The sequence below is a fragment of the Polypterus senegalus genome, chromosome 2 (genome assembly GCF_016835505.1).
Source record: "Polypterus senegalus isolate Bchr_013 chromosome 2, ASM1683550v1, whole genome shotgun sequence".
Classification (NCBI taxonomy): Eukaryota; Metazoa; Chordata; class Cladistia; order Polypteriformes; family Polypteridae; genus Polypterus; species Polypterus senegalus.
In genome coordinates, this window is record NC_053155.1 from 16994565 (window position 1) to 17066653 (window position 72089).

The 72089-nt window shown below is 37.6% G+C and overlaps 4 protein-coding genes across 4 annotated transcripts; 1 reads left to right on the forward strand and 3 right to left on the reverse strand.

Moving 5' to 3' along the window:
* Window positions 1-4833: 4833 nt before the first annotated feature.
* Window positions 4834-5791, forward strand: LOC120524276 (olfactory receptor 10A5-like). The gene is made up of 2 exons (XM_039746134.1): window positions 4834-5275; window positions 5403-5791. Exons 1-2 carry the CDS (start codon window positions 4834-4836, stop codon window positions 5789-5791), a joined length of 831 nt encoding a protein of 276 aa, XP_039602068.1.
* Window positions 5792-19649: 13858 nt separating this feature from the next.
* On the reverse strand, window positions 19650-20624 carry LOC120524277 (olfactory receptor 6N1-like). The gene has a single exon (XM_039746135.1). It carries the CDS (start codon window positions 20622-20624, stop codon window positions 19650-19652), a length of 975 nt encoding a protein of 324 aa, XP_039602069.1.
* Window positions 20625-29308: 8684 nt separating this feature from the next.
* LOC120524278 (olfactory receptor 6N1-like) lies at window positions 29309-36491 on the reverse strand. Its single transcript, XM_039746136.1, has 2 exons — window positions 36480-36491; window positions 29309-30292 (listed from the first exon to the last, which is right to left on the reverse strand). The coding sequence occupies exons 1-2, from the start codon at window positions 36489-36491 to the stop codon at window positions 29309-29311; spliced, it is 996 nt and encodes a 331-aa protein (XP_039602070.1).
* A 6544-nt stretch (window positions 36492-43035) lies between these two features.
* Window positions 43036-43998, reverse strand: LOC120524279 (olfactory receptor 6N2-like). Its single transcript, XM_039746138.1, has one exon. It carries the CDS (start codon window positions 43996-43998, stop codon window positions 43036-43038), a length of 963 nt encoding a protein of 320 aa, XP_039602072.1.
* Between the last annotated feature and the right edge of the window lie 28091 nt (window positions 43999-72089).

Sequence of the window (72089 nt, forward strand, 5' to 3'; positions counted from 1 at the left end):
CCATCCACACCATGATAGAACAATTTGAATCCATCTCCGATCCACCTGGCCTTACTCCCCTTCCATTTATTGTCTTGCACGCACAATATATCAACCGTCCTTCTCTCCATCATATCTGCTAACTCTCTCCCCTTACCAGTCATACTGCCAACATTCAAAGTTCCAACCCTCAGTTCCACCCTTTTTACTTTCCTCCTCTCCTCCTGCCTCCGGACACGTCTCCCTCATGACAATATCATCGTTGCAATTTCAAATATGGACATCTTTTATTACAGAATTAGACCTAATATGGAGCCTCTGTGTTAACAGCTGAGTACTCTGTGTAGACTGTCAAATATGTAAGAGCATTGATTTTAAAAAAGAGTTATCGTTTTGCACCAGTCAACATAAAGATAATTAGTACAGTCCAGTTCATGCCTCTATATTTGAAAAAAATCTGAAGATCCAAATATTTTACAAATTAAAAGTCTTTGGTAAATACAGTGAGAAAAGAGTAAATAGTGATGGACACATGAGGCATTAGTTTAATCAAAAACACTTAGAGAAACATTTATCTTACATAAATATTTTGAAATTAAATGAAAGATATCCTCTGGTTAGAATGAAGATTGTCTCTTTTGACAAATGTGTGCCTTTTCCTGAAATCATCATAATTATTAAGAAACATTATGGTTTTATTTGCAAGCCAGAAATTTTAACAATGAGTCGACACACACTCCTTACCTCATTGTCACTTGTTTTTCATGGAAAATAATGTTAATGACAATTAAAGGCAAGCGTAAATTGAGTGTGCACAAAACTCAAAAGTCAAAGGTGCATGGAGTATAAAAACAGCCCATTGGGAATTTTAAACTCCCAATTCACAGTTGTGACATTTATAATAATGCCCAGAGGTGATGCTGGTTTAAAAGTAAGTAGTCAAAGGAACACTTCTCTAGAAGACGTTAAGAGATTACTTTGACTTCATGTTAAATTTAAAAAAGGTTCACATATATAGTGAGGAAAGCATAATATAAATTGTTTTATTCTATTGTGTATTGGGTATATCTACAAACAACTGTTTGAAACTTGCATGCATTTGACTATTTCAGTAAATGATGTAACAAATAACTGGGGAATTGTAGTCATTAAGCCTACAAAAAGCTTCTCCTCAAAGGAAAATGCAAAGGCGATGCGTGGATTTTCAATGTTTCTGTAAAATGTAAGAAGAGATGTTCAGTTATCAAAAAGGACAGAGGAACACCATTCCTTAAAGATCTGTAATTTTGGATGACACTGAGAAGGTAAAATGACTTTACTTTGATAAGAGACTTTTTGTAATATTTTCAGAATTGACTCATCTTTGATTCTCTGCTTTTCTTTAATATTTCAGAATTCAAGATCTGTCTTATGATGAGATTTAACAGAATAACTAAATATGCAGTATTGTGGAAACATAAGCAGTCCAAAAACACTTCTTCTGAATTAAAAAACACACTTATAGCATTAAAATATTTTTAATAGACTTGAACATCCTTAACTTAAAATTATGTTAATACTGCAAACAGAAATAGGTTTAACTTTGTAAGATTTCACTTGATGAAGCATATTTTACCATGTAGGAATTAATACTAAGCTGATCTAGTAAAAATCTTTTTTTCTTTTCACGACTTTATAGAAAGTCACATATGAGGGCAGGTTTACATATCATACTTTGTTAATAATTTAAATTCATGACACAACAGATGGCAAATATATAACAGTACATTACTTGAATGATAAATATATAAAAGCAATTTATTTAATCTCATGCTGATTTGTGGCAATGTGAGATTCACTCAGCAATCCATTTGTTCCTACCTGTGGAAGATGCATGTTAGGTGACTGTCACTGTTGGTTCTTTCCTGCCAAGTGGACAGTGTTATCGGTAGGCACAGGACCCTGCAACTGTCTGAAAACAAACCTGGCTTAGTAAATGTAAGTATATTTAGCTAAAGGCCGTTTAATATCTACTGCAGAAACAAAATGAAATGCTAATTGATTATTTTAAATATACAAAAAGTTTATATCTATATATATAGAATCCGTCTGTCTGTAGATCGTTTTTTTTCTATAATTTGCTTGAACATTCCGGTTGATTTTGCGACCTCTCTCATCGTGCGAAGTATCATAGTTTGCTTGCAGTACCTATTTATTTGTGCAAATCCGAGAGAGATGCAGGGGGCCGAGGAGCTCACTCATGTGCCAGCCTCGGGCCGTATCTTACATCTGCCTAGTTAGCGAACAAGAGAACTGCTTAATGGATTTAGATCGGCTTTTTCGACTTTTCTTATTGCGTAAAGATCATAGTTCACTGCAGCAGCGATATATTTGCGGTAATCCAAGACAGAGGCTATGGGGTGAGGGGAGGGGGAAGCGTGACGGCAAGAGTAAGGAGCCAGGCAGGGCCCTCCTCACTATCTTGTTTCACTTCTACGCGGGCCGTGGGGGACAGCTTTAAAGCGTGACAAAAAACCGTCACTGTTGCACTTTTAGGCTTTGGATTATATATATATATATATTTATATATATATATATATACACTCTCAGAAATATTCTGTGCTTCCAAAAGAAAATACTGCAGTTAATAGAAAGAACATAGAAAGAACATTGAACGAAACCATAGGAACAAGTTCACTGCCAGCACACGTCCTCTTTTACTGTAACTGAGGTTTTTCTTTCATCCAAATGGCCAATAATCATATCTCAAAGCTGCAGCTTAATTGTTTTAATTTTACTGCACATCCAGACAGCCAGTTTTACAGTTAATGGTAAAATGTTAACTTTTTAATAGAGTTTTATTAGGCATATGGCTCTTTCCTGTACTTTATGGATATCTTTGGTCCCAATTTGGATTTTTGTTCTTCTTGTTTTTGCTCTGCACTGAGGGCATGCAAGGTTTTATGTCTAAGTGAAGAGATTTTCCTGTCACTGACAATAAGGAAGAATTACAGGCTTACTTCAGATTTGAAAGTTCAATTTTGCTAATTTTTTAATTGTATTATTTTTTTGTATTACCAATCTATTCTAGTTTTTCAGTGCAGACTGAAACCCAACTAGCTGCTAAAAAGAAAATGTTCTCTATTCATTTCTATGTAACCAAGACTCAGTGTGCCCATACATTTACCAGGGACATGATGAGATTGCATAACTCTTTTAATAACTTTAGTAGTTATACACTGTATTTAAGATGTTCCAATTTAATGATAAGATGTTTTGCCAAAGACTTTAAAGTATTCCAGATATTTTGTTGCCTACCTGTCTATACAAAACCTGGAGTGTAAAATTGACTTTTTTAAATCCTTTACATCACTTCTTCCTAACCAATGACTCACCGCCCTAATGTGGATTATTAGACACACTATGTGTGTCATCAGTTTAAGATTAAAAAAATTAAATGAAATTAAATCAGCTATTGCTTTAATGTTTTAGGGGCAGTTGATTGCAGACTTCATTTCTGCACCCACTCAAAGGGACATTTTACTCCTGCACACTGACGAATTAAAACCACTGGTATAAGTTCAGTTACGAGCAGATGACACCCTTATTATACACTGCACACTTAATTAAGAAAATTAATGACTGTAGACACGTTCTTCAAATGCCCAGTAGTATAACATACTTTGAACTTTTCCAATTCTATATCAATTTCACACGAATTATCCTAAAAATCTAAACTACCCAGGAATGTTAAAAGAATGCAACGTTACAACAGTCGCAGACTAAATGGCCTCAGTCAATGGGAATGTCAAAATAGACAATCAGCTTCATGGGAGCACACTGCTGACTGCTTCTGAGTGGTTAAGATTATGTAAATGAATGCTACGAATGTAAATCAGTGGAAAAATCATCTAATGTGACATAGCCCTCATGAAAACACCTGGAAGACAAGACAAGAAAGTCAATAGGATGTTAAGTTCTATAGTGTGTAGTACGAGTCTGGGAAGGATGTACTGGAGCTATATAGCATTAGTGAGGCCTTGCTCTGGAGTACTGTGTACAGTTTTGGTTTTAGAGAAGAGCAATTTGCCTGATTCTTTAACCAAGAGGTATGCGCTCTGAAGAGAGACTGAAGAAGCTAAATGTGATCCCGTGAAGCTGACCAGGTATTGTAACATACCCAATGACTGAGACCAGTTAGTGTGTGACTGGCTAGGATTAAATCAGATTTGATTTTCTCTTTGGTCGCAAGCGCTGGCTCTTTTGTGCTTTTGAGTTTAAACAAATAGTAGTAGGGTATTGTACCGTGTTAGCCATTATGGATGCAATGAGAAGTCGAGCAAAATGACAGCTTTTATTTGCTAACTGAACAGATTACAAACAAAGATTAGGGAGTGGCATGATTTAAATGTTAACAATTATGAAGATAATTAGTAGAGTAGATGCCAGCTGTTCATCACTTTAAAATCAGTTCTTTATCAAGAACACAGAGACACATTTGGAACTTTGTTAAACTTAAATTTGATACACACGTTAGAGAGAAAGTCTTCACTCAAAGAACTATAGCTACATAGCATAAGTTACCAAGAAGTATGGTAGACAGTCAGATTTTAGGACCCTTATTAAATTCAGCTTGATTTTTAACCTATGAAAATTTTAGCAAATAAGACCAACTTTGATGGGATGAACTGTCTGAAATGGTCTAATGTGGCTAACTATCTTGTATCTTAAGTTGCCTTCTGGGTACACTGTACTTTTTACCCAAGTCTGTCTCGATTTAGCAGTATGAGCCTTTAATATCATATTTCTTCTGTACCCTAACCCTAATATATATATTTTGTTTTCCTTTCTTTCAGGTATACACCTACCGCTAAGATGAATACAACTACCATTCCAGAAGCTGACTTTGTGTTGAACTGCATGGTTGCCACAGAGAAGAAGACCTTCACAATTGCAACCCTTGCTCTAATCTACCTAATAACTCTTTTTGGGAATCTCCTTGTAATTCTGGTCATATTAATAAACCATCAACTGCAGACACCCATGTTTTTCTGTATTGGTGCCTTAGCAGCGATTGACTTGGCAAACAGTAGTAACCTCATCCCCAAAATGCTTTCTCTTCTTATATTTAACTACACCGTCGTGTCCAGTGGTTTTTGTTTGCTGCAAATGGTTCTTGTCTTCCACTTGGAGGTAATAGAAACTCTTCTTTTGGGCCTAATGGCATATGACCGCTATGTAGCCGTTCTCTATCCTCTGAGATACCCTTCCATTATTACAAATAGAACTGTTTTCATTTTTCTTGTAGTTTTTAATGGTATTGGACTCATTGACATCACACCATTTATAATTTTTGTCAAAGAGCTTCCCTTTCTGTAACACCAATGTTTTGCCATATTGTTTCTGTGATTATTCTACTATGGTTCATATCGCTTGCACTGAAGACCCAAAATACTTAATTATTTTGTCCATCACTGCTGCTGTTCTTGGCATTGGGCCATTGGTCCTGATCCTGTTTTCCTACACTCGGATTGCTTATGCAGCTCTTAAAATTTCATCATCGGAAGGCAAGAACAAAGTTTTCAGCACATGTTTGACACACCTTCTGGTGGTTGGACTCTTCTATTGTCCCTTGTTGTTATCTTATGTGCTACCGGGAGCCGGAGTAAAACTGTCAACAGAAGCCTATAACACAATGGTCATTGTGGGTAATATCATTCCTCCAATGTTGAATCCAATAATTTATAGCTTTAGGAACAAGGAAATTAAAAACAGCATTTATAAACTTTTTATGGGAAAAAAAACTGTCACACAAATCGGAGCAAAGAAATAATACTGTAATGTATAATAAACTTTATAAACTTCTGAAAATTGTAATTAATATTTAATTCATGCAGAGCTGTAGGAGGAATACAAGAAAGAGTAAATATTTAGTAAATGGAGTCCATCTCATTCTGGGACCAACTTCTCCTTCTTCTACAAGATCACATAAAGTTATCCAGAACAAATACAAAAAAACAAGCATATCGGTGTTGTGATCTAGGAGTCCCAAAGAATGAAAGTCCCATAAGCACTTCCTAAAAATGCCCAATAGAGTTGAATATAATTGTGAAACCCCAGCTTGGAACAGGGCAAACACAGAAGTCTTTATAAAATAATAAAACATGTTATTGTTTTGTTATTTTTAACAAAAATGCCTTGTTACACTACTGTGAAGCTCCAAAAGCAAACCAATCCCAGTACAGATATTTTACGAATGATCAAAAACAGTGCAGTAAGGTCAAAAATCCAATAGACTCTAGCTGTTGACCTCCAGAGCTCCAGTCAGTCAAATTGGTGAGGTATTTTACAATTTTAATGAAAATATTGAAAATATATATTGGTTATTTTTAGGTTTTATTGTTTGACACAAAACTAATACTTTAAATATGTTCTTCCATAGACTAATATGATATTAAAAGAAGTGCTGAAATTTTTGAAAATCCTCCCATTTAGAAATAAAAAAGATTTGTATGAAACAACGCATAGGGCGATCTTAACGTTTCGGTAGTTATTTGCCAGTGCTTTTATACAGTTTTCTCATTCTTTGGTTCCACAATAAAAACATACAATTGCCAAACATGGGAGCCATTTTTTTCTAATACAGTTGTTAAACATTAATTAGCATAAAGTGGCCACTGACCTCCACCAAATAAGGAGCACACCAGCACCTGTTAAGTACACCCTTTTAATCGTCCACTTGACCTGCTCAATTTGTCTTTCCTTATCTCTGTTTCTCTCTCTTTCTGTCAGTTCACTTTATATATCACTTAAATTTTTTCAGCTGGCCTGTTACCACGTCTTAACATAGAATAGTGTGATATTGAAATAAACTCACAGATCAAAGTGGAACATTTAAAACTTTTGGCTAAATATCTGGAATAACTTGCCCAAAAGTCATTGTGTCTGAATTATAAAAATACACTGAAAATTTCATTAATTGAAGTAAAAGGATTAAGATACATTGAAAAGGAATTGTGGTCTTCAAAATCCATTATTGACAAATATCTATCATTGCAAAGCATTATATTACGGTAGATGTTAGGTCTTAAAATGCTGAACAACAGTTTCGCTCTCCAAATACCATCCCTGACAGATACAGGCAGTCATACTGAAGGACCTGAGATTTTTAAACTAGTAAATTAACACATACTTTAGTTAAAGAGTAGCTTTTAAAAAAAATTTCTAAAACAAACAAATCCTTTTACACATATAATATTTACTTTTTATATACATAGTACTTATTTCTTTCCATGAATTTAGTACAGACAAATAGATGACCGCCTTCTCTATTAACACTACAATCACCAAAGCCTACAAAAAAACTTGGCCCAACTTAAATCCATTCGCACCTCTCCGTCAGCATCTTTTTGTTACAAATGTGTCGATAAACAAAAACAGCAAGCAGCCTGCTATACCATCCTCCCACCGCTGCAGGAAGGGTAAAAAGCTCTCCCAGCTCAAGCCTTGTTTATCTGGGAGTGAGGTACTGGGAGCTGTATAGGGTAAATAATATATTGTTATTTGGATCACATGCATTTCATGTGTGTTTCCTGTCTACAAAGATCTATGTAAGTGTAGGATGACAGGAAATGCAAGAAATGTTGAGCACATACCTAAAAGACAAATTTGTTTCATGTTTTAGTACTAACAACAAAATTTTGACATGAAGTGCATAATGTGTGAAGACTGAAGTCCAAATATCAAATAAGAACTTTCAGAAAAGGTACAAATATAACAGAACAAGTGAGCTTTTATTCAAGACTATAACCAGTTTTATTCGCTCAGTTTTTATTCGCTTTACACGCTCCCTCTGATCTGACACTGCTGTTTTCAAATAAAGATGTGCTATAACAGAGGTGTCCTCAGATGAGGATGAGGGTTCTACATCAGAGAAAGAGAATAGAAGCCCTCCCCGCAAGAAACGTCCACTCACATATAAGAACAACGCAGCTGCACCAGGCATAAAGGTGAAAGATGGCACCATTTGGATGCAGCAAGAGGTCCGGCATCATTCTGCCAGTCAATCCGCCCCACACCTGTCCTTCAACGAAACAGCATGGCTTACATAGCTTGCCAAGGTATCATGCAAAGTCCAGTTTGTGATTATGTTTTGTGTTGGCCTTTATATAAAAACATGTATATGTTACTTATATAAATGTCAGATCAAATGTTATTTACCTTGATTTATTCACTTATCTTCCTACAGAGTACAGTCACAAGTAGACTGCAGTTCTTACTCTGTTTGATCGATGCGGGCACGCTGACACAGTACATGTGTACTGAAGTGACTTTACCTGCAGGTGGAAGCTCCTGTCGCACCCTACGCAAAAGTGTTTGATCTTATTCAAGAAAAGATCCCAGTCCCCACATGGGAGAAAGACTTTCTGAGACTAAGGTAATAAAGCTTATGAAACCGTTTCTGGACAAAGGCAGAACTGTAACAACAGTTGCGTGGAGCTTCCACATAATAATAATTTTCAGGTAATATTGGTTCAGTCCATTCGATTGTAAATGTACTTATATAATTTCTTTACACTTCCACTCATCTCCATGCAGCTGAGGTTTTTTTTTTTGTCCTTTTGTGGTTCCTAAAGCAGCAGAAAAAGGTGCTGCTGCACAAGCTGCTTGCATGAATACGCCCTCTCCCTGGTGCTGGACTGGGGATCCAAGCATCTTTCGGATATGTAAAAGACAAACATATTCAAAATATAGAAGTTGGAGTAACCACTGTCACAATAAAATTGAAAAACATCACTGATTTAAAGTTGACGTTGCACAGAATGCACATGTGTCTCAGTGCTTTTTAGAAGAAGATTTCAAAACTTTGTACAGTGCAATCTGTTTGAAATATCTCAATGAAAATTGAACTATCATGACAATTTCTTTGAAGAATAACCATGCCAAATTTAAATAAAATGAGTCCTTGGGGAGGGCAGGGTTGTGTCATGCTGACAGACAGACATGGCTATAATAGGTTCTTTTCATGTTATATGTGAATGCGCCTAATATAGGTGGAATCCCATTTTAATGAAATACATGGAACCATAAAAAATATTTCATTATAATGAATATAAGGAAAATATGTATACTATTGTGTCCAGGGTAACAGTAATTCATCATCTCTAATGGCAGCTAAGCAAGGACAGCTTCATAGCTGCTTTACTGCATCTTACTGCATAACGTGCTTGTCGCACAATGTTTAGAACATTTAACACCCAACCTGGATTCACCTTTCTGTCTCTCATGCAACTAACTCGGTAACCCAAGCTTGACAATACCTGTATAAAAACAGCGCTTCTTAAACTGCAAAAAATATTGTTTGGCGATAAAAAGACATTAGATGTAACTTTTTTCATTCAGTTCCCAATGCCCGATCTTTAAATTTGTCTTCTATTTTTTTTCATTCCTTGAAATTTGTTGACAGCATTGAAGGCACAATTCTGAATGATTTCACCCATCATTTTTCTTCATTCCATAATCAACTTTTTCCAGGATTGTTCATTTTTCTTTCAGCCTAAACTGAAACAGTTTCTCACTTTTTTGTTCATCACAAAGAAAACTTTGAGAAACGATCTGAAATTCAAACAGTACCGTATCTGCACATGACACATCTAAATATGCAGACACTAGGAGGAGCACTCACTCCACCAGAATTCAGCTCTGTGTATGATATCTTGCCTACACTCACACCGAAACACACCGAGACTGCCCAGGACCAGAAATTTCACAACAGACTGTCACTTATTTTTGGTCTAACAACAAATTGTAGGCATGGCATTAAGCATTTTGTCCATCACATTATTAAGTGGTCACTTTTGGATGAAAAACCAAGTTGTTATACTGAAATTACATTTTGTTTAATCGAAATCTGTTCAACACGATGCTGTATAAATGTTTGTCTGGGCCAACAAAACAGTATTCATTATTCTAAAGATTTCATTACTTCAGTATTCGCTATAATGAGATTTGAACTGTAATAATGCTGTAAGAGCCCAGAGGTGGGTAGAGTAGCCAAAAATTGTACTCAAGTAAGAGTAGCGTTACTTCAAAATAATATTCATCAAGCAGAAGTAAAAAGTAGTCATCCAAAAAATTACTCAAGTAAGGGTAAAAAAGCAAGTACTGAGTAACTGCTTGAACATAATAAATGATTTATTTTTTAGAAATGTTGTAATAAGATAAACAAAAATATAAAATAATGTGCAAATTCTGCTGTTTCCAAATGATAAAATAAAAAATGAATAAAAATAAATAACATCTTTACAAAATAAAGATGCACAAATAACACAAAGTTCCAAATCTCAGTTTTTCACAACAAAGCTTTTGAAGCCAATACCTTCAGTAGGTAACATGTATGTCTGAACAGTGCAAACTACTTACAGTGACATGATAGCCTGTACACTGACATTATAATACTGCATATTCACTTGCCCTACAAATAGCACAGCTGATAGATAATAACATTAGAACAAGGCAGCTTGTGCACATCCAAGAAGTCTCACTTTACTTGACTGTCAGTGTCTGTGTATGTTTGGTTAAAACGTGCTTGTTCTTCACTCGGTGAAGTGAAGGTTAAACTTCAGCAGGAGTTGGCTCCCATTTTTCATGTATTCTTTCTTTCCCTGTCCACTGTCTGTGAGGAGTTTGTGCCGCTATGCTGGCACAGTTTGTGTGTGGTTATGTGACGGCATGGCTACGTCTGATTTGTGAAACAGTCTTTCTTGTGATTATTGTTGCTACGTCTGATTGGTGAAACAGTCATGCAGTAGATCCACTGGCTGCTTCTCTCTGGCAAAAATATAGCATATCTAATGGAAAAAAAGTAACAATTCGAGTGTTGCCCAATGTATCGGAATAAGAGTAGCGTTTCTTCTTCACAAATGTATTCAAGTAAAAGTAAAAAGTATGGTGCAGTAAAACTACTCTTCGAAGTACAATTTTTTTAAAAAGTTACTCAAGTAAATGTAACAGAGTAAATGTAACTCGTTACTACCCACTTCTGTAAGAGCCCTTTATTAGTTAGGTTAAGATAACTTGATGTACAGTAATCCCTCGCTATATCGTGCTTCGACTTTCGCGGCTTCACTCTATCGCAGATTTTAAATGTAAGCATATCTAAATATATATCACGGATTTTTCGCTGGTTTGCAGATTTCTGCGGACAATGGGTCTTTTAATTTATGGTACACTCTTCCTCAGTTTGTTTGCCCAGTTGATTTCATACAAGGGACGCTATTGGCGGATGGCTTAGAAGCTACCCAATCAGAGCATGTATTACATATTAACTAAAAATCCTCAATGCTATAAGATATGCTTCCCGCGCGGTGCTTGATTGTTTGCTTGTCTCTGCCTTTCTCTCACCCTCTCTGACATTCTCTGCGCCTGACGGAGGGGGTGTCAGCAGAGGTGCTGTTTGCACAGAGGATACGGACACTCCTCTAAGAAATGCCGCTTTATCGTGGTGCTTCTGCATACTTAAAAGCACACATATTGATTTTTTGATTGTTGCTTTAATCTCGCTCTCTCTCTCTGACGTTCTCTGCACCTGACAGAGGGGGTGTGAGCAGAGGGGCTGTTTGCACAGAGGCTGTTTGCTTAGAAGATACTGACGCTCCTCTAAAAAATGCCACTTTATTGCGGTGCTTCGGCAAACTTAAAAGCACACGTATTGATTTTTTGATTGTTTGCTTTTTCTGCGAGCGAGCTCTCTCTGAAATTCTCTGCTCCTGATGCAGACACTCCTTTGAAGAGAAGATCTATTTGCATTCTTTTAATTGTGAGAAAGAACTGTCATCTCTGTCTTGTCATGGAGCACAGTTTAAACTTTTGACTAAAGGTTGTTATTTCATGTCTAGAGGGCTCTAATAATGTTAACAGTGTGGGAGAGTTTATAAGGGCTTAAAATATATAAAAATAACTATACAAACATATGGTTTCTATTTCACGGATTTTCATCTATCGCGGGGGGTTCTGGAACGCAACCCCCGCGATCGAGGAGGGATTACTGTATATATGTTTGCATGTATATTAATGCATAGCTAATAGAAGGTTCTATTATAATCCCTTCAAGATGACTTATAAATTAAATATTCTAAGTATTTTTTGTCATTCTGACTAGAGATAAGTTCAATCGATGATCTACCTTAGTAAGGCATGGAAGACAAATTGTTTCAAACTGAACGTACAGACTGTAATGAACATACTGAACACATTGAACGTACTGAAGTGAAGCCTATGTAAGTTTGCCATTGAGAAGTTATACAAATTTTAAACAGAATGTAACTAAGGTGACCAGAATTTTTTGGGTCTTCCGGGGACATGGGATTCTAGAGGAGCGTAGACTACATACAAAGCGAAAGCTTATCACATGATTTCTCGCCAAAGTTGCAGGATGCGGTAAAGCATAACCCAGAAAATGGGGACGGATGTTCACCTTAATGTAACTGAAGTTTGATGTTAAGAGCTAAGATTGTAATGAAACAAAGAAAAAAACCTTCTTTTTTCAGAATTTTTGTAATATTGTTCTTTTTAAAATTTTCACTAAGCTTTTTAACCATACTTTATTGAACTATGGAATTTCTTTTGTTACTTGTGTGACTCATGCTGGATCCTACCTTTCCAACTCAATAGCTGCTCGATTTTGGTAACTTGGAAAAGACGCAGCTACAAAAATGAGAATATATCATTCTGTTTAAATCTTGTCACTATATTATCTTAAAAATTACAGAGTGGAACATTCATGGTTATTCCTAGAAACCAACAAGAGAAACTGACTGATCAAGGTGGAAACTTTATCCCTTTGGCAACAGACACACCATTTTGTGTGTCCTTTAACTTAGGGAATGAGAAGAAATTAATTACTGGAATGTTGCAAGTATGACTCCAATCTGGATGAAGGACTTTCTGACAAACCACCTACAAAGGGTTAAACTCGACCCTCATTTCTCTTCTTCCTTTTCACAGGATCTACACAAGGCTGTGTGTTGAGCCCACTACTTTATTCTTTGTACACATATGACTGGACTCCAATCTATCCCATAAATACTACAGTGGAACCTCAGTTCACGAACGTCTCGGTACACATACAACTCGGTTCATGACAAAAAGTTCGCCAAACTTTTGCCTCGGTTCACGACCACACACTCGGTATACAAACAAGCCAGTTTCCCTTTCGGTTTGTGCGCGCCGATGATTATTCTCGGTCAGATGTGCCTGCCTGCCTGCCTGCCTGCATGAGAGAGAGAGAGAGAGAGAGAGAGCGAGCGTGTGCGTGCTGCTGAGAGAGAGAGAGAGGGCGAGCGAGCCTGCTCGTGTAGCTGAGCAGGGAGCCTGGGTGTTTTGTGTCAGTGTTATTCAATGTTTTTACATTAGTTTACTATTACACTGGGCATTCTATGGTGTAATTAACTGTATTTGTGCTTAATCTTTAAAAAAATATATATATTTACATACAGTTCGTACGGTCTGGAACGTATTAATTGTATTTACATACAATCCTATTGGGGAAATTGCTTCGGTTCATGACCAACTTGGTTTACGACCAGAGTTTTGGAATGAATTATGGTCTTGAACCGAGGTTCCATTGTATCTTTAAATTTGTAGATGACACCACTGTAATATGGCAAGGTGGAGCAGTGGTAGCGCTGCTGCCTTGCAGTTAGGAGACCTGGCTTCACTTCCTAGGTCCTCCCTGCGTGGAGTTTGCATGTTCTCCCTGTGTCTGCGTGGGTTTTCTCCAGGTGCTCTGGTTTCCTCCTGCAGTCCAAAGACATGCAGGTTAGGTGCATTGGCGATCCTAAATTGTCCGTACTGTGTGAAAGGTGTGTGTGTGTGTGTGTGTGTGTGTGTGCCCTATGGTGGGCTGGTGCCCTGCCCCTTGACTTGTTCCTGTCTTGTACCCTGTGTTGACTGGGATTGGTTCCATCAGACCCCCGTGACTGTAATAGGGCTCATACTAGAAGGAGATGAGATGGCCTACAGAGACGAGGTCCAGAGACTGACAAAATGGTATTCAGTGAATAATTTAACACTGAAGACCACAAAACAAAGGAACTCATTCTGGACTTCAGAAAGTATATCATAGAACCAGTTCCTGTTTACATTAACAGAGACCATGTCAAAGGGTGCAGACCTTCAAATTCTTCAGAATCCACATTTCAGAGAATCTTTCCTGGTCTGAGAACACCACAGCAATGGTCAAAAAAGCACAACAGAGACAACACTTTCTGAGAGTGCTCAGGAAAAACAACTTGGTGCAAAAACTATTGGTTGCTTTTTATTGTTCAATCATCAAGAACATCCTGGCATACTGTATCACAGGCTCTCCAGAGAGTCATAAACACAGCACCAAAAATCACAGGTTGTTGTCTGCCATCCATGAAAGATATTGCCCGCTCCCGCTATCTCACCAGAGCCGCATCATTAAGAATCCTTCACACCCTGTTTCAACTGTTACCCTCTGGTTGGCATTATAGATATTTGAAAGTACAGACCGATAGATTCAGAAACAGTTTCTTTCCAATGGCCATATTGAATAAAAATAACCAATTTTAGGCAGTTTAAATACTTTTTGGTCAGTGCTGGGAAATAGACTCATATACTGTATACTGCTGCTGCTCTTTTGCAGCTAGGCCCGGTGAAATGGTATTATTTTTATCTAGTTTCTTTATATCTGTTTTTACATATAATATTACTTATTTTTCCTTGCTTGTATTTTGTGTTGTAGCATTGGTTGTGTTTCACGTAAAGTAGTGTCATTTTTGCTTTTTGTATCCAGTTGGAGAGGCCCTCATAATTTTGTTGTAATTATTTTACAATGACAATAAAGGCTTTCAATTCAATTCAATTCAATCTTCAGGAAGGGAAACAAAATGGATACAAGTAATTACAGATCAATAAGTCTTACGGCTGTGCCATGCAAAATTACTAATATGATAACTATAATATGAAATAAGTAAAAGTACTTAAACAAAAGTAATACACTAAATAACAGTCAGCTTGGATTTATGAGAGGGTGGTACTGCAAAACAATCTTTTAGACCAGAACATTTGACAAAAACAAAGCAGTTGACATAATTTACTTAAATTTTCAAAAAGCTTTTGATACAGTCGTTTCACATGAAAGAGGATTTTTGGGACTTAATTCTGTAGGCATCAAAGGTAACCTACAAAACTGTACCTCAAGTTGGTTAACCAGCAGGAGACAAAGAGTACAGATAAGAGTAGAATTGCTCCATGCGGAGAGAGGTCATCAGTAAAGTCCTTCAGGGGTTTATCCTTGGACTGCTACTTTTTCTGATTTATATTAATGATATTGATTGTGGTAAACCTGTGAAATTTGCAGATGACACTAAAATTGGTGGGATGGCAGACATGGAGGAGCCAACCAAAATAATTCAGAAAGACGTGGATAAGCTTCAGAACTAGGAGAACACCTGGAAAATTAAGTTTAATATGGAAAAATACAAAATGCTACATGTGGACCAAAGGAACATCAGTTGTAAATACAAGATGGGAGACACTGACCTACAGGAGGCAACCTCTGAAAAGGATTTAGGGGTTTATGTTGACACAACATTTTCATTGACTAAGCAATGTGCAGAAGCAATTAAAAAGGCAAACAAAATGTTAAGCTATATCATAAAAACTATTGGAATTTAAGTCAAGGGATGTTATTCTCAAACTATATAATGCACTAGTAAGACAACATCTGGAGTATTGTGTTCAGTTCTGGCCACAAAAAAAAAGCAGTAGAACCTGAATCTGTGCATAGGAGAGCATCCGAGTGCATCCCAGGACTTAAGGACATGTCCTACTCTGAAAGACATAGAGAATTAAACCTGTTTACTCTCGAACAGAGGAGACTGTGGGGGGAACTAATCCAGCAATTTAAAATCTGCACAGGCTTTGATAAAGTAGATCCATAAACATCATTTCAGCTTAATTTAAGACTGAAACCAGGAAGCACTTGTGGGACTCTGGAACAAACTGCACAGACATGGAGTTGAAGCAGAATCCTTGACAACCTAAAAGAACAATCTTAATAAGGTATAGGGCTATTAACAGCCAGGCTTGATGGACTTTCATTTGTCAAATTTCTTGTATTTTTATATTCCATGTTTCAACATCCCCTCCTTGAGCCGTCACTTTATCGTGGTGGAGGGGTTTGCGTATCCCAATGATCCTAGGAGCTATGTTGTCCGGGGCTTTATGCCCCTGGTAGGGCCACCCAAGGCAAACTGGTCCTAGGTGAGGGATGAGACAAAGAACGCTTCAACACCTCCAATGAAGAATAAAAACTGTGGACGACGTTTTCCCTTGCCCGGACGCGGGTCACCGGGGCCCCCCTCTGGAGCCAGGCCTGGAGGTGGGGCTCGATGGCGGCGCCTGGTGGCGGGCCTGCACCCATGGGGCTCGGCCGGGCACAGCCCAAGAGGTAACGTGGGTCCTCCTCCCATGGGCTCACCACCTATGGGAGGGGCCAAGGAGGTTGGGTGCAGTGTGAGTTGGGTGGTGGCCGGAGGCGGGGACCTTGACGGTCTGATCCTCGGCTACAGAAACTGGCTCTTGGGACGTGGAATGTCACCTCTCTGAAGGGGAAGGAGCCTGAGCTAGTGCGCGAGGTGAGAGGTTCCGGCTAGATATAGTCGGACTCACCTCGACGCACAGCTTGGACTCTGGAACCAATCTCCTTGAGATGGGCTGGACTCTCTACCACTCTGGAGTTGACCCCGGTGAGAGGCCGAGCAGGTGTGGGCATACTTATTGCCCCTCGACTTGGAGCCTGTGCGTTGGGGTTTACCCCGGTGGACGAGAGGGTGGCCTCCCTCTGCCTTCGGGTGGGGAAGGGTCCTGACTGTTGTTTGTGCGTATTCGCCGAACAGCAGTTTGGAGTATCCACCCTTTTTGGAGTCTCTGGAGGGGGTGCTAGAGGGCATACCTTCTGGGGATTCCCTCGTTTTGCTGGGAGACTTCAATGCTCACGTGGGCAATGACAGTGAGACCTGGAAGGGTGTGATTGGGAGGAATGGCCCCGATCTGAACCCGAGCGGTGTTTTGTTATTGGACTTCTGTGCTCGGCACGGATTGTCCATAACGAACACCATGTTCAAGCATAAGGGTGTTCATATGTGCACTTGGCACCAGGACACCCTAGGCCTCAGGTCGATGATCGACTTTGTGGTGTGTCGCCGGACTTGCGGCCATATGTCTTGGACACTCGGGTGAAGAGAGGGGCGGAGCTGTCAACTGATCACCACCTGGTGGTGAGTTGGCTTCATGGTGGGGAAGATGCGGTCAGACCTGGTAGGCCCAAACGTGTTGTGAGGGTCTGCTGGGAACGGCTGGCAGAGTCCCCTGTCAGAAGTAGCTTCAACTCCCACCTCGGCAGAACTTCAACCACGTCCCGAGGGAGGTGGGGACATTGAGTCCAATGGGCCATGTTCCGTGCCTCTATTGTTGAGGCGGCTGACCGGAGCTGTGGCCGCAAGGTGGTCGGTGCCTGTGGCGGCAATCCCCAACCCGTTGGTGGACACCGCGTGAGGGATGCCGTCAAGCTGAAGAAGGAGTCCTATAGGACTTTTTGTCCTGTGGGTCTCTGGAGGCAGCTGATAGGTACCGGCAGGCCAAGCGGAATGCGGCTTCGTTTGTTGCTGAGGCAAAAACTCGGGCATGGGAGGAGTTTGGAGAGGCCATGGAGAACGACTTTGGACGGCTTCAGGAGATTCTGGTCCACCGTCCGCGTCTCAGGAGGGAAGCAGTGCAGTGTCAACACCGTATATGGTGGGATGGTGCGCTGCTGACCTCACTTCGGGGTTGTGGGTCGGTGGGGGAGTACTTCAAGACCTCCTCAATCCCACTAACATGCCTTCCAATGAGGAAGCAGAGCCTGGGGACTCTGAGGTGGGCTCTCCCATCTCTGGGACTGAAGTCACCGAGGTGGTCAAAAAACTCCTTGGTGGCAGGGCCCCGGGGTGGATGAGATACCCGAGTTCCTTAAGGCTCTGGATGTTGTTGGACTGTCTTGGTTGACACGTCTCTGCAACATCGCATGGACATCGAGGACAGTGCCTCTGGATTGGCAGACCGGGGTGGTGGTCCCCCTCTTTAAAAAGGGGGACCGGAGGGTGTGTTCCAACTATAGAGGGATCACACTCCTCAGCCTCCCTGGAAAAGTCTATTCGGGGTTCTGGAGAGGAGGGTCCGTGGATAGTCGAACCTCGGATTCAGGAGGAACAGTGTGGTTTTCGTCCCTGGTCGCTGAACAGTGGACCAGCTCTTCACCCTTAGCAGAGTCCTGGAGGGTGCATGGGAGTTTGCCCAACCAGTCTACATGTGTTTTGTGGACTTGGAAAAGGCATTCGACCGTGTCCCTCGGGAATCCTGTGGGGGTGCTCGGGAGTATGGGGTACCGGACCCCTGATAAGAGCTGTTCGGTCCCTGTACAACCGTGTCAGAGCTTGGTCCGCATTGCCGGCAGTAAGTCGAGCCCGTTTCCAGTGAGAGTTGGACTCCGCCAGGGCTGCCCTTTGTCACCGATTCTGTTCATAACTTTTATGGACAGAATTTCTAGGCGCAGCCAGGGTGTTGAAGGGGTCCGTTTGGTGGACTCAGGATTGGGTCACTGCTTTTGCAGATGATGTTGTCCTGTTTGCTTCATCAGGCCGTGATCTTCAGCTCTCTCTGGATCGGTTCGCAGCTGAGTGTGAAGCGGCTGGGATGAGAATCAGCACCTCCAAATCCGAGACCATGGTCCTCAGCCGGAAAAGGGTGGAGTGCCCTCTCAGGGTTGGGGGAGAGATCCTGCCCCAAGTGGAGGAGTTCAAGTATCTCGGGGTCTTGTTCACGAGTGAGGGAAGAATGGAGCTTGAGATTGACAGGCGGATCGGTGCGGCATCTGCAGTGATGCGGGCTCTGCATCGGTCTGTCGTGGTGAAAAGGAGCTGAGCCATAAGGCAAAGCTCTCAATTTACCAGTTGATCTACATGCCTACCCTCACCTATGGTCATGAGCTATGGGTAGTGACCGAAAGAACGAGATCGCGAATACAAGCGGCTGAAATGAGTTTCCTCCGCAGGGTGTCTGGGCTTTCCCTTAAAGATAGGGTGAGGAGCTCAGTCATCCGGGAGGGGCTCAGAGTAGAGCCGCTGCTCCTCCGCATCGAGAGGAGTCAGATGAGGTGGCTCGGGCATCTGATCAGGATGCCTCCTGGACACCTCCTTGGTGAGGTGTTCCGGGAAGAGGCTCCGGGGAAGACCCAGGACAGCTGGAGGGACTATGTCTCCGGCTGGCCTGGGAACGCCTTTGGGATTCTCCCAGAAGAGCTGGAAGAAGTAGCCGGGAGAGGGAAGTCTGGGCTTCTCTGCTTAAGCTGCTACCCCTGCGACCCGACCTCGGATAAGCGGAAGAGGATGGATGTATGTTTCAACATGTGTGTGGGAAAGCTGTACAGACAAACCAGAAAAAGCATTACAAAAGGGTCGATAATTATTGACTTATTCTTGTACATATATTACATATTTTTTCTCTAACCTTTTATCATATAGTGACTTCATAAAAATGATAAGGCTAAATATTTGGACCATGGGTCTTTACAAAAAGGGTAAAAGCATTTTTTCAGTCCATAAAAAATTCTTTGAAGAGTTGTTTCGCTACGCATCACTACTAGAATTTTGTTTCATTTCTGGAAGAATATTACTCAATCTGAAATATTTCCTTACAGCTGCTTTTATCTTTTTGTTCCTCAAGCTGTAAATCATCGGGTTGGCCATGGGAGTAAAGAAATAATTCAGCCCACCAATGAAGATGCGTCCATCATAAGAGATACTGTCGATTCTCAGTCCAATGTAAACAATGGCAGAAGAAATATAGTACATTAACACAATAATTACATGAGATAAACACATTGAAAAGGCTTTCTTGTGGCTTTCCTGTGTTTTCAGTTTCAATACAGAAGTTATTATTTTAAAATATGTCCACAGCACAAAGAGAAAGGGCACATAAATAACCGTTAGTGCTAGGCACAACGAAGCAATTGCATGTTCCTCAATGTCAGCACAAGCCAAAGAAATCACTGCTGGATAGTCACAAAAGCAGTGCATAATTTTATTGGAGGCACAAAATGGCAAATAAGAAGCCAATGCAACTGGAATTAATGGAATTATAAACCCCAATATCCAAACTGTGGCTGCCATTGTTAGGCAAGTTTTTAAATTTATAATCACATTGTAATGGAGCGGCTTTACAACCGCAACGTAGCGATCGTACGCCATTGCTGCTACAAGAAAAATTTCTGTCAATCCTAAAGAGATGACAAAGTACATTTGTAAAAAACATTCGGCAAAGGACAATGTATTATGTGATAAAAACACAGCCAGCATTTTTGGTATGAGTGCTGTTGCTATTAACACATCTAAAAGAGCCAAGTTCCAAAGAAAAAAATACATTGGTGTATGAAGCCGCTGATCCAGTATTACCAGACAGAGAATGGAAAGGTTTCCAGTACAAGTTACCAGAAACAGAGTCAAAAATGCAGCAAAGAGAACGTTCTGATATTCTTGTAGACCAGGGAATCCAACGATGATGAAGTGAGTGATGCTGATCAAGGATTCATTCAGGTTATTCATTTCCTTAATCTGAAAGAATAAACACATGCATTACAAACCTGAACATACTTAAGTCTTTATTACATATTTTATATCTAAACTCAGTAAAGTACCCGGTGTTGTTCGAGTGTAAATAAACTGTCATTTGGAAATTCAACCTGAATTGAATGCATGAGCTGGCTATACACAACCCTAAATTTGACAAAAAGGCAGCAAAACTTGAAAAAGAAAATACCTGTGTCTTTTATGAAAACACACATTGGTCGCTCCAAAACTTTGTGTACTAAAAGCATCCTCCTATCAGCCCTAGTGTACTCCTGCTGCCTAATGGGAATTGCAGTCCCCACGTCAGAGCTGGTTTTCGGTTGCCTCTCTTCTATTATAACTGCTCTTCTGGTCCTGTAACTGAGCAGGAAGTCTTAACTTTAATTTCTAAAATGAAGCCCACTACTTGTTCCCTAGATCCAGTGCCAACAAAAGTAGTAAAAAGTGTAGTGGATGTTCTTGCAGCGCCTATTCTAAACATTGTCAATAGTTCATTATTGCATGGCACAGTGCCTGAAGCATTAAAAGTGTCAGTCATTAAACCATTATTTAAAAAGTCAGACCTAGACCCACACATACTAAATAATTATAGGCCTATTTTAAATTTACCGTTTCTCTCTAAAATACTAGAAAAAGTAGTCGCCAGTCAGCTTCAGTCACACCTTACGCATTACAATTTATTTGATGAAATTCCAGTCTGGTTTTCGCACTGGTCATAGTACAGAAACAGCACTAACACGGGTGGTAAATGACATTCTGATATCCTCTGATGAAGGAAACTCCACTGTAATTATGTTGTTAGACTTAAGTGCAGCATTTGATACCATTGACCATTCTATCTTACTGCACAAGCTAGAAAATGATGATGGGTTCACAGGCACCATGCTCGTTTGGTTTAGTTCTTATTTATCAAATCGATTCCAATATGTATAGAAATATGATGACAGTACTCCATCATTATACACAGAAGTTCAATATGGTGTCCCACAGGGCTCAGTGCTCGGACCTTTACTGTTTTCACTTTACATGCTTCCACTGGGATCTCTCATTAGGAAACATAATGTTAATTTTCACTCGTATGCAGATGACACCCAGTTATACCTTTCATTTTAAATCAAATTGTTGTCTTTAATTAGTTGTGTTAGTGAATTAAAGGACTGGATGGATGAAAACTACTTGTCTTTAAACACAGATAAAACAGAGATGTTAATTGTTGGAGGGAATGACGCTGATCACAACAATATTTTGTCATCGTTTAACTCAGTTGGAATCTCCATTAATTTTACTGAATCAGCCCGAAATCTCAGAATTCTCTTTGACTCTAGCATGTCATTTAAAGCAGATATTACAAAGTTGTCCAAAACATGTTTCTTCCATCTTAAAAATGTTAGGAAATGATGGCGCTTTCCAAATAAACAGGATTCCGAGAAATTAATTCATGCATTTATTTCTAGTAGGATTGACTATGGCAATGATGTGTTTACTGGATGTTCAAACTGTTCTTTATACAGCCTCTAGTTAATCCAAAATGCTGCTGCAAGAATTATCACAAGAACAAGAAAATATGAACACATAACTCCAGTTCTTAAATCCTTACACTGGCTCCCGGTTAAGTTTAGGGCAGATTTCAAAATCCTCCTTTTAACATATAAAGCATTAAATGGCCAAGGTCGCACATTAAGATCTCAAGATGCCGGTCTGCTTATGATTCCAAGGATTAATAAAATAACAGTGGGAGGTCGAGCTTTTAGTTACAGGGCCCCTCAACTGTGGAATGGTCTGCTTGCTACTATAAGAGATGCCCCTTCGGTCTCAGCTTTTAAGTGAAGTTTTTTGGGAGTTTTTCCTTGTCTTCTTAGAGAGTCAAGGCTCGGGGGCTGTCAAGAGGCAGGGCCTGTTAAAGTACATTGCGACACTTCCTGTGTGATTTTGGGCTATAAAATAATAAACTGTATTGTATTGTATTAAGCCAGTAGATTCTGAGACGATTTCTGTCCTAAATGCATTTGTAAATACAAGAAAAAAAACTTGAAACCTTTTGAAATCTGCCAATGGAGTAAGAACAATCTGAAAACACCTTAGTTTAGGTACTGCAGAAATGAATATATTACTCATTTACTCTTATGTAACAAAGCCTTAACAAAGACTTCTTTTGGTCTTCATAACACTTATAACACAATAGATGGATCATTCATCTTTGTGTTGTATGTTGTATTGATATGATTTGTAAAATGACTTGTTAATATGAAGGTCTTATACTAAATATGAAATATCAAGAGAACTGTGTCTCAGTTAAGTCACCTCAGAGCACTACAAAATGATGTTTTGTTAATCACATTACAAAGATGAATAAACTCTTTTCTTATGCATCGTGTTATGAGACCCAAATACGTGTTTGTTAAGGTCTTGTTACATAAGAGTAAATGAGCAATAAAGTGTTACCCAAAATTTAATTGACAAGATTTCTTAAAATTAGCTAAATAACCTTAAATACACATTTCTTCATAAGTCCACAAATCTTACAATAAGGAAAACAACATTTAATGGCTTGATATATAAGCTTGTCACTTGCACACTGCAACAGAAAAGCAAAGCATTTTTTGTAATTTGCTCACAATACTCACCTGAAATCTCATTTAGTCTTTGTGTTTTCTTTAATATGTAAGTTCATATATGAAGCTGCACACAAATACATCATTGTCTGTGCACTTTATTTTATAGGTTTCCCAAATATTCCCAAAAGAATGGTTAAAAAAAAAAAAAGTGTTTAGTAATGAGTTGAATTCTCAGCAGCTTTTGTCATGAGAACAGGTTTAATAATAGCATGTTAGAGAAGTGTGTCCATAAGCTATTAGTGTTCACATGGCGCCAGCCCATAAGCTATTAGTGTTCACATGGCGCCAGGTTCATAAGGACATGGAGGAACTCGAGTGGTCTGCACAGAGCCCTTATGAACACCCTTTGGGATAAATTAGAATGCTGATTGTGAGACAGGTCTTCTTGTCCGACATCAGTACCTGACTTCACAAATTCTCTTTTGACTAAATGGACAAACATTCTCACAGACACCCTCCAAAATCTTGTGGAAAGTCAGAAAAGTGGAGGCTGTCAAAACTGCAAAGTGGCAGGTAAACTCCATATTAATGCCCATGGTTTTGGAATGAGATGTCCATCAAGCTCCACAAACTGTTGGCCATGTAGTGTATATCCTTCTAGACATGAGTCAGTGCACTTTCTGAAAGAAAACTAAGCCACAATATAATAATGTTACAAAAGGAGGCCCTGTTCCTTAGTTTGTGTTAAACAACAAAATATATTTTGCTAATGATAGGATTTAAAGATAACAGAATAGCAGAATTTGGACATATATCCAAATAAATACAATACAAATTGAGCATACCATATATTTTCTAATCTAATCTACACCCGAATCTAATCCGCATTCATTTTTTGTCAATTTCTTAAATAAAAAAAAAGTTAGTTTATGGTTCTAATCCGCACCTTTCCTTCAACTGGTCTTTGCTAGCTCTCGGCACAAGTGGTCTTCTGTTGCGTACTTGTTCATGTACTTGACTCTGCCGATCTCTCATCTCCTTTCCTCTCCATCACGTGGTTTCTGACTCTACCCCAAGAGGTGTAAAGCTAATAGTGCAAATACAGGGTGAGTCAAAATTACGTTAACACTAATGGATTATTTTTATCTCAACCACATCTTTCCAGATTGATGGATAGGTCATGGCGGACCATTGCCATGGCCTCCACACTCTCCTGACTTGACACCCTGTCATTTCTGATTATGGGGTATGGTGAAGGAGCATGTGTATAGCAGGAAAGTTCATGATATCAATGACCTTAAGGACAGAATACGGACTGTACCTATTCCCCACGAAATGTGTGTCCGGGCTTTAACTGGTTCTGTTGCTCGTTAGTTTTTTGTGTGTTAAACATGATGGCGAACAGGTTGAAACATTCCTTTAAATCATTTTGCACATATGAAGTATTTTTGTGAATAAATTGTTTCCGCCATTCAAATGTTAACATAATTTTGACTCACCCTGTATATTGTTCTTACAGCATGAGCAGCTCTCGAATGAGAATCTAATCCACATGCGAATCTAATCCACATCTGATTTTTTAGCCCTCTGAATGGTAAGAACGGTGCAGATTAGATTAGAAAATATACGGTAGATTGTTCCATAACTTAATTGACATCCATAAATGTATTGCAACAAATGCTTTAAAATTAAATACTTCCATGATGCAGTGCATCAGAACAACAAGCAAAGTAACAAATCTACCTACTATATAATAAAATGTTAATTTTGGGGTGTGTTTCTGATCCTTCCAATCAATGTAATTGGTTGCCCAGTCAAAAACAATCAAGACAGATGAACATATGCCATGGTGGCTTAGGAAAAAAAAAAAAATACCCAAGTCACTTGCATGTTTGAAGAATAAATGCCAGAAGTACGCACTCCACCGAACTGAACATGATGCCACTCAGGGACTGACTAGCCAGACTGTAGGTATAAGATACTGGTATATGTAAGAACTACAATCGACTCCTGTGCTATTGACCAATTCTGGATGATTTTTCGGTCTACCCTCATAGATGTATGCAGGGGGGCATTCTTAGTCCTCTCGAACAAGCAAGCATTTCTGTCTGACTGTATCTTTGCATGACTGTCTGTGTCTGTGCATGTTTGGTTAAAACGTGCTTGTTCTTCACTCAGTGAAGAGATGGTTAAGCTTCAGCAGGAGTTGGCTGTCATTTTTTATGTATTCTTTCTTTCCCTGTCCACTCTCTGTGAGGAGTTTATGCTGCTATGCCGCCACAGTATGTGTGGTCATGTGACTGCATGGCTACGTCTGATTTGTGAAACGGAGCTGTGTGGATATTGTTCCTACACCTGATTGGTGAAACGGAGTCTTGTGATAATTGTTGCTACGTTTGATTGGTGAAACAGTCACGCAGTAGATCCACTGGCAGCTTCTCTCTGGCAAAAATATAGCGTGTCTAATGGAAAAAAGTAACGATTCGAGTGTTGCCCAATGTAGCAGAGTAAGAGTAGTGTTTCTTCTTCACAAATGTACTCAAGTAAAAGTAAAAAGTATGGAGCAGTAAAACTAGTCTTAGAAGTACAATTTTTTTAAAAAGTTACTCAAGTAAATATAACGGAGTGAATGTAACTCGTTACTACCCACCTCCATAAGAGCCCTTTGTTAGCTAGTTAGGTTATGATAAATTGATGTATATATGTTTGCCAGTATATTATTGCATAGCTAATTGAAGGTTCTATTATAATCCCTTTATGCTGACTCGTAAATTAAATATTCTAATTATTTTTTGCCATTCTGACTAGAGATAAGTTCAATCTATGATCTGCCTTGGTAAGGCATGGAAGACAAACTGTTAAAAAAAACTGAATATACTGACTGTAATGAACATACTGAACATATTGAACGTACTGAAGTGAGCCTTTGTAAGTTTGCCATTGAAAAGTTATACAGATTTTAAACAGAAGGTAACTGAAGTTTGAAGTTTGATTTTAGTAACTTGGAAAAGACGCAACTACAAAAATAAGAATATATCATTCTGTTTAAATCTTGTCACTATATTGTCTTAAAAATTACAGAGTGGAACATTCATGGTTATTCCTAGAAACCAACAAGAGAAACTGACTGATCAAGGTTGAAACTTTATCCCTTTGCAAACAGACACACCATTTTGTGTGTCCTTTAACGTAGGGAATGAGAAGAAATTAATTACTGGAATGTTGCAAGTATGACTCCAATCTGGATAAAGGACTTTCTGACAAACTGCCCACAAAGGGTTAAACTCGACCCTCATTTCTCTTCTTCCTTTTTGCTCATTACAGGATCTCCACAAGGCTATGTGTTGAGCCCACTACTTTATTCTTTGTACACATATGATTGGACCCCAATCTATCCCACAAATACAGTACTATCTTTAAATTTGCAGATTACATCACTATAATACCACATGGTGGTGCAGTGGTAGCGCTGCTGCCTCGCAATTAGGACACCCAGGTTCGCTTCCCGGGTCCTCTCTGTGGGGAGTTTGCATGTTCTCCCCGTGTCTGCGTGGGTTTTCTCCGGTTTCCTCCCTCAGTCCAAAGACATGCAGGTTAGGTGAATTAGCGATCCTAAATTCTCCCTACTGTGTGCTTGCTGTGTGGGTGTGTGTGTCCTGTGGTGGGCTGGTGCCCTGCCCGGGATTTGTTCCTGCCTTGTGCGCTGTGTTGGCTCCATCAGACCCCCATGACTGTAACGGGGGTTCAGAGACTGACAAAATGGTGTTCATTGAAAAACCTAACACTGAAGACCACAAAACAAAGGAACTCATTCTGGACTTCAGAAAGTATAGCACAGTTTACATTAACAGAGACCATGTGGAAAGGGTGCAGACCTTCAAATTCTTGGGAATCCACATTTCAGAGAATCTTTCCTGGTCTGAGAACACCACAGCAATGGTCAAAAAAAGCATAACAGAGACAACAATTTCTGAGAGTGCTCTAGAAAAACAATAACTATTGGTTGTTTTTTATTGTTCAACCATCGAGAACATCCTGGCATACTGTATCAAAGTGTGGTATACTGGATGCATGGCACCAGACAAGAAGGCTCTCCAGACAGTCATTAACACAGCACCAAAAATCACAGGTTGTTGTCTGCCCTGAAAGATATTGCCCGCTCCCAATATCTCACCAGAACCTGCTCACCACCTATTTGAACTGTTGCCCTCTGGTCAACATTATAGATTTTTGAAAGAACAAACTGATAGATTCAGAAGCAGTTTCTTTACTATGGTCATCACTACATTGAATAAAAATACGCAAATTAAGGCGATTTAAATAATTTTTGGTCAGTGCTGGGAAATAGACTCATATATACTGCTGCTGCTCTTGTGCAGCTACACCCAGTGAAATGGTATTATTTTTATCTCATTTCTTTATAACTGTATTTTTACATATACTATTGCTTATTTTTCCTTGCTTGTATTATGTGCTGTAGCATTGGTTTTGTTTCATGAAAGTAGTGTTTTTGCATTTTGTACCCATTGTAGAGGCCCTCATAATTTTGTTGTAATTATTTTACAATGACAATAAAGGCTTTCAATTCAATTCAATTCAATCTTCAGGAAACAAAATGGATACTAGTCATTACAGATCAATAAGTCTTATGTCTGTGCCATGCATAATTACTAATATGATAACTGTAATATGAAATAAATAAAAGTACCTAAACAAAAGTTATACACTAAATAACAGCTAGCTTGGGTTTATGAGAGGATGGTCCTGCAAAACAATCTTTTAGACCAGAACATTTGACAAAAACAAAGCAGGTGACATAATTTACTTAAATTTTCAAAAAGCTTTTGATACAGTCGTTTCACATGAAAGAGGATTTTTGGGACTTAATTCTGTAGGCATCAAAGGTAACCTACAAAACTGTATGTCAAGTTGGTTAACCGGCAGGAGACAAAGAGTACAGATAAGAGGAGAATGCTCCATGTGGAGAGAGGTCATCAGTGGAGTACTTCGGGGGTCTACCCTTGGACTGTTACTTTTTTTGATCTATATTAATAACATTGATTGTGGTAAACCTGTGAAATTTGCAGATGACACAAAAATTGGTGGGATGGCAGATATGGAAGAGCCAACCAAAACAATTCAGAAAGACGTGGATAAGCTTCAGAAGTGGGAGAACACCTGGAAAATTAAGTTTAATATAGAAAAGTACAACGTGCTACACGTGGACCAAAGGAACATCAGTTATTAAAAGAAGATGGGAGACACTGACCTACGGGAGGCAACCTCTGAAAAGGATTTAGGGGTTTATGATGACACAACATTTTTATTGACTAAGCAATGTACAGAACCAATTCAAAAGACAAACAAAATGTTAAGTTAAATCATAAAAACTGTTGGAATTTAAGTCAAGGGATGTTATTCTCAAACTATATAATGCATTAGTAAGACCACATCCGAAGTATTGTGTGCAGTTCTGGTCACCAAAAAAGAAGCAGCAGAACTTGAAGGTGTGCATAGGAGAGCATCTGGGTGCATCCTGGGAGTTAAGGACATGTCCTACTCTGAAAGACACAGAGAATTAAACCTGTGTTGAGGGACCTAATCCAACAATTTAAAATCTGCACAGGCTTTGATAAAGTAGATCCAGGAACATCCTTTCAGCTTAACGGTGCATCACATACTTGAGGACATCAGTGGAAATTTAAGACTGAAACCAGGAAGCTCTTCTTGTGGGACTCTGGAACAAACTACACAGACATGGAGTTGAAGCAGAATCCTTGAAAACCTAAAAGAAGAATTTTGATAAGGTATAGGGCTATTAACAGCCAGGATTAATGGGCTGTATGATCTCCTTTCATTTGTCAAATTTCTTGTATTCTTATATTCCATGTTTCAATATGTGTGTGGGAAAGCTGTACAGACAAACCAGAAAAAGCATTACTTATTGACTTATTCTTGTACATATATTACATATTTTTTCTCTAACCTTTTATCATATAGTGACTTCATAAAAATGATAAGGCTAAATATTTGGACCATGGGTCTTTACAAAAAGAGTACAAGCATTTTTTCAGTCCATAAAAAAATCTTTGAAGAGTTGTTTCGTTATGCATCACTACTAGAATTTTGTTTTATTTTTGGAAGAATATTACTCAATCTGAAATATTTCTTTACAGCTGCTTTTATCTTTTTGTTCCTCAAGCTGTAAATCATCGGGTTGGCCATGGGAGTAAAGAAATAATTCAGCCCACCAATGAAGATGCGTCCATCATAAGAGATACTGTCTATTCTCAGTCCAATATAAACAATGGCAGTAGAAATATAGTACATTAACACAATAATTACATGAGATAAACACATTGAAAAGGCTTTCTTGTGGCTTTCCTGTGTTTTCAGTTTCAATACAAAAGTTATTATTTTAAAATATGTCCACAACACAAAGAGAAAGGGCACATAAATAACCGTTAGTGCTAGGCACAACGAAGCAATTGCATGTTCCTCAACGTCAGCACAAGCCAAAGAAATCACCGCTGGATAGTCACAAAAGCAGTGCATAATTTTATTGGAGCCACAAAATGGCAAATAAGAAGCCAATGCAACTGGAATTAATGGAATTATAAACCCCAAAATCCAAACTGTGGCTGCCATTGTTAGGCAAGTTTTTAAATTTATAATCACATTGTAATGGAGCGGCTTTACAACCGCAATGTAACGATCATACGCCATCGCTGCTACAAGAAAAATTTCTGTCAATCCTAAAGAGATGACAAAGTACATTTGTAAAAAACATTCGGCAAAGGACAATGTATTATGTGATAAAAACACAGCCAGCATTTTTGGTGTGAGTGCTGTTGCTATTAACACATCTAAAAGAGCCAAGTTCCAAAGAAAAAAATACATTGGTGTATGAAGCCGCTGATCCAGTATTACCAAACAGAGAATAGAAAGGTTTCCAGTACAAGTTACCAGAAACAGAGTCAAAAATGCAGCAAAGAGAACATTGTGATAGTCTTGTAGACCAGGGAACCCAACGATGATGAAGTCTGTGATGCTGACGAAGGATTCATTCAGGTTACTCACTTCCTTAATCTGAAAGAATAAAAACATGCATTACAAGCCTGAACATACTTAAGTCTTTATTACATATTTTATATCTAAACTCAGTAAAGTACCCGGTGTTGTTCGAGTGTAAATAAACTGTCATTTGGAAATTCAACCTGAATTGAATGTATGAGTTGGTTATACACAACCCTAAATTTGACAAAAAGGCATCAAAACTTGAAAAAGAAAATACATACAGACATTGGCCGCTTCAAAACTTTGTGTATTAAAATCATCCTCCTATCAGCCCTAGTGTACTCCTGCTGCCTAATGGGAATCCCCACATCAGAGCTGGTTTTCAGGTTTCTTCTCTTCCATTATAACTGCTCTTCTCAATGTGACATCCAGTTGATTCAAAAAGTATTCAGTTCCCTTCACTTTCTGCAAACTTTATTACATTGTAGATTTAATTGTAAATGGATAAAGTTGCTATTTTTGCCCATTAATTGCATTCAATAAGTCATAATAACAAAATGAAGATATGCTCTCAGAAAAATTGGGAAAAGTGTTAAAAATCAGACACTGAAATCTCTCATAGATGTATTCAAACCCTTAATTCGATATTTCGTAGAAACAAATGGCAGCAATTACAGCTGTGAGTTTTCCTAAGTAAGTCCCTGTAAGATCTTCTTAAGCTCTGTTAGATTGGACGTTCTATGGGGTTTAAGCCTTGGCTTTGGCTTTGCTTGGGGTGGAGTGGTGGCTCTGAGGCTAGGGATCTCTGGAATCCCGGAAATGCCAGAAGTGATTCTGCTCCGTTGGGCTCTTCAGCAAGGACCTTAACCTTCAATTGCTTCATCCTGGGTATGATGTAAATCTGCATCCAGCCCTACAGGCAGGTCCTCCAACTTCTAGGGAAAACCTGGGGGTTGGTGGCAGGATTGTCACTCCAGCCACTGTAAAAAACAGTGTTGTGCTGAGGTGTCACCTGTTGCACAGCTGCACCTGGATCTCAATCTCGGTGGTTCACCATGTCGTGGGTGCAGCAATACACTTTAATCAGCGTGTGTTCCCAACCTGTTTAGCTTATCCACTCAAGAACAGTCATAGACTTGTCCTGATTCCACTCCAGCATAGTATACATTGGTTGGCTGCATAAATTGGTTCATTGCAAGTTGAAAGGTGAACCATTGCCCTATTGTGAGATTGTGTGCACCCTGGAACAGATTTTCTTCAAACGCCTCATTGTATTTGGCTGCATTCATCCTCTCCTCAATTCTTACCAGTCTCCCTGCCTCTGATGCCAAAAAGCATAATGCTGCCACTACCAAGGTTCAACCTAGGGATGGCATTGGGTAAGTGAAGAGCAGTGCCTGGTCTACGACAGACATAGTGCTCAGAGTGAAATGCTCACATAATCTTTTAAACTGTCACATGCCTTTTACTCAAGGCTGAATTCTGTCTAGCCAATCTACCACAAACACCTGATTGATGAAGTGCTGCTAAAATGGTTAGACTTCTGACAGGTTTCTCCATCTCAGAAGAGGACTTCTGATGTTCTGGTCACCATTGGTTTCTTGGTCACTTCACTGACCAAGACCCTTTGTGCCTGCTTAGTCATTTTGGCCAGATAGCCAACTCTAGGAAGACTCTTGATGGTTCCAAATTTCTTCCATCTTGCATGTATTGAGGCCACTGTGTACCTAGGAATACTCAAAGCTTTAGAAATGGTTTTATATCCTTGACCTGATCCACGCCTCACCAGAATTTGATTGTGGAAGTCTATAGAGGTCTCCTTGGACTATCATGATTTGGTTTTTGTCCTGACACCCAACATGGGACCTCATATGCACAAGTGTGTGCCTTTCTAAATGATGTCCAATCAATTCGCTCTGTCACAGGTGGACTGCTATCAAGTTTCAGACACATCTCAAGAGGAATTAAAGCAAACCTGGATGAAGGACCACCATCTACAGCTCAATCTGTGAAAAAATGATCTTTTTATGATACCATCCAGCCAGCCAGTCTGTTCAACTCCCCTTCTCTGTACATCTTGGCTCACTGTCTCTAACACTTGCCAAGTCAGTACACAAACTTGGGGTGGTGATTCATAAGCAGCTATCTTTCTCTGACCACATTTCTACTGTTTCTCATTCATTCAGGATCACGCTGTATAACATTCACAAGATGAGACCTTATCTGACAGAGTATGCCACAAAACTTCTGGTCCAGGATTTGGTCTTGTCCCATCTGGACTACCACAACTCGCTTCTGGCAGGAGTGCCCGCGTGTGCTATCAAGTCACAAAGCCAGGCCTAGTAAATAATTACACTGGGTATTTAATTATACGGCTTGTTTGTGCAAATCTTTGTCACATTGTAGATTTTTAATTTTCTAAGAACATTATTCATATGTTTTGTGGTCTGGAGCTGATTTGTACCTCTTGGTCATTCCCTTTCTCTCTCATTTATTTCTACACATCGTATTAACACAGACACTTCATGGTATATGCACACAGGCATAAATTGGAGCACACTAGTTGGACAGCTGCTGGTTTCTTGGTCAGTTGCACCTCATTATTAACAGGTTAAACAACAATTAAAACCTAATTTAATCAGTTTAAAACTAAAATAGGGAATTAAGAGCTCTGAATCATAAAAAAATACATTAACTAAAACTAAGGCCAAAAAAATATTGCTTTAGTAGTAAATAAGCAAGAAGTGGTGGCTCTGTGGCTAAGAATCTGCGTTGCTATCTGGAAAGTTTCCATTTCAAATCCCATTACTGTCAGAAGGGATCTTAATTTGCTGAGCTCTTGAGCAAAGCCCTTAACCTGAAAATTGCTAAAGGGGTGATTTACAATGGATGGCTCTGTGCTCTGACCCCCAAAGGTCATGCAAAAAGACACTTTTCCCTCGATGATTAACAAAGTACATTAAAAATGAAACAGGTTCTAGTTATAAAATTTGGTTAAAGCAAAAATCTACAGCCACTGCAGAACGCCAAGCCCAGAATTGACTACCCTGATATGTATTATACAGTATATTAAAATTATAATACTTTAATTTTAAATATCAAAAAGAAAAGCCGCAGCAACGTCTGCTAATGCCATATGGTTGAATTGTGCCCATCAATTGGAATCAGTGGGTTTGAGAATTTTATTTTATGTGAAAGTAAATCTGTACACTTAAGTGAAGGTAAAGAGAAATTAGTTGTATCAGTGTGAGTTACAAATATCACACATTGACTACAGTAATTAGTATTTAAATTGTACTTATTACAGTTTTGATTTATAAAAAATCTGAATATACCGTATAACGCTGCCTGGTCTCCAATGACTGTTCATCATAGAAAATATTAACATGAAAGTGTAACATATTAGCTTATATGATCAAAGAATATATACTGACATGTAAAGGTAGCACATCCAAAATGAAAACAAGCTGATGCAAAACAAAATAGGGATCACTCATTTCCTCCAGATTTTTGAAGGGCATTCCTAAGCGTTTTTAAATTATTCATGTTTAAAACTTCATCACGCAGCAAAATAAAAAATATGGCCTTTGCATTTTTGCAAATCCAGTAGTGGTGGTAGTAGTAGTGGTAGCATTGCCACTTGTACGGAGTCCAGTAAAATTTCTACTTGCATGTCCAGAAGCATCTCGAAAATTCTAGCATCATGGTATTAACTTAATAACAAATAATTACTATGCTGGAAGCCATTGATCACTGTTAAGAACTCTCAACAATAGTAAATGTGTATATTTTCAGAATATGCACTACCAAAAGTATATATGTTTTTGATTTACTGCTATGTAAAAGATGAGAACAAAATTCTGTATTTGGTATTCATGGAAATTACAAACAACAAATACGTGATTATTGTCTTCTGTAGGCAGTCTCTATTCTAAAGTGTTATCTGGTGACTAAATAGCACCAGTTAAACTTGTAATAGATATGTAGATCTATAAATCAGTATACTGTATAGCAGACAGATCAGAATGACTCTTGTCTCAGGCATTCTTAGTAAAATAAAGTTCAATGTATATAAACTTTAGCATTTCACTAGTTTTGATTGGAATGTTTGATCTTGTGATTGATATCTAAGCATAGATCAGCTTCAAGCAAGCATGTAATCGAACATTCTAGCAGTATTAAGCAGTAAACAGCGATGTAAACTCATATTGTCTTTGCAGATGGCAGGCTACAAGTGCATGTAGTTTTCTGACCAGTGAAAAATAGCGAAAAATACCCAAACAAAAAAATAATCAGAAATGTATACACAGTAAAATAATAATGTAATATCTCTCTATTATAAAAATAAATCTTGGAAGAAGACAAGACGTGACTGTCTCAGAGACACGTTCACGTTCTGCGAGATGACAAGAGCTTATTCAAAGAGAATGTTATTTAGTCATGGGCAGTTATATGCTGCATTTTCAAGATGTAATTCCAAACACGGAATCAAAATTCAATGCGATATTGATATAAAGGTAAAAGCGAAAAAAGATCGACTACGTGGACATAGGTGATATGACAGAAGTGTGCCGCATGAAATTCAGCAAGCCAGCAGCTGATCGAGCAAAAAAGAGGTAAAAAAAAACTGTATTTCCCATTGAATCACCATTTAAGAGAGGGTGTCAGAGAAGCAATTGTATCTCCTTGGGGTGCGTTCAGCCCCCCTCTTTACAATGCGAGTGGCAGGCACTCGAAGTGGTTGGCGCGTAGCTTGGGTTTGGGCGAGCGAAGCAAGCCAATGTGTCAAATATAAATAGATAAGGAGAAGGCTGGCAAGGTACAAAAAAGGAGTCTGATGACCGAGAGCATTAAAATAAAGGCACTAGTGTTAGCACAGCAACTTTATAGATAAACCAAAAATACTTGACATTTGAAAAAAGCATGATCCTTGGACAAAGCAAAAACTTTTGATTAGCTTTCACCTTTGTAAAAAATTCTCAATTTACGCATACACCACAGTGTATTAGTGTGTACATGTCACTGGAGTTTCTAATATTAATATGGCCATTTAATCTATTTTTCTTAAATTTTCAAAGCCTAGATAGGTAGATGCCATACTAGTCATTTCCTGTTTGTCTGATGAACGCAGCCTTTTGATCAGCACATACAGTATATCACACAATTTGCTTTAGTGGTATTAATGTTGTCATGCTATAGCATTACTGTATATCATGAATCTAAATGTAACGACAGACCTGCAGTTTAAATACTCTTTCACGTCTGACAGCATTCCATTATACTTCACGACAGCGTTTTCAGGAAGTGGTTGATTTCATAATGCGTTAGTAAACTAGATGTGTTTGGGACATTGCGAACATACAACTTGTTGATTTCACTTGGAATATGTGACACGAGTAATGTGAGATTATTTTTTCATAGACATTTTGGTATTGTTTGCTGTTGTCCAGTATTGGTCACCATAGACTTATTCTTTATCAGAAAATTCTGTTTTGCATGAAAAAATTACATTTAAATTTTTTCTTGGCCATCACTACAAACTACTCAACAAATTTACATAGTATCATTTCCACTTTTCCTTTCCGGGAAACAGCATAGGACTATTTCCACACAAGCTAGTAGATTCTGAGACAATTTCTGTCCTAAATGCATTTGTAAATACTAGAAAAAGATTGAAACCTTTTGAAATCTGCCAATGGAGTAAGAATAATCTGATAACACCTAATTTTAGGTACTGCAGAAATGAATATATTACTCATTTACTCTTATGTAAAGCCTCAACAAAGATTACTTTTGGATTTCATAACACATATAACACAGTAGATGTATCATTCATCTTTATATGTTGTATTGATATGATTTGTAAAATGACTTGTTAATATGAAGGTCTTATACTAAATATGAAATATCAAGAGAAATGTGTCTCAGTTAAGTCACCTCAGGGCACTACAAAACGACATTTTGTTAGTCACATTACAGTGTTGAATAAACTCTGTTCTTATGCTTCGTGTTATGGTACCCAAATAAGTGTTTGTTAAGGTCTTGTTACATAAGAGTAAATGAGCAATAACGTGTTACCCAAAATTTAATTGACAAGATTTCTTAAAATTAGCTAAATAACCTTTAATACACATTTCTTCATAAGTCCACAAATCTTACAATAAGGAAAACAACATTCAAAGGCTTGATATATAAGCTTGTCACTCGCACACTGCAACAGAAAAGCAAAGCCTTTTTGTAATTCGCTCATAATACTTACCTGAAATCCCATTTAGTCTTTGTGTTTTCTTTAATATGTAAGTTCATATATGAAGCTGCACACAAATACATCTTTGTCTTTGCACTTTATTTTATAGGTTTCCCAAATACTCCCAAAAGAACTGTTAAAAAAAAAAGTGTCTAGTAATGAGTTGAATTCTCAGCAGCTTTTGTCATGAAAACAAGTTTAATAATAGCATGTTAGAGAAGTGTGCCCATAAGCTATTAGTGGCCACATGGCGCCAGGTTCATAAGGACATGGAGGAACTCGAGTGGTCTGCACAGAGCCCTTCTGAACACCCTTTGGGATAAATTAGAATGCTGATTGTGAGACAGGTCTTCTTGTCCGACATCAGTACCTGACTTCACAAATTCTCTTTTGACTAAATGGATAAACATTCTCACAGACACCATCCAAAATCTTGTGGAAAGTCAGAAACGTGGAGGCTGTTAAAACTGCAAAGTGGCAGGTAAACTCCATATTAATGCCCATGGTTTTGGAATGAGATGTCCATCAAGCTCACCAGTGTCCACAAACTGTTGGCCATGTAGTGTATATCCTTACTAGACATGAGTCAGTGCACTTTGTGGAAGAAAAATAAGCCACAATATAATAATGTAATAAAAGGAGGTCTTTATTAGTGTTAATGCTGATCCAGAACTTTAACACTAAAGTCCTGAATAACCAACCAAGTGCACTGTCCATATAATATGAAAATCCCACTTTAGCTACTTCATAAATCAATCTCCAGCTGCTTAGTTACGTCACCTCTATAGAACACTAATGACCGCCTGTGGAAATATTTTACTGGTATGATATCCTTACTAAGAACCTATAAAGACACATATTTGGTTAAAACTTAAAACAATTAGTATGAAACTATTTAACATACTGTACATGAAACCCTGTTCCTTAGTTTGTGTTAAACAACAAAATATATTTTGCTAATGATAGGATTTAAAGATAACAGAATAGCAGAATATGAACCCCAAATATGGACATATATCCAAATAAATACAATACATATTGAGCATACCATATATTTTCTAATCCAATCCACACCCGAATCTAATCCGCATTCAGTTTTTGGCAATTTCTTAAATCAAAAAAAAGTTAGTTTATGGTTCTAATCCGCACCTTTCTTTCAACTGCCCCTTGCTATCTCTCGGCACAAGTGGTCTTCTGTTGCGTACTTGTTCATGTGCTTGACTCTGCCGATCTCCATCTCCTTTCCTCTCCATCACGTGGTTTCTGACTCTACCCCAAGAGGTGTAAAGCTAATAGTGCAAATACATTGTGAGTCAAAATTATGTTAACACTAATGGATTATTTTTATCTCAACCACATCTTTCCAGATTGATGGATAGGTCATGGTGGACCATTGCCATGGCCTCCACACTCTCCTGACTTGACACCCTGTCATTTCTGATTATGGGGTATGGTAAAGGAGCATGTGTATAGCAGGAAAGTTCATGATATCAATGACCTTAAGGACAGAATACGGACTGTGGTATCACCTACAGTATTCCCCACGAAATGTGTGTCCGGGCTTTAACTGGTTCTGTTGCTCGTTGGTTTTTTGTGTGTTAAACATGATGGTGAACATGTTGAAACATTCCTGTAAATCATTTTGCACATATGAAGTATTTTTGTGAATAAATGGTTTCCGCCATTGAAATGTTAACATAATTTTGACTCACCCTGTATATTGTTCTTTCAGCATGAGCAGCTCTCGAATGAGAATCTAATCCGCATGCGATTCTAATCTACATCTGATTTTTTTAGCTCTCTGAAACTGTAAAAACAGTGCAGATTAGATTAGAAAATATACGGTAGATTGTTCCATAAATGAATTGACATCCATAAATGTATTGTGACACAAGCTTTAAAATTAAATACTTCCATGATGCAGTGTATCAGAACAACAAGCAAAGTAACAAATCTACCTTCTTTATAATAAAATGTTAATGTTTGTGTGTGTGTGTCTGCTCCTCCCAATCAATGTAATTGGTTGCCCAGTCAAAAACAATCAAGACAGATGAACATATGCCATGGTGGCTTAGAAAAAAAACCAAAATACCCAAGTCACTTGCATGATTGAAGAATAAATGCCAGAAGTATGCACTCCACCAACTGAACATGATGCCACTCAGTGGACTGACTAGCCAGACTGTACAGTAGGTATAACATACCCACTGGTAGATGTAAGAACTACAATCTACTTCTGTGCTATTGACCAATTCTGGATGATTCTTGGATTACCCTCGTAGATGTATGCAGGGGGGCATTCACAGTCCTCTCAAACAAGCAAGCATTTCAGGATGTGGCCAATTTTTAACTGTGAATGATACAATATTGGGATTAATAAAGTATCTATCTATCTATCTATCTATCTATCTATCTATCTATCTATCTATCTATCTATCTATCTATCTATCTATCTATCTATCTATCAATAAAGTTATTGTGAGTGCAAAATTAGTACTGCAAATGGTAATTTGTCTACTGTCACAAATATTTAGAATTTAGCCTGCTGCTTTAATAACAAAATGTCAATGTTCAGTTTTATGAAAAATATTATAACTGTAGCTTCATCAAGAGGTTTTATTTGGATTTTAAGTAGGCAGGAAAAGCCATCTGATTACTTCTTCAGGTGGTTGCTTTGATAGAGCCAACATGCATCTGACACTGACTTTTTCACATAAAGACACGCTATAGCTCTGCACTCTATAGGAAGTAAGTAAATACAGTGGTGTGAAAAACTATTTGCCCCCTTCCTGATTTCGTATTCTTTTGCATGTTTGTCACACAAAATGTTTCTGATCATCAAACATATTTAACCATTAGTCAAATATAACACAAGTAAACACAAAATGCAGTTTTTAAATGATGGTTTTTATTATTTAGGGAGAAAAAAATCCAAACCTACATTGCCCTGTGTGAAAACGTAATTGCCCCCTTGTTAAAAAATAACCTAACTGTGGTGTATCACACCTGAGTTCAATTTCCGTAGCCACCCCCAGGCCTGATTACTGCCACACCTGTTTCAATCAAGAAATCACTTAAATAGGAGCTGCCTGACACAGAGAAGTAGACCAAAAGCACCTCAAAAGCTAGACATCATGCTAAGATCCAAAGAAATTCAGGAACAAATGAGAAGTAATTGAGATCTATCAGTCTGGTAAAGGTTATAAAGCCATTTCTAAAGCTTTGGGACTCCAGCGAACCACAGTGAGAGCCATTATCCACAAATGGCAAAAACATGGAACAGTGGTGAACCTTCCCAGGAGTGGCCGGCCGACCAAAATTACCCCAAGAGCACAGAGACGACTCATCCGAGAGGTCACAAAAGAGCCCAGGACAACGTCTAAAGAACTGCAGGCCTCACTTGCCTCAATTAAGGTCAGTGTTCACGACTCCACCATAAGAAAGAGACTGGGCAAAAACAGCCTGCATGGCAGATTTCCAAGACGCAAACCACTGTTAAGCAAAAAGAACATTAGGGCTCGTCTCAATTTTGCAAATAAACATCTCAATGATTGCCAAGACTTTTGGGAAAATACCTTGTGGACTGATGAGACAAAAGTTGAACTTTTTGGAAGGCAAATGTCCCGTTACATCTGGCGTAAAAGGAACACAGCATTTCAGAAAAGAACATCATACCAACAGTAAAATATGGTGGTGGTAGTGTGATGGTCTGGGGTTGTTTTGCTGCTTCAGGACCTGGAAGGCTTGCTGTGATAGATGGAACCATGAATTCTACTGCCTACCAAAAAATCCTGAAGGAGAATGTCCGGCCATCTGTTCTTCAACTCAAGCTGAAGCGATCTTGGGTGCTGCAACAGGACAATGACCCAAAACACACCAGCAAATCCACCTCTGAATGGCTGAAGAAAAACAAAATGAAGACTTTGGAGTGGCCTAGTCAAAGTCCTGACCTGAATCCAATTGAGATGCTATGGCATGACCTTAAAAAGGCGGTTCATGCTAGAAAACCCTCAAATAAAGCTGAATTACAACAATTCTGCAAAGATGAGTGGGGCAAAATTCATCCAAAGCGCTGTAAAAGACTCACTGCAAGTTATCGCAAACGCTTGATTGCAGTTATTGCTGCTAAGGGTGGCCCAAACAGTTATTAGGTTCAGGGGGCAATTACTTTTTCACACAGGGCCATGTAGGTTTGGATTTTTTTTTCTCCCTAAATAATAAAAACCATCATTTAAAAACTGCATTTTGTGTTTACTTGTGTTATATTTGACTAATGGTTAAATGTGTTTAATGATCAGAAACATTTTGTGTGACAAACATGCAAAAAAATAAGAAATCAGGAAGGGGGCAAATAGTTTTTCACACCACTGTATCTAATTCTAGTGTTAATTTCATTTCTAAAGCTAATGATATACAGCTCAATTTTTAGATCCCCACTTGAAATATTATTGGAAGCACAGTAGGGTACAGACACATACAATATGGAACATTTTTATTTTACACTTAGGGTGGAAGAAGATGTCTTTGAAAAAGCGAGTGCCAGGAAGCCTGGAGGAAGGAGGGATCGTGAGAAGTGGCACTTCTTTTCCCCGGGCACCTGGACGGTCCTTGATCCCTGGAGGACAGCGCATTTGGTACACCAGGAAGTGCTGACGGACCAGGGATGGTGTATGCCCGTGTTATAAAAGCATTCGAAGAGCCGGAGTCAGGTGGAAGAGGACGGAGCTTGCGAGGCAGGAGTGGAGGTGGCCCAAAGGACCAAAGACTGAGTGCAATCGTGTAAATAGTTTTGTAAATAGTGGAATAAACGTGTGTGTGTTTGGACATTGCGGTGTCGTGTCTGTCTGTCTGTGGCCGGGTTAGCTCTTACAACATATAACCCTAAGCTCTTCCTGCCTTAACTTCAGGGTATTGAATTACTATCAGGAGATCAATGAAAAACTGTGAACACTTGATTTTCTTCATTCTGTTTTCACATTCTGGATATGCACATTTTCTAACCATTTGAGCAGAAAGGCTAAGTATTGCTGAATGTTTTCAGACACATACTGAACTTGATTTTGTGTTATTTTACTTACATTACTTATTTCACACATCATGGATTCTGTGACCAGAAATGAGAATAAGAAGTTATTCTTATGTCAGAAAAAATGTGGCAAGAATCTGTAATAAAACTTGTCACTTCCACTTTCTTCTGTTATCATAAAAATAAAAATAAAATACAGAAGGCCTGTTTTCTTAAATCAGATTCTTTGCTGTATCAAAGTGGACATAATTGGAAAATTTTAAGGCTTTTGTTTTAAGTTTGAACAAGTGCCCCACGGTATAAAAAAAATAATAAAAATACTCAATTTAAAAACACAATTTTACATAGCAAAGAGCTGATTTAAAAAATACTGAACTCTCTCCGTAAAGAATGTCGACACCTGAATACAAGATCTTGCTTTCTCCTAGCTTGATGATGTCTCCTTCTGTACACCTTGAGAAGAGCTTTCTATATAGCCTAAAATCACACAATTTATGCCTCAATGGGTTTTAACAGGCCCTGTTTTTTGACAAACCCCAGCCTTTACTTCCTAAGCAGAAAAGAAAAAACTCCCGAAAAATAACTTTTGTAGGAAAAAAAAAATGGAAGAAGTCTTCAGAAGGGCAATTTAAAGGGAGACCCCCTTCCAGGTAGGTTGGTCATGCAATGGGTGTTGAAAACTGAGGAAAATCCAACACACAAAACAGAACAGAAGTAATCCTCTTCATAGAGCTAGATAGACAGTCCATCATTGACAGCTGACCAGCTTTGATGGGATTGACCACAGAGGAAGATCAACGTCATGAAGTTATCTTGAAAATGTGTAACACTTTATTAGGGTAAAAGAAAAGAATTTATGACCCCTTGATATACTCTGTCAAACTTCTAAAAAGTTTGAAGCTGAAGGAATTTCCTTCTTTGTGATTAGTGTTTTGCTGGGTAGTATCACAACCTTTTTCACACAGGTTGTAAATGTTTTGTTTTTATTTCTTCGTGTACTTTTAATATAAAGAGATCCCAAGTATCTATCCTCAAATACTCAACTAATACTTAACTGGCATGTTTTGAGACCATGCTATGTACCTGTATTTCACATAGAACTTGGGGCAAGTTAAATTACTGTACTTCATTACATACTTACAAATACATTCAATTTTATGAAGGTACACCTTTGCTTTCGGCGAATGACATTTATTGTTTCTGTTTCCAAAAGTCAGTGCAAAACAGAGTTACATTTTATGTTGTGTTGATTTATTTAACAACTTTATTCACACTAAAGGAACTTCCAGAACAGTACAGTTGTCTCCCTGTTTTTACATTTTAACAACTGACAACTGAAGTAACTCCCTCAGGATCATACATTGTGTCAGTTGTGGCACTTTTACTTCCACTTTTGTGTTTTATGTTCAGTGCCATAGCCAGTAATAAACTCTCCAATTGCTGAAAATATAAATTGTTACACATACAGTGTTTTGGAGAAGAGTAAATTATAATAAAAGTACAAGATGACACTATTAAAGCAGCAATTTTAAGAGGAATTTATCATAAACTGCGGACAGACGTGTGTGATTTTCCTGGAAGGAGAACGTAAATCCTGAAATACTTCTGTGCCGCTGCCTTTATCTTTTCATTTCTCAAGCTGTAAATCATTGGGTTAACCATGGGAGTAAAAAAATAAAGTACTCCAATCAAAACACGTATATCATAAGAGATGCTGTCTATTCTCAACACAATATAATCAATGGCAGTGGAAATGTAGTAGAGCAGCACAACAATCACATGAGAAAAACACATCGAGAAGGCTTTCTTGTGACTTTCTTCTGTTTTAAGTTTAATTACGGAAGTTATAATTTTTAGATATGTCCACAACACAAATATAAAAGGTACATAGACAACAATTAGAACAAGACACAGGGAACCAATGGCATGGCTTGAAACATCAGTACAGGCTAAAGAGATCACCGTGGGATAGTCACAGAAACAGTGCATGATTTGATTTGAACCACAAAAAGGCAAATAAGAGGCCATGATCACAGGTATTAATGGCAGGAAAAATCCCAGTATCCAAACGGTAGCTGCAATTACTATGCAGGTTTTGAGATTTATAATTACATTGTAATGCAAAGGCTTCACAACTGCAACATAGCGATCGTAGGCCATTGCTGCCACAAGTAAAATTTCCGTTGCCCCAAAGGAGATGACCATATACATTTGCACAAAGCAGGCAGCAAAGGAAATCGTTTTATGTTCTAAAAAGACAGCCAGTAGTTTTGGTGTGATTGCTGTGACCATAAGAATGTCTAACAGAGCTAAATTCCACAGAAAAAAATACATTGGAGTGTGAAGCTGCTGATCGAGTATTACCAAACCGAGGATGCAAAGGTTTCCAATGCAGGTGACCAAAAACAGAACCAAAAAGAAGCCAAACAGAATGTTGTTGTAGTCTTGAAGTCCAGGAAATCCAATGAGGATGAAATCTGTGATGGATTCAGTCAAGTTGCTCATTGCTTGGTGTGCTTAAATTGGAGTAAAAAAAATTAAATTAAATATTTTTAAATACATTCCATTTCATTTTTATTTTATAACAAGTATTTTGTATTTATAACTTCAATTGGTCTGAATATTATTATTTTTTTATTTTATTGAAATTACGCAACCTTCCATACAAATAGATCAGTTTTACAGAATAGAATTGAAAACAAATCAACCCCCAGCCCTAAGAAAGAGCGCATGGGCAGCAGAATAAAACTTAAACCTAGTAAAAATAAGTATACAGTGATCCCTTGCTGTATCGCGCTTTGACTTTCGCGGTTTTGCTCTATCGCAGATTTTATATGTAAGCATATGTAAATGTATATTGCGGATTTTTCGCTGATTCGCGGATTTCTGTGGACAATGGGTCTTTTAATTTATGGTACATGCTTCTTCAGTTTGTTTGCCCAGTTGATTTCATACAAGGGACGCTATTGGCGGATGGCTTAGAAGCTACCCAATCAGAGCACGTATTACATATTAACTAAAACTCCCCAATGCTATAAGCTATGCCTTCTGCACGGTGCTCGATTGTTTGCTTGTCTCTGCCTCTATCTCACCCTCTCTGACATTCTCTGCGCCTGACGGAGGGGGTGTGAGCAGAGGTGCTGTTTGCACAGAAGCTGTTTACCTAGTGGATACGGACGCTCCTCTAAGAAATGCCGCTTTATCGAGGTGCGTCCAAAAGCACACTTATTGATTTTTTGATTGTTTGCTTTAATCTCGCGCTCTCTCTCTCTCTCTCTCTCTGACGTTCTCTGCGCTTGATGGAGGAGATGTGAGCAGAGGGGCTTTTTGCACAGAGGCTGTTTGCTTAGTTGATAGGGACACTCCTGTAAAAAATGCTGAAAGGCTACCTTCGCATTGATCCCTTCATTGCCGCTGCTTTATCGCGGTGCTTGCATACTTAAAAGCGCAACAGCCCTATTGATTTTTCATTGTTTACTTTACTCTCTCTCTGACATTCTCCGCTCCTTACGCGCACTTTGAAGAGGAAGATATGTTTGAATTCTTTTAATTGTGAGAAAGAACTGTCATCTCTGTCTTGTCATGGAGCACAGTTTAAACTTTTGACTAAAGGGTGTTATTTCATGTCTAGAGGGCTCTAATAATGTTAAAAAACATATTTAGAAGGTCGTAAACAGGTTTTCTATGCTCTAACTGCGAAAATATTAGATTTATAAATAAAGAATCCTACTTCGTGGAAATTCATTTCTCTGTCTGGAGCGGATTAACCGCGATAAACAAGGGTTTACTGTATAACTGTGCGGAGAATATTTATAAACAGTGTGGGAGAGTTTCTAAGGGCTTAAAATATATAAAAATAATCATACAAACATATGGTTTCTACTTCGCGGATTTTCACCTATCGCGGGGGGTTCTGGAACGCAACCCCCGCGATCGAGGAGGGATTACTGTATAGATAAATTAATAAGTGAATGTAGATGAATGGACAAGAAGAAGAAAAACAAAAACAGAATAGGGAGAGAATCTGCTTCCTCAGCGCTTTAAAAGCTTATTCTAAAATGTTATTGATGAGATCCTGCCAGGTTTTGAAAAATTTCTGCACAGATCCTCTAAGTGAGAATTTTATTTTTTCCAATTTTAAATAGTATATAACATCAGTTACCCACTGATGTGAAATGGGAGAGTTAGGATTCTTCCAGTTGAGCAAGATAAGTCTGCGTGCCAATTGTGGTCTAAATATTCTAACTATAAAACAATAAAGTCATGGAATATATGAAAGATTAATCATATATACAGTGTGTATACAAGCCTGATAACAGGTACAGTAAATATGCATTAATTTATTTTCTGGTGAGTAAAAAATGTGTATTTCTATCACCAAGAGTTTCACATGTTCATGAAATATAATACACAAGCTAGGCAAACTTTAATCATTGCAGACAGGAAGAGTGACCTTGACATCACTTGCAGGGTGCACCCACCTGGACCCACGTATTCCTGCCCGGGATAACTGCCATCTTTGTTGGTCGTCTAATGAAACTCACATCTGAGAAAAATTATTTGCGTTTTATTTTTTTTTATCATTTTGATCACTCAATTGTACGGGATTTGCTGATAGCTGCCCATGCTCTTTGACCTTGCTGGTTTTGTTTTTTGTAGTTACTATTAAAATATGTCATTAGAAAATATTATTTTTCCTTTGAATAACATGACACTGATAGTGAGTTCTACTTAATAATGAAACTTTGTGATAATTATCATATCAGTAACTGTTTAAGCAACCTTGGACTAGATACTGTATATAGACTAGAAAACAGAAGTTCTACTTTTGTTTACCATAAGAATCTTAACCAAAAGAAAAAATGTGAACATATTTCACCCATGTTAGCATCACTAAAGCTCAGATATCCAAACACTGCCTTACTCAGTGTTCCTGTAGTGAAGCATAAAAAACTGGTGACCCCCAGAAAAATTAAATATGTGTAAGATGTTAAAAAAACATAAATATGGATATGTTTGATGCTTCCAGGATAAATATGTTACAATATCTTGAGGTGTACTGAAATATATTGTAAAATGTATAAATTATGGCTGTATTAGTTTATTGCATGATTTGACACTAAAAATATAAAAATATATTTATAAATATATTTAAAATAATAGGAATAACAAATATATTTTAAGACATCATTTAACAAAATACTATATATTACAAGATATTTAATATGTTATACATTTTAGTTATACTATAAAATGTATTTTAAAGTATGTAGATATTTTAGTATATTTTAATATATATTTCACATTTTTGTATATTGAAGTATATTTTAAAAAATATATTAACTTTGCATTGAAAGTATCATGCAATAGATACCTATAAGGTGTTCTTCTATATATATACAGTATATATATAAAATCCAATGTCTGTCTGTTTGTCTGTATGTCTGTCTGCCTTTCGTATTTTCTTGTTTTACTACTTAACGGATTTAGATCTGTTTTTTTCTATAATTTGCTTGAACATTCCAGTTTATTTTGCAACTTCTCTCAGTCTCTATCAGACGTACTACGCATTTCCACATACCTGAGCAACTCCGTCACAGCCGTTCCTTTACATTATGACACAAGCAGCTGCTGTTCAGTGCATTTTATTGTTTTTCCAAGCCATCTCAAAAGAACTGATGACATCCCTTCTACTTAGAACAATAATTTGATTAGGGGATAATTGTTATTCTAAAAATTCTATACTGTATATTTTGTAGCTTCTCTGCAGACATGGTTAAAATGCTCATCACACATATTTAACACTTATAAAACATCAGTAGGTTGGTTATTCAACTCTGTGCTGTGTTGCATATTGACATGTAGGTAAAATGGCTTGTTCATATAAAGGATTCACAGTTTGAATATTAAATATATGTAATATCAAGAGAAACAACTCTCAGCTAAGCCCCCTCAGACAACTCCAAAGTGACATTTTGTTAGTCGGTCATATTTCATAAGTGAGAAACATTTTACTGATGTTATAAAGACCGCAAAGAAGTATCTTGTTACATAAGAGTAAAGGTGTAATAGATGCATTTTTGCAGTACCTAAACTAAAGTGTTAATTGATAGGATGTCTTAAAATTAGCTAAATAACCTTAAATTCATATTACTTCTAAGTAGGCTATTTAATTTTTTTGGTGTGTGTGTGTGTGCCAGCATTAGTATTTTATTATGTACAATTCTGATGAAATGTGCAAGCAGAAGCTGTATTTTACCGGGTACTCTTTCTGATATGTGACACTTGCACTGGGATCTATGCAGCAATAATACATTTTACAATCACAAAGTTGTAACTGAAACAGAAAAGCAAAACCTTTTTGTAATTTGCTCACAGCACTTACCTGAAATCCCATTTAGTCTTGGTATTTTCCTTAATATATAAATTCATGTATAAGGCTGCACACAAACACATCTTTGCCTCTGCACTGTATTTTATAGGTTTCCCCAAGTTCTCCCAAAAGAACTGTAATGAGTTGAATTCTCAGCATATTTGATCATGAGAGCGAGTTTAACAATAGTAAGCTAGAGAAGTGCGCCCATAGGCTATTAGTGGCCACTTGGCACCAGGTCCATAAGGACATGGAGGAACTCGAGTGGCGTGCACACAGCCCTTCTGAACACCCCTGTGAGCCAGGTCTTCTTGTCTAACAACAGTGCCTGACTTCACAAATGCTCTGTTGGCTAAATGGATAAAAATTCCCACAGACACCATCCAAAGTTTTATGGAAAATATTTCCAGAACAGTGGAGGCTGTTAAAGTTGCAAAGGGGGTTGCAAACTCCATATTAATGTCCATGGTTTTGGATTGGGAGGTCCACAAACTAATGGGCATGTAGTGAATATCCTTACTAGACATGAGTCGATGCACTTTATGGAAGAAAAAAAAGCCACAATATAATAATTTAACAGAAGGACATCTTCATTAGTATTAATGCTGATTAAGAACTTTAACATTAAATTATCCATACCCAATTAACACAGTGTGCACTCTCTATACAGCTTGAAAATGACCTCCTCCCTTGTCTTAGCCACATCATAAATCATTCCTAAAATGCTTCGTTTATACATACAAGTTATTTATAACACAAGAAGTGGATGGGAAAAAAGAAATCAATATATCTCAGGCACCAAATGTCTTATAATTTAAAAATTTATTTGTATTTAAGATGCTTTCAGGATAGTTATTGCATCACAACATTGCATACAATACTTAAAGAAAATATACTAATATATAAAATGTACCTATGTTAAGGCTAGTTTTCCATGCATGCTTTTTCGCTGATATCTTCTTAGATGTTTCTGGCGTCTTTTCCAGAGTGTTGATTCTGCAGAAAAAGCACAGTCTACCTTTTCAAATAGTTAATCCCCCTTTTGTACAACGCGAGTTAGTATGGAACACTGGAAGCCAGTACTCATTACCAGCTTTCTTATTGTCTTAGAGAATACGTCTCTTTTTACTTTAAATTTAATTTAAAATTATTTGAACAACTTTCTTCCATTTGAGTATGGCCGGTACACACTAAATACTAAATACTAAAAACATATACTAAATCTGGAGACCTTTTATTGGACCTAATCGTATTGTTTTTTTAAGTATGAATTTAAAACATACACATTTATTTGTGCACACATTTATTAATTGCTTTGTAACTAGAATTTACAGTTTCTTTAAATATATATGCTCTATAGCAGTGTTCCCAGCCTTTTTTTGGCCATGGCCCACCTAGACTTCTCTAAAATCATGATGTCCCCCACAGTAAAATATATCTTATTCTTATTATTACTTATTCAAAAAGTAAATTCCTACTCACGTGGAGGAAGCCCATAATGTCATTAATTTGGTTTAAACAAGCTTCCAAAGAACATGGAAACAAAAGAAGGGAAAAGGATAATTGAAGTACTGACAAAAACAAATTATAATATACTGTTTTGAAAACATAAAATAAGATACGTGGTATTCATAAATATAAAATAGCTTTAATGACAGCTTTTTCTGTAATATTTTGATCATTTTATATTTTTGTTATATTACAAAATTTTATAATCATTGTTACAATTCATATTCAATTCACTATTTCCAAGTAGAAAAACCCAAGCCGGTTGTAAAATTATAAATTAAAGGGTTCTTTACCATCCCTTCTATGTTTATATTAATATATAAATGTCTCTGTAAAAATTAAAATAAAAATTCATTATTTTTCTTCTATCATTTTTAACAGTGAATTTCTGTTTTTTCATTTTATAAATTGTTTAACATACCTAAATTCTCGGATTGCCCCCTAAAAAATCAAATTCCACCACAGTGGGGCGTGCACCCCACGTTTGGAATCACTGCTCTATAGTACATTATACCTATTATATTAAAATATATTGAGAAACATGTTTTTATATTTTGAAAAATATAGTATAATATACAAAAATGGAAATGATTTTCATATTGTATGATATGTTTTAATATATTGTAAGATATTCTTTTAAATTTACGCTTGTAATATATTTTAAAAATATATTCATAATGGTCAGAATATATTTGCTAAAAATGTATATTAAATGTATTTAATTTTTGCTCATGTTAAGATGAATCGGATAGTCCACCAAAGCAGTACAATCACTTACCCTCCATTTGGTACATTGAGTCTAACCCACCCCAATCCATAACACTAGTAAAGTGAATGTCTTGTTTTATGCACAATAAGGAATTGTGATTGTTTTATTTAACATTTAATTAAGTAAGACATTTACCAAGTATCCCTTTATGGTTGAAGGGTAATGCTATCCATAGCACCACAACTTCTTTGATTTTGAAGGAGCTGATTTGAGTTGGGGGGAAGGTAGAGGGTTGTCTTGAAATCTTACCCTACTAAAAGCAATAGATGGCTGTTTATATTATATCAAAAAGTTTATGCTTCCACCCCATGCAGTTTACTTAACAAATAATTCATATAAATTTTAGGAATTACATATATTTTCAAAAATATTTTATTACACTTACATATTAAAATAAAGGATTTGCACCCCTAGACACCAAACACTTTTTTGCTGCCCTTTTTATGGAAATGCCACAATTTACCAAGGAAAAGTGCAATTTTAATAGAACATATATTTTTTTCATGCAAAGAGCATCACAATTACAGCAACACTGATCATTTTACACACTGCAAATGAACTGTAAAAACTATTAAAGTAAACTACAGCAACAATCTATTATTATATTTACAAGGTGCAACTGACGCCATTGTTGAAATTCAGTAAACCACCGACTACGCCAATTGTGCTTGAACTGTCTACACGCAAGCCCACAGAGGTAAACAATGATTCTCCAGGCTACTCTAGTGCAGCAGCTGAATCCCAGGGATAGTGATGCTGATTCACAAGGGAGCGGCAGTGGTCAGGAGCTGGCTGCTCAACGAATGTACGGCACGGACTGATCAGCTCCGGTGTGCTGGCAAATTGCTCTGGGAACCGACTGTAGTCGGTTTCGGCTGTTTCAAGGTTAACATCTTTTCTGATAAAAATACCATTGAACTTTGTGTAACTCATTATTCAAATCTATTAAATAACACATATTAAATTATGGAATGACCAAAAAAGTGTCCAAAAAGTCAAAACTATCTTCTGTTTTAGAGTCTTCAAAGTAGGCCATTTGCCTTGATGACATATTTGCACACCTTTAGCATCAGATAGCTAACTGGGATGTTGTTCCAACAGACTTAAAAAAAGGTCCCATGTATGCTTAGCACCTGTTGGCTGTTTTCCCCCCTCACTCTCTGATCCAACTAACCCCAATCCATCTCTGTCAGGTATACGTCGAGTGAGTTTCAGTCCACATCGTTTGCAGCAGCACTCCATCACTTATTCTCCTTCTTTGCTAAATTGGTCTTCCATAGCCTGGAGGTGTGCTTTGGGACCCTGTCTACCAAAGAAGTCACAACAACAAACCACACTAACCCGATTTCTTTTTCTTTGGTTATAGTCTTGAATAAAAGCACACTTGTTCTGTTATATTTGTACCTTTTGTGAAACTGCTTATTTGATATTTAGACTTCAGTCTTCACACATTATACACCTCATGTCAAAATTTTGTCGTTAGTACTAAAATATGAAAACATTTCTTGCATTTCCTGTTATCCTACACTTACATATATTTTTGTAGATGCGGAACACACGTGAAATACATGTGTTCCAAATAATGATATATTTTTTTAGCCTATACAGATCTAGGTACCTGATAAACAAGGCTTGAGCTGGGAGAGGTTTTTGCTGTTTCTGCAGCAGGGAATGGGATATCAGGCTGCTTGGGCTTATCAACACATTTACAAGACAAAAAACATTGAATGGAGAGGTGTGAGCGGATTTAAGGTGCGCTGGGTTTATGAGTTTTTTTGTAAGCTTTGGTAGTCCTTGTGTTAAACTTTCAACTCCAATAACAGTATTTGTTAACACAAATCAGTCACTTTCTTCTCTTCTTTGTCTCTTTCAGTGATGGCTTTTCTGCAGCAGTTCCCACAGTCTCCTATGAACAGATGATGTGGTGTGTGCCTGTGAAGCATTTATTTGGGCTGTAACCTGAGATGCAGTTAATCTGTCATTTCTGAGAGTAGTGATTTTATTCAACTTGTCCTCTGCCACAGAGTCAACTCTTGGTCTACCTTCTCTATGGCAGTCAATTTCATTATAGCATTTGTTTTAGTGAATGCACTTGTAATTGTTTAAATTTTTAGTATTGTCTGCCCCTGATCATGGACTATTCACTTTGCTAAGTTATCTATGCTATTTTATGGACAACTTAGATCAGTGGTTCTCAAACTGTGGGGCACGCCCCTCTGGGGGGGCACTGAAGCTGTACAAGGGGGATGTCAAATAAATAAACAAGACAGCAAAATTAATGTTTTACATTTTTATTTCAAATTTAAATTTGCAAGCATATAATCACAACGAATGGATTATAACTAAAATTTAAATAAAACATTTCTAACAACTAACTGACGAGTGGCGCCGCTGCTGCTGCTTTTATAGTTGCATATTTTCAATCCAGAAAGTTCGAGACATATCGGTATCTGTCGCAAATATTCGGGTAACAGTAGATCAGGTGATAATGCAGCGCGACTGCACCACATTGGAAGCGTAGCCAATATTGCCAAATTGAGTTAAATAATTTACTGTGTATTGGGTTATTCTCATGATACAACTAACAGCGGTATACTATTTGTCAGACGAAAATACGTTCGTCTTGAGCAGATTGACTTCATCGGTGTCCTCGTTTACGAGATTTTTAAAAATTAAAACATATTTAATCGTTTCTTTACATGAAAAAATTATTGAATAAGAATAATTTGTTCTTTGTTTTTGGGATTAGAATTACTACCATAAACCACACAAGGCATTTTAACAGTTATTAAAGCACTTTAAAAAAAATAAATTGCAAATATTTCATTGAAGTTAGCCGAACACATGAAAATCTTATCGAAGTAAAAATGATAGAATACCGCAACACCGCACAAGTATCATACCTTTGTTAGTTGTATCATGGTTTATTCTTATCTATCTTATATTATGCAGGGGGCACAAAATTATTTCAGGTAGAAAAGGGGCGAAATACAAAAGTTTGATAATCCGCTGACTTAGATCAAAAATAATGACCTTCTACAAAACAGGGCTAAACACGCCACTTTGCAAAACACAACTGTCTGGTTCAAATGCATAATTGAAGGAAAGAAATTCCACAAATTAACTTTGAAAGAGATATATTTAGAATTATATAATACTCATGGCTCAACATTTTCTAACTCTCAACCTTACTAAAGTTTTAAATGAAACATGTCTGTTTGGGTAAAAATTAAAAATATTTTATCACATTAAATTAAAAAAAAAATCATACACAGGCATCAGGTTCATTATTTACCTTAGAAACCACTCATTACAGGCAAAGAGAGTGCCCTGCTAGTAGTCGTGAGCAACTGGGACCTATAGGCGTACAACCCACAAACTACCCTGCCCTTTTGTACACCTAAAATTTGTGGTGAAATAAGCCACGAGAAAAACTCAAAAAGAGTTGGGGAATGTCCCTGTATATTGTCTGACAGACAAAGAAGAAAATCTGGTGAAATAAAATCAAAATCTGATTACAAAAGAACAAGTACATTCGTTTTGAATGCATTTTTATATACAATCAAAACAAAATGATGATTTGATGGAAATGACATCATCGGGATTGGCTGGAAGTGATGTCATCAGAAATGGCCAGAAGTGATGTCATCAGAAATGGCCAGAAGTGATGTCATCAGAAATGGCCGTAAGTGACGTCACTGTGCAAGAAGCGGAAGTGACATCAAAGAAGTTGCATGTGGTGATGTTGCAGCTATTTTGTGAAGCCGGAAGCAAGGTAGATGAACTCTTATTTCTCTTCTTTATTTCTGCCGGCAAAGAGAAAGAGACATCAGTGCACATAATCAACCCTCTACCTTGCAAAATAACGCTCACCTTGGGACTTGATGGCTGTTTCCTAATCACGTGTATGTGACGAAGGACAAGACAAGTCAGTGTAAAATGAACAGTTTTTATTCATTCCAGCAGGGTTCCTAGATGACCTCAAATTTCCTTAAAGACCTGCTCCAATTCTGCAGTTTGCTGTGATGGCAATAAACAATGCTCCCAAATCGAGGTCTTCTTACAGGCCCTGTCACCTACAACAATTTCACTAGATCAAGAAAGTCAGTCATGTCATGGATGGTTTGTTGGGGTTTAGAACAATGAATAAACAGGACATTTAGCCATGCTGGTAACCATAGTGGGGTCTCACAATACTCACATTGAGCTTCTATGTTCTATCATTCACGATAGCTCAATTGAGAAAGTCATAATCCAGAATCCGAGCAGGTCTTTAACCACAAGAGACAAATGAGTCTTACACCTTAAAAAGTGCTCAAATCTTTTTGTGTAGTCAGATTCTGGCCAGGAGAATAACTCCTCCACTTTATCCAACATTTTGCCATCCTGCAGCTTCCTTGAACCATGAAGACATTGATCCAGATGATAGTGAGGACGATGTGTAATGCTGTCCATCCTTAGGTGCCATCTCTGCCCTCTCTCAGTTCTTCTGGGAACCCTGGTTCATACCCCCTGCTGCCACCAATTGTGACAGGCCACCCGTGGAAGCAGGTGTTCCGCTAGTAGTAGGAACTGACCGTGAATGAGAGTTTCAAACTCTCAATGATGACAGATGATAAAAAAGTTAGATTTATTCCACAGTTTTTAAAACACAAAGAACTCGTAGTTCTGAGATAAATTAACAATTACAATGAAAAAACCCTAGTGAAAAGTGTGAATAAAAACCAAAATAATTCTTCCCATAACGCAAGACAATAACCAAAATAATCAAAACAAAACTCCAAGACCCTTACCCAGTTTCAGACTCAATCCTTGGCTAATTTCTGTACTTTAAGATAAACGACAAAATGGGCTCTGATGCAAACCTGTCTAACACTATGCTCCTTTACTCCAAATATTCCAAAGCATCATAGCTAACAGGAGATCATTTTTACAGTATCTTCTGTTCTGCAGCCTGTATTGATTCATGGACTCTCCCACACAACACATGCTAGCCCACTCACACTCTCACATGTTTCATCAGCCGACAACAAGAAATACAAAGAAACCTTACCTCTCCCTGCAGCTACCACAGCCCTTTTAATAGAGGTTCAATTATCACCCTAATCTCCCTTGTCTAGGTACCTATCAGTCTCCCTCTAGGGTTCTTGGTAGCACTTCCACCTGTACAGTATGCATATCAATCGCAATCACTAACAATAAAAAATCTTACACCACAAATAACACTTTTCTAATTAGTTGACACCAAATGTTGGGAAGACAAATTAATTCCAATAAACTAAAGCCAACAATGAACTCTCCCCAATCGCAGCTGCATTCTAGGGTTCCAGTCAGTCTGGACAAAGCCAGGACGCAGCACTTCAAAACACGAGCGGTTCCCAGATCATCAGACAAGTGTGAGACACTCGCCCGTCACCCACGATGGAAAACAGGATCCCCAGAAACCACACCATGGTAAGTTCACTACTTGTCAAAAAGGCCATTTCTTATTGTAATGACTGTAACGTTAGACTGCCCTGCCCCAGTGCTCTAGCAACTTGGTGATGCCATCGCGTCACACAACTTTTATGTATTTAATCATAAACCTTTATACCAAAAAGTATTTAAGATTATAAAAAAACACACATTCAAGGGTGTCTAAGTTCTTGACTGGTATTGTACAGTACAAATTCACGAAAAACATAGTAAAAAATTATATATGCCCACTGACTAAACAGAAAAATAACTACACTAGAAATATTGTCATCCCTCAAGTAGAACAATATATCAATTTCATTTTTATGATTACAAAATTAAGTCAAAGTGTAATTAGTAATGCATTTTCACATTCACTGCGGTGGGCTGGCGCCCTGCCCGGGGTTTATTTCCTGCCTTGCGCCCTGTGTTGGCTGGGATTGGCTCCAGCAGACCCCAGCATATAATGGGTTAGATAATGGATGGATTTTTCACATTCAGCAGTAGCCCAGAAATCAAAATTGTTTAATCTTTAACATCTACATTTTGGAGTGCATTTTGAATAAATGTGTAGGGAGACAAGCCTCGTATGTGTTGTTTCCTTATTGTATTCAACATATACTCTACGGTTTCTTGGTCCAAAGTTTATGATGGCATTTTAAAGATAATGTTTGGTGTAAAGAATTGAATTGATCTATGGAAACACGTATTAGAATAAGATTATAGTTGTATTTTTCACAACAAAAGCTACAAGTGACAGCTAATGCTCTGATGTCTTTAAATATTGTGATATTATTTGCAAATTGTTTTAAATTGATTGCTGATATGTCACATTACCTTTGAATACAAGTACATGTGTAAGCCGTCCACCAAGGAGTTGTTTCTTTTGTTTAGTTTTTAATGACCTCATATTTGGAAAATGTCGGCCCCAGAATTAGAAGGATTGCACTTATTTATGGTGAATTAAATGTAAATCACAAGTTTCAACAGTTGATAAGCTTTATTGCACATTACTTTCTGGGTCCAATTTGTGCTGCATTTCTTCTTCTTGTAAAAAACTTGTAAATGCTTTTTTTAATTTCCTGGTTCCTGAAACTATAAATTAATGGATTAAAAACAGGAGGAGAGATGTTGCCCATAACGACCATTATGTTGTAGGCTTCAGTAGACCATTTTACGCCTGCTCCTGGCAGTACATATGATAACAATATAGGGCCGTAGGCAAGTCCAACCACCAAAAGTTGTGTCGAACAGGTGCTGTAAAGTTTGCGCTTGCCTTCGGCTGAAGAGATCTTAAGAGCTGTGTAAGCAATGTTACTATAAGAAAACAAGATCATAACCAATGGTCCACCACCGACGATAACAGTAGTGATGGACAAAATAAACAAGTATTTTGGGTCATCAGTGCAGGCAACATGAACCATAGTAGAATAATCACAGAAACAAAATGGCAAAACAGTGGTCTTACAGAAAGGAAGTTCTTTAGCAAAAATTAATAATGGTGTTATGTAAATGAATCCAAAAACATTAAAAAGCAAAAAGAATGCCAAAACAGTTTTATTTGTAACAATGGAGGGGTATCTTAGGGGATGGAGAACAGCTACATAGCGGTCATATGCCATCAGGCCTAAAAGAAGTGATATCAATACCTCCATGTACAAAACAATAGCCATCTGTAACAAACATACATTTTGTGAGACAATTGAGTAATTAAATAGAAGGACAGATAGCATTCTGCCAATGACATAGCTGCTAAGCGCCAAGTCAAGTGCCGCTAAGGTACCTATATAGAAAAACATTGGTGCATGCAGCTGATGGTCTGCTAATATGACCGCAATTACAAGGAGGTTTCCAAAAAAAGTTATTATATACATTATAATAAGTAATGCAGATGTAAGGCGCTTCTTCTCAGAGTCCGTAATGCAGTCCAACACAAATTCAAGCTCGGGAATGACAGTTTTATTCATCTTCATAGTTGGCATGTAACTGAAAGAAAGGAAAAACACAATTAGGGTTGCATACATGTAAGAAATTTTGCATTATTGTTTTAAAGGGTCATTAAATGTCTATCCTGAGTTATCAAGGCGAACAGTACTTGGGTAAAAGGTAGGGTACACTCAGCACATGATTATATTGAAAGGATCAGCACTGTTAGCCACCACAAATGTGGTAAATGAACTATTAGCCAACATCTGAACCACTATGCTGAGATATTTAGGTGGCTTCCTCTGAGAATCAGATGTACATGATAATAAATATGATGAGTCAATGATTGATATATATTCTTCCTTCCTATTTTTTTTAGAGTGAGGAATTTCAGAAATTGTTGGCTAAGATTGGCTCCAGCAGATCCCTGTGACCCTGTGTTAGGATATAGCGGGTTGGATAATGACTGACTGACTAAAAAACTAAATTTTGACTCATGCTACTTCTCTTTTTGTTATGCTTAAATGTCTTTCTGGTAAAAAAAAAAAAAAAGAATATTCACTTTTCACATGTCATGCTTTAAACAGAAATGCAATCTAATGAACAGGGATAAGGATATACTGTACATCATACTTTGTAAAACTTATACCAATGTATATTGTTAAATATTCTGAAAAATGTTATCTATACTAATAAAAGGCAAAGCCCTCACTCACTCACTCACTCACTCACTCATCACTAATTCTCCAACTTCCCGTGTAGGTAGAAGGCTGAAATTTGGCAGGCTTATTCCTCACAGCTTACGTACAAAAGTTAAGCAGGTTTCATTTCGAAATTCTACACGTAATGGTCATAACGATCAACAAAGTTCGCCATGTTGAACTTTCTTATTCATGGCTCCATCTTCACGAAATTTAATAGGCGGCTTCCCTGCGCTAACCGAAACCAATGTACATACTTATTTCGGTGGTATTATGCCACTGTCAGCCGCCATAATGAACTTTCCAACGTCACTAATTCTCCAACTTCCCGTGTAGGTAGAAGGCTGAAATTTGGCAGGCTCATTCCTTACAGCTTACTTACAAAAGTTAAGCAGGTTTCATTTCGAAATTCTACGCGTAACGGTCATAACGGTCAACAAAGTTCGCCATGTTGAACTTTCTTATTCATGGCTCCATCTTCACTAAATTTGGTAGGCGGCTTCCCTGCGCTAACCGAAACCAATGTACGTACTTATTTCAGTGGTATGACGCCACTGTCAGCCGCCATATTGAACTTTCCAACGTCACTAATTCTCCAACTTCCCGTGTAGGTAGAAGGCTGAAATTTGGTACTTATTTCGGTGGTATGATGCCACTGTCGGCCGCCATATTGAACTTTTCAACGGTCTTTGTTACTTATGGGCCCATCTTCAAGAAATTTGGTACGCGGGTTCCCAACGCTAACTGAATCCTACTTACGTACATATATACAGTACATCCATAGCCTGCAGCTCAGTCACTGTGTGAGGCAGCGTTGGGTCCCCCATCCCAACGCCTCCCACGTTGTTGGCTGCCTGCCTATATAAGGCTGTCTGTCGCTCTGGTCTCTATATTTCCCTTCCTTGCTTCGCCACGGGATTCGCGTCTCCCTGCTGATACCTACAGCCTTTTTATTTAATCCATGGTTTCTCCGCTGTTTTATTGTTCGTTTATTACGATTATAGTTATTGTGTACTATAGTACCTATTTCCTTTATCATTCCAACCGTACCCCCATTAACATGTCTATCGAGGTGATCACCATCGATCAAAGAACTGTCACTTACCGAGTGGTTTCCATGCCTGGAGATGGCACCTGCCTTTTCCATTCTCTTTGTTACATATTGCAGGCTCACTCTTGATATCCGGAGGAACTTTGTGTCTTATGTATTGAATGACTGGGACAGGTTCAAGGTGTGGACTGATGACGGTACAGGAGATAATTATACTACACAGGAGCACTATAAGTGTGAAATGCTTAAGCCCTTCACCTATGGTTCTGCATGTGAGTTGATGGCTGCCGCTGAATTGTTCGGTTGTCGCTTTTAAGTGTACCGAAATGGCCAAATATTTTACATTTTTCGAAACCGGCAATGCCTCTTAAACATCTTAGATTCACAGGTGACGATTTCAGTAGTGGACACTTTGATGTTTATGAATGTTTAAACTCTCAAAAGCTGGATGTGAAGTTATCGATAAAACTGGTTGTATGCTTACAACGCTTGACAGATGCCGAATGTCACTTCAATACAAGTCCTGCAAATACTGTTGTAATTGAAACAAACCATGAAACTCAAACCGATTATGACAGCAGCAATCCAAGCTGTGAGATTTCAGACAAGATTACTTTTCACATGGCCAACTGTACGTTGCATGCTCAAGAGTATGCTCAGCACACAGCTTGGTCATATTACAACTGGAGAGCCGAACTAACAATGTGGTATACAAAGAGATCCTTAACTAATAATTATTGCCATATTTTCCCTCAGTGTACAAAGGTTTAATTTTCTTCTTAATAAAAATTTTAAGGCAGTACTTCGCCGCTGCGAAGCGCGGGTATTTTGCTAGTTACTAATATATGTGACATTTGATGTAACTTTATTGTTCAGTTTTACCATCATTTGTACTTAGTACTAGTACGATGAGATTCCTACCTGCATGTCTCTGACAAACTGATGAGTAAGAGTAAAATACAAACTACGGGCAGTGAATAAGCTCCCAAAAATTCCTGGAATCAGTCAATAGTTTTAGGAGTAGGGTGTAGTTATCGACTATGCTGCTAGGTATTGTCTTGTTAATCTGTCTGCCAAGTGGCACTGTGTTGTCAGTCAGTCGTTGTCTAACCTGCTATACCCTAACACAGGGTCACGAGGGTATGCTGTAGCCAATCTCAGCCAGCACAGGGCGCAAGGCAGGAACAAATCCCGGGCAGGGTGCCAACCCACCACAGGGCACACACACACACATACCAAGGACACACTAGGGACAATTTAGGATCGCCAATGCGTCTAACCTGCATGTCTTTGGACTGTGGGAGGAAACCCACGCAGACATGAGGAGAACATGCAAGTCCACACAGGGAGGACCCAAGAACCGAACACAGGTCTCCTTACTGCGAGGCAGCAGCGCTACCATTGTGCCACCGTGCCGCCCGGCACTGTGTTGAGTTGATCAAAATGTATATTTCTGACATTTGTTCTAGAATCGTATGCGTGACGACAGTGATTATTGTGTCAAGAACTGAAAAAAGCACAATAGATCATATTGAACCTAAAGAACTTGTTAATAAAGAGTTTGCCCCCTGTCAACAGATTGTTATTCAGCAACATTACACTGAACTGCTGAGTAATCAGTGGAAATGCATCAGGCAAAAAAAAAAACGTCTTGAGCATTGGCCCACACAAAACTGCATTTTGCACCATCACAGAGCACCTGTAATCACCACGTTATCAGTAAAGAGTTTTTGACCAAAATGATGCTGGTCGTTGCTTGTTTCACTCTTCCTATATACACTCTCTGTGACGTTTTTTGTTCACAAAATTACTGACTGACTGAACAGAAGACAATTTGCTACCATGTAAGAAATCTCAGGAGACTCTAGACATGGTAACAAAGGATGATTGCTGAAGTGTTTCCAGTATTGGGAAGACCACTGCTGACTAAAATGGAATTGCTGAAATGTATATAATTTTTTTTTCAAAAAATTTGGATCGCTCCTTTTATATTTTCTTTTTATTATTTAAATTTATTTCATTGATCAAGAATTTTCAGTCATTGTATGCATCAAATATGCAGTAGCAAAACTAACACCTTAGGTGCTGTTGAAATGCAATTTTTCAGGTTCGCCAGATTTGCCAGCATTTTTCCACATCTGCAGACTCAACATTGCTGTACGTGGGTTGTCTGTGGACTTAAAAAGATAAAATAAATGGCTCCTGGAGCCACAAAGATTGAGAAACACAAATTTCAATCCTGTACTGGATATATAATACTAATTCTTGTGTGCTGGCAGCGTAGCACTGCATGGGTAATTATGCATACAGGAATGATTTCAAACGAAGCTTTAAAAGAGCCCTTTCCCTCCCCATCCTCTCATCTGAAAACAAAGGGCATGCTATAAAATAATAAAACAACAGATTTATTACTGTTTACAAGGCATTTCTTTCTTCTTGATGGAAGAAACCAATGCGACACATGTGCACAGATACATGAGAAAGAAAAAAGATGTTCCCCCTGTGCCCGGAGCTACAACTTCAAACAATGGAATGGGCAAGTCCCACGCTGCCACTTTGTTACAAAGTGTGCCCCAAGATTCAAACTCTGTGAGCACAATGATTTACATTTTATTTAGTTATTGCTAGTTTGTGGTATTTGTTCTGTCTGTGTCTTTTGCTCTTTTAGGCACAGTGGCTCAGTGATTATTGCAGCTGCCTCACAGCTCAGATCACGTATTTAGCTTCAATAATCAATCCAGAATAGTTGGCAGACTTTTCTGTAGCCCTCTGTGACACTTCATTGCACCGTTATAATCCACTCAAAACTAACTCAGTTCCTCTTTCCCTACTCATTATAATGTTCTTTGTGTTTGAGTTCGGCAAAGTTCACAAACATTTCCGTGATTTCGATGAACTCAGGGTCAAGAGAATCCGGCAGGGTTTGCTGATCAATAATCTTAAGTAAGCATATGGTGACTTAAACACTGTGAATATAAAAAAAAAAGTTTCACTTAAAGGCAGCATGGAAAGTCCAACTTCTTAATGGTGTGTGTAAATGTGATTAATGCAAAACCAAAATGCCATTCATAAAGGCATACTTCACCCAAAGATGATATATTTTTTTATATGTTACATCATGTAGCTTGTAGTGAAGACTGCTAAAACTTTGCAATCTCATTATTTCATGGAGGACAGAGAAAAAAGTTAATAAAGATCTACATCTTCCACTCATTTATTGGTCAAACGTCCTGTCTTTAATTCAAAAGTGCAGTATTATGGGATTGTGTTTACAGTTTATGATGTGTGCTGAATTCCAGATTATTCAGTATCTATTTAACAATATTTAAACATAAAAATGCATTCATTTTTCTTATTTTGAGCATACAATTAGATAACTGACATGTGAACTGATATGTGACACTAGAAACGTGAGATTTATTTTCTTTTATCCATTAATGTTTTTCACATCATTTGCAAGGTAGCACATTGAGGCAGTGGTAGCACTGCTGTCTATTATATAGTGCCCTTCATATCTATCTATCTATCTATCTATCTATCTATCTATCTATCTATCTATTTTTTCTGTTACATAGTGCCTTTATTTATCTATCTCAATAAAAACTATTGACCTTCTTTACTTTTTATTGTTTACTGAACTTTACTCACACCTTTTACAAAAGATTGCACTACTTGAAGTATTTGAATTTAATGACTAAAATTTCTACTGTTTGTTTCCATCAATGTAAAGGATTTAATATACAGTGGAACCTCGAGATACGAGTTTAATTCGTTCCAGCACTGAGCTTGTATAGCGAATTTCTCGTATCTAGAACAAACTTCCCCATTGAAAATAATGGAATTCCAGTTAATCCGTTCCGCACCCCCAAAAATATCAACATAAAAATCAATTTTCCTAACAAATAACACTGATAAATAATATATACAAGTGGAACCTCGGTTTGCAGGTAACTTGGTTTACGAGTGTTTTGCAAGACGAGCTAAATTTTTTAATTAATTTTGACTTGATAAAACGAGCGATGTCTTGCAATACTAGTATGGATACACTTTGTCTGCTGATCGTCATGTGAGCATAACTAAGCTGATGGTTCTTCTCTCTCATGCGCATCTCTCTCTCCTTATCTCTCTCCTCGCGCATGCGTCTCTCTCTCTCTCTCCTTATCTCTCGCTCGCTCGCGCTCTCTCTCTCTCTCTCTCTCTCTCTCTCTCTCTCTCTCCTGTTGAGGGCAATCGTCTCCTATTCTCCGTCTGCATGTCCGCGATATTTTTGGATACGCTTATATAGCGAACTGCTACAGCGAAACAATGAAATCACAAGCGCACAAACGCGTAGATCCTCACGCTATGGGAGAACAAGGAACACTGAGTGAGCTGACGGGCTGGCAGCGTCAGCAGCTTGGGTGAATCCCCGAGTCCAGGCGGATCGGGAAACGCGTCACGCATAACCACAGCCTGGCTTGTGGCTCGTTGCGAGCCAATGCTCATATTTAGATCTGAATTTTTCGCTCATACTTTCCTCTTATCTTGAATTTCTCGTATACAGAGGTGCTCGTATCTAGAGGTTCCACTGTATACAGAATTGCAATTTATTTAAATACATTTCTTATTGAGTCACAATGTATACTTATTGGGTCTTAAAAATGGTATAGAATTTCACCGCTTTTCTTAGTTTTAAATTTGAAATTTTGGAATTATTGCAACCTTACTCTCAACCAAACTAATATTTGATAATTTAATTTTTCATTAATCACTCATCGCTATTTTTAAATTGACTTCAATAGATATTTTCCTACATAAAAAGAGTTAAAGTTCCATTTTTACTATGAGTTCCACATATTTTTATTTAGAATGATTGCATAATTTTACTTTGTGAATTATGTGTTCAAATTAAGAAAACTTCCCTTTTCTATATGTCTTATTTTTTTCATTCAGCACAACTTTTTATGCATTTCCATATTCGTAATGAGGCACAATTTACATTAATAATGTTTGCTTTCTTTCATCTGTTTACTCTTTTTTTTCATCATTTTACTATTCAGAAAGGCAAAGAATCATGAGTAGCTTTTAATCCTTAAACAACTACAAACAAGTCTTTAAATAAAGTCAAGTCATATTACCTTTGTAAAATTACCTTACTTTTCGAGATTGCAGTTGATTATTCTGTGGTATAATTCTCTCCTTCTTTCACAAGCGGGCATCTCTTCTTACATTTTAAAACAATGTTAAAAACTCATGCATCAACTCTGTGCTTTTCTTTAATGTGCACCGTCAGAATTTTTCTTTAGGTTTAATAATCTCCAAGCAACTAGAAAAAGCTTGCAAGTATAACAGACAGGAAAAAATGTGAATAAAAAATACAATCATGTCAAGTTTAAAGCTCTGTATGATTTTAATTTATTTATTAAACAAGATATCAAAGTGCTGTGGTGGGCTGGTGCCCTGCCCGGGGTTTGTTTCCTGCCTTGTGCCCTGTGTTGGCTGGGATTGGCTCCAGCAGACCCCCGTGACCCTGTAGTTAGGATGTAGCGGGTTGGATAATGGATGGGTGGATATCAAAGTATCCTGCAGTTGTCAACAACTGTGAATTTGGAATTTTCTAAATCCTAAAATGCTTTGTTTATACTCTGTGCACCTTTGACAATTTAATTTATTTATTTGTATATTCAATTTACAGTTGCCTTCAGTTATGATTAACAAGAAAAACTAAGAGATTTGAGGAATGGTGTGTGGAGTCACAGTTAAGGATTCAATGATTCTACGATATCATATTATTAATATCCTAGCATATCTCAGCTCCAAGCTAACATGAAAACATTCTAACTTATATTACTCTAAACAGTGAAGTAGACATTGCAAATGACAAGCTTTAAGTGCATGTAATTGTCTGATCAATGAAAAATAACAAACAATTTCTAAAAATTAGATAAGGGCAATATTTAGAACTGTATAGAGAATAAAATAATAGTTTAATAAATGAAATATTGCTAAGGTGCCAATGTGCAAATATAACTAGCTAAGGAGAACACTGGCTAGGTACAAAAGGAGGCTATTGGCTGGAGACAAAAAATAAGCACTGCAACTTTATAGAGTAGTAACCCAAAAATACTGGACATTTGAGAAAGCATGCTCCTTAGACAAGGCAAAACCTTTTGATTACCTTTCATTTTTGTAAAAAATTAACAATTTAAATGTACATTTCAGTGTTTCAGTGTCTATGTATCATTGGAGTGCCAATGTTAATACAGCCATTTAATATAAAAGTTAAACTTTTAAGTTAAATTTTTCATATGAACTCCACATTTTGATTTACAATGATTGCGTAATTTTACTTTATGAAATATATACAGTGCTTCAATGCTACGTATCATTGGAGCTCCAATGTTAATTCAACTATTTAATCTGTTTTTCTTAAATTTCCAAAGTCTAGTTATATAAGTGCATAGTATTCCATTCCCGATTGTCTGTGAAACGCTGCCTTTTGATCAGGGCATACGGTACATCACCCAGTCTGCTTTAGTGTTATTAATATGATCCTGCTATAGTATTATATCACGACATCACAACAGTTCTGCAATTTAAATGCTCTTTCACATCTTACAGCATTCCATTTTACCTCACAACAGTGGTTTATTCAAAAAAAATTTTGTTAAATACACGTGTTTGGGAGTTTGTGAGCATACAACTGGTTGACTTCACTTGGATTATGCAACACAAGTCACACAAGATTTTCTTCATATACATTTTGATATTGTTTGCCATTGTCCAACATTTGTCACCATAGAATTACACTGTATCTGAAAATTCAGTTTTTCATGAAAACATGATTTTGTTTTTCTTGTCTATCACTACAAACTACTCAGCAAACATGCACAGATGCTTTTCTCACTTTTTCCTTTTGAGAAATAGTAAAGGACCATTGCCTTTCAAAACAGTAAATTCTGGAGCAATTTCTGTGCTAAGATTGTAAGGCTACTCAGCATTTTTGCATAACAAACACTGCATTTCTACATATATATTATATTCACATATGCATCTTGTACATATATATATATATATATATATATATATATATATATATATATATATATATATATATAGGCAAAATGCATATGCAAAAAAAACTTATTTTGAAATCTGATACAGTAAGCAAAATTAACACTTTATGTACTGCAAAAAAAATGCATCTATTACTTATTTTTTTCTCTTATGTAACAAGACCTAAACAAAGGCTTCATTTAGTCTTCATAAGGCTTATAAAACATCAGTAGGTTGGCTCTGTGCTCTGAGGCATATAGACATGCTGGTAAAATGACTTGTCAATACGAAGTATTCACAGGGTTTTCTTATACTAAATATTAAATATCAGGAGGAATGTATCTCAGTTAAGCCCCCTCAGACCACTCCAATGTGAAGTTTCCTTAGTTGGTCACATTGCAGAGATGAAGAAACACTTTATTGATGCTTTGTAAGTCTTTTGATGACCCAAAAAAGTGTGTGTTAAGGTCTGGTTGCATAAGAGCAAATGAGTACTAGATGCATGTTTGCAATGTTACCTAAAATTTAATTGACGAGATTTCTTAAAGTCAGCTAAATAACCTTAAATACAGATTTCTTGATATCTCCACAGATCTTACAATAAGGAAAACAAGATTTAATAACTTGAAATAAAAGCTTGTCACTTACAGAGATTTCATTTTTTGCACTGCACATTTCATGTATAATATTTTGGTGTGTGTGTGTCCTCATTGTTATCATGTTATTGTCACAATTCAAAGGAATTGTGTAAGCAGAAGTTCAATTTTACTTGGTAATGTAATGTGAAAGGTAACAGTTGAACTGGTGTCTGTGCTAGACAGTAGTAACACCTGTACATTTTCCAATCACAAATTTGTTACCGAAACAGAAAAGCAAAGTCTTTTTGTAATTTGCTCACAGTACTCACCTGAAATCCCATTCAGTTTTCTTTAATATATAAATTTAGTATAAGGCAACACACAAATACATCTTTGTCTCTGCACTGTATTTTATAGGTTTCCCATGTTCTCCCAAAAGAACTGTAAAAAAAAAAAAAATTCTCAGCCGATTTGATCACGACTACAACTTACAGTAGTAAGCTGGAAAAGTGTGCCCATATCCTATTAGTGGCTACATGGCGCCAGGTCCACAAGGACATGGAAGAATTCGAATGGCCTGCACAGAGCCCTGAGCTCAACTCTATTGAAAACCCAAGGGATAAATTAGAACGCTGATTGTGAGACAGGTCTTCTTGTCCGACATCAGTTCACAAATGCTCTTTCAACTAAATGGATAAAAATTCCCACACCCTCCAAAATCTTGTGGAAAGTCAGGAGAGTGGAGGCTGTAAAAGCTGCAAAGGGGCGGACAAACTCCAGATTAATGCTCATGGTTTTGGAATGGAATGTCCAACAAGCTCACAGGTGTCCACAAACAATTGGCCTTGTACGTAGTGTATATCCTTACTAGACATGAGTCAATACACTTTGTGGAAGAAAAATAAGCAATAATATTTTAATTTAACAAAAAGAGATCTTTACTATCATTAATGGTGATGCAAAACTTTATTATTAAAGTTCAGAATATCCAATTAAAACAGTGTGCACTGTATATACTGTAGCTTGAAAATCAATTCCTCCCTTGTCTCAGCTACATCATAAATCAATCTGAAACTGCTTAGTTTATACCAAATAAGAGTTAGGTCATGTTTGGTGACTTTTTGGTGACCCTTGGTTAGCAAACATATACTTAGCTTTATTGCTTGCAGAGATCATTTATTGTCTTATCAATAACAGCCTATCTTTAAACTCCAAGATACTCCATTAACAAAAACAGGACATAAGTCATGTCCCCTTTAAAGAACACTAAATACTTCCTGTGGAAACATTTTATGGGTATGATTTTCTTAACAAGTACCTATAAAGATACATATTTGGTAAAGAAAATAACTAGTGTGAAACTATTTAACCTACATAAAATCCCATTCATTACATATTGTTAACAATAACATTTGCTAGTGACAAGATTTAAAGTTAACAGAGCAGAAAACGAACCCCAAATAGAGACATATATCCTCATGAATACAACACAAGGAGAGCATATATTCTACCACAACGTAATCCACATACAAATGTGTATTGTGACAGTTTGGTGGCAACTGGGCAACAGTGAACTCGGCGAAAAGACAACTTAGTGAAAGACAACTCAGCAAAAAGACAACCCGGCGAAAAGACAGCTTGGCGAAAGACAATTCTGCGAAGAAACAACTTGATGAAATACAACTCGGCAACATCCTTTACCCGTTAGGTAATAGTTAGTTTCAAAGAGATTTTTTAATTATATTTAAATGACGTGATTTAAAATGTTGAAAATAAATGTATATAACTGATGAACGAACTTTATTCTGGGCGGAACAGTGGCGCAGTGGGTAGCGTTGCTGCTTTGAAGTAAGGAGACCTGGGTTCGCTTGTGGAGTTTGCATGTTCTGTCTGTGTGGTTTGCTCTGGTGTCCTCCCAAAGACATGCAGATCAGGTGCATTGGCGATCCTAAATTGTCCCGTGTGTGTGCCCAGCGGTGGGCTGGCGCCCTACCTGGGATTGGCTCCAGCAGAACCCTGTGTTAGGATATAGCGGGTTGGACAATGACTCACTGACCTTATTCTACAGATGGAACAAACTCTATCTTACATTATCTTCTGCAACGAAAATTGCTAATCCTTTATATAAATTGTGTAGATTGTAATCGTATGATAACGTTATTTAGAATACAAAAGGTGACCTACGAGTACGGAATATCTTTACTCTCAACGTATTGGGACTCTCATAAAGCAGGTGATTCTGTGGATTTTCTGGCGCCTTACGTTGCCATTTAAATATCATTAAAAATCTCTTTGAACCTATTACCTAACTGGTAAAGTCGCCGAGTTGTCTTTTTGCGAATTGCCTTTCACCGAGTTGTCTTTTCGCCAAGTTGTCTGTCGCCCAGTTGTCTTTTTGCCGAATTGTCTTTCGCCCAGTTGCCCCTGAACGATTATGACACAGACTTCAAAATTAAATACTTTCACAATACAGAGCAAAATAATAAACCTATCTACTATATAATACAATGTTAATGTTGGTGTGTGTGTGTCCGATCCTTCCAATCAATCTAACCGTGTTGCTCAGTCAAAGGTAATCTAAGCCATGGTGGCTTAGAAAAAAATCACCCAAGTCACATGCACAATTGAGAAGAACACACTCCATCAACCAGACATGATCCTGCTCAGTGGACTGGCTAACTAATACCTACCAGTATAGATAAGAACTACACCCTACTCCTGTGCTATTAACCAATTCTGGCTGATTTTTGAGTCTACCATCACAGATGTATGCAGTAGGGTATTCACAGTCCTCTTGAACAAGCAAGCATTTTAGAATGTGGCTAATTTTTAAATGTGAGTGATAAAATAAAACTGGTGTGACTGCAAAAATTAGTATCGCAAACGGTCATATTACTACTGTCAAAAATATTTAGAATTTAATATGCTGCTTCAGTACCAAAATGTCAATGGTTGATTTTATAAAAAATAATTATAACTGGAGCTGCATCAAAGGGTCATATCTGGCTTTCAAATGAGTAGTAGTAGTCATTCGATTACTTCTGCAAGTAACATGCTTTGATAAAGCCACAAGTAGATCAGTGTCTGTTGGCTGGGAAATGGAACTTTATCTATATGTGGGTAAAAATAAGACCATTTTCACTCAAGTCTCACAGATTTTGTTTTCACATACAGAGAGAAATACATAGTGATGCATATTTTTGGAGAAAATAAGGTAAAAGCCATATTTAATTAGATTTTAGTATGAAAACTTAACTAATTCATACAAAAACAACAGATTTTTAAGATTTAGAAAGTAAATCTCAACAGTAAAGGTGGTCTTCAGCCACACCTGTAAATTAAAGAAAACAATTATCAGAAAACCAGGATTATACGTTCATTTTGACAATCGTTAGCTTGCTTTTAAAGTTGCTGAGTTGTTGCCTCAGGGACAACTTGTGATTTGTATGCAAAATCAGTGAATTTAATAATAATGATAATAATTTTCTTCTTCTTTCGGCTGCTCCCGTTAGGGATCACCACAGCAGATAATCTTCTTCCATATCTTCCTGTCCTCTGTATCTTGCTCTGTCACACCCATCACCTGCATGTCATCTCTCACTACATCCATAAACCTTCTCTTAGGCATTCCTCTTTTTCTCTTGCTTGGCAGCTCTATCCTTCCCTTACCAGTCATATTGCCAACATTCAAAGTTCCTACCCTCAGTTCCACTCTCTTTACCTTCCTCCTCTCCTCCTACCTCCAGACACGTCTCCCCCCTCTTCTTCTCCTTGTTCGGCCAACAGTAGCCCAATTTCCGCCAGCTCCCTGTTGACTAACAGTACTGGTGGCGGTCGTTGTTAAACCGGGGCTCGACCAGTCTGGTATAATAATAATAATAATAATATATATTTTATTTATATAGCACCCTTCCCAAATTTCTCTGGACCTTCCTTACCTGTACAAAATGGTACCATGGTGTCATTTTTTGAAGTGTTGTTATTATTCCAGAACATTCAGTCCACCCTTACAGATGTATGCAGTTGGGTATTTACAGTAGAAGGTTTTTATATTCAATCTTCCACATTTAATTTTTGTAATGCATTTCTCAAAGTAAGAAACTGCACTTTTTGACAGTTTTGGGAGACGTTGTTGTATCACATGCTTACTTGGTTGACTTTTTATTGATCTGGAAAATTGCTGAACATGATAATATATTTGTGTGCTTTTCCTGAATCTGTGTCTTTGTCTGAAATTAAAACCATTTCAAGACACACAAACATCATTACCTGTAACTTATTTCATAAATGCTGCAGCTACATTTGTTGTTTTGAAAGTGAGTTAATCGTTTAGAAGATTTTCTGGGGTGATTTACACTAATAAGCTGTCATTTTATAATCACTTACTCACACTCACTCACCCACACTATCACTAATTTGAAATTGTCAACCGACCTAACCCACATGTCATTGGGGAATATGGGATGAAACCCTGCGCAAACTTGGGGAGAAAGTGCAAATCTCATGAAGCAGATGTATTTACAACTGTGTAACTCTGCCGCCCTGCATATGAACAACTGATACTATGCAGCATTCATTTTGCTTGTAAATTTTGTTTCTAAAGCTAAAGCTAAACAGCTCAATTTCAGACCTTGATTCAATTCCTGCTGTAGTATAATGATTCTTATAGAACATGTTTGGAAGTACACCAGGCTACAGGCTCACACAATATGAAGGTCTTTTTATTTTCTGCTTACCATTGATGACTTGAAAAAGTGAGCACCACAAACTTATAGATTAAATTTCTTTTCTCTTAAAGCAGCGTTTCTCAACCTTTAAGTATTTGCGACCCGAGTTTTTATAACAGTTTTAATCGTGCCCCCCCCCTAACATTTTTTTGAAATGTAGATGCACATTGTATTATACCTACTTAACGTTTATCGACATTTATTTAACTCTATATTTATTGTTCTAGTATTAGAATGTAGTTTAAGTTAATTTGTTTTGGCTTCAACAGATGTTTTTTTCATATTTTTGATTCTTGTTTTTTTTTCACATCTTCGCCCCTTAGTTACTTCGTGCCCCCCTAGGTGGGCCCAGCCCACAGGTTGAGAACCACTGTCTTAAAGTCTTTATTTGAGAGACTCACATCTAACCTAAGTTTTGGTTGTATTTTTGAATGACTGCCCCATATTTAAAATAAAAAAATATATGTATAAAA

Coding starts and splice junctions, on each gene's coding strand:
- LOC120524279 (XM_039746138.1), bottom strand. CDS start 43,998: ATGAGCAACTTGACTGAATCCATCACAGATTTCATCCTCATTGGATTT.
- LOC120524276 (XM_039746134.1), top strand. CDS start 4,834: ATGAATACAACTACCATTCCAGAAGCTGACTTTGTGTTGAACTGCATG. Junction 5,276..5,402: donor TTTTCTTGTAGTTTTTAATG/GTATTGGACTCA, acceptor CTTGCACTGAAG/ACCCAAAATACTTAATTATT.
- LOC120524277 (XM_039746135.1), bottom strand. CDS start 20,624: ATGAATAACCTGAATGAATCCTTGATCAGCATCACTCACTTCATCATC.